Source organism: Lontra canadensis, unplaced genomic scaffold (genome assembly GCF_010015895.1).
Source record: "Lontra canadensis isolate GAN:19392208 unplaced genomic scaffold, GSC_riverotter_1.0 scaffold78, whole genome shotgun sequence".
Classification (NCBI taxonomy): Eukaryota; Metazoa; Chordata; class Mammalia; order Carnivora; family Mustelidae; genus Lontra; species Lontra canadensis.
The window spans coordinates 687,666-759,754 of record NW_022631072.1 but is presented as its reverse complement, the minus strand read 5'-3'; the positions used below and the strand labels follow the sequence as shown (position 1 = coordinate 759,754).

Here is a 72,089-nt window from a genome sequence, read left to right as displayed (position 1 = left end):
CATCAGTTTGCACTGCTGCACCAAGGGTGGGGTTTAAAGTGAGATTATGATTCAGCCTCTCTTACCCATTTTAATATGGGATTTTTTTTTTTATTGGTAGCCTGATGTGTAGGATTCACTTAGCTAGTTTTGGGGTTTGTTTCAGAGGAAATTATTCTATATGTAGCTATAGATTTGATGTGTCCATGAGAGAAGGCAGTTCAGGATCTTCTGTCACCATCTTCAGCCCTTGCTCTGATCTTTATTGTTCTTTCATCACTTTAGTGACCCAACCCATTATTCTCTTAAGTTTTTCCTACCCTTTCCTAGTTTTGCCCTTCTCACTACTCTTTTTTTGTTTACTTGTTTGAGCAGCCATATAAGTCCTACTAAAAAGCAAGGTTTTTCTCCCTATAATTTTACCTCAGAAAAGAGTCTACCATACTTAAGACATCCTCTTAATGGCATCATTTTGAATAACAGACTACTGTTCAGGGCCCACAATAAGCTGAAATAACCTTAATCCAGCACTAGTTTTGAATGCTGATAGATTGTGATTGTTTAGAAATGATTTTTAAAAGAGAAATTTAATACAGTTCTAGTCATTATAACAATACAGTAAAATGTTACTTTGGGGCTTAGAAATATATACTTCTAGGATGAATGCAGGAAAACTCTCCTGTTCTACATTATGTGATAATTCTTATGGATTGGGATAAAACTTCCAGAGATAATATCATATACAGATACAAAAGAATTCTAAATCTGAAAAACCTAGAAATGATGATATACTCTGGGAAAATGATGTTGAGTGACTTAGTGATAATAATAAGAAGGATCAGAGGAATTTAAATAAAGTGGCTTAAAGAAATACATAGAATGAAAACAAACAAACAAAAAGAAATACATACGATGTCTTTAAAAATATTTAACATAGTAATTTCTATTATAAATTTAAATAAAAATGTAATAAAAATAACAAGTCAAGTATTATACATAGATATTTGACTATTTTAATTTCTAAAAGCAAATATATTCATGTGGGCTAAAATTTATTTTTTAATATTTAAATGCTCTCATTGGGAAAATAGGAGCCTACAGTTGATTATACAAGGCAGTGGGAATTGGGTATCAATTGCGTCCAACAAGAATCATCCTAATATATCAGGAGTCAGTGGTGATGTATCTCTATAATGTAGGTAAGCAATAAGGTACTGAGTCAAGTGATTATCATTCTTTCTCTTCTATGAAGTATGGCTGAATAAAAAAGTCATCCTTGTCTTAAAGTCTTAAGATCAAGATCAAGGGAAATGGAATAGCCAAGAGCTGCTTAGACTGGGAGAGATAGAAACACTGATCAGCAATCCACTCCAAATTAGAAATGTTGTGTACTAGAAAATATGTTGGAGATATGGTTGGGTTCTAGAAATAAGTTAATAGTCAATATGTGGAATTGAGGTACCTGTTTGTTTAGAAGACTGTGAATTCTAGTCGCTGACCAAAGTGGGAAACCCAAGAAAGAAAAGCATATCTAAGAGGGCCTCCAACAGTATTTTGTTTTCTGCTAGTCTTTCCTAAGAATGTAGGTGCCATGGCAACTGACACATGTAAAACTGTATAGAAAATATTACACATAAGTGTTCAGTAATGTTACCTAGAGTGTGAAGGGTATTTTCATGTTGTGAATTAGAAGTTTCAAATAGAATTAAAGCTCAGAAAAGTTTATATGTCTGAAGGAAAGGAGTACAATATTCCTAATGATATTTAGGTTCAAGTTCGTAGATGTTCAAACCAGAAATGGTCATAAAGCATCCATTAGTTAGCTGCTCTCTTTTGAGGAAAGTGAACTGGAGCAGTATTTTTCTTTTTAAGAAGATTGACTCTGGCCTAACTGTTGGTCCAATGACTGTGGTATGTGTCAAAGAGAACTCACATATGGGCTGAAAGTAACAGAGTCTGACTGCCTTTGATATGGCCTGGCATGAAATTGGGTCCATAACAAGCAACAGAAACCAACTGTGGCTAGTTCAAGGTTCAAACTATGGGTGTTATTCCTATGTTGAAATGTGGTTTCTGGGTGACTTTACTAGAGTCACTTGTTTACTAAGGGAATCACCCACATACACATGGCTAGACTAGACCTTTATTGGGTTAACTGTTGAAATATATTATGTCTCCTCATACCTGTAATTCAAATAGAAAGCAGTATTGTCACAAAATCTGTAAAGTTTTTATTTTTTTCATGATGATTATTTAATGCATTTTTTGAAAATTCAAATAACAGATTTCTAAAACATTTTTCCCTCATTTTCAAATGCCTTTACTATGCTGGTGCATTTGGCACATGCTGAATTTACATATTGGGCAATTCAGCCCTCCTCACATTGTAGTTTGATAGTGAATAATCCCCATATGTTGCTGAGGATGGGATGTAAATTGTTAAAAACCTGTAAGGAGGGCAATTTTGTACTGTCAGCAAAAACAAAGCAAAACAAAACAAGAACACACAAACACACAAACAACAACCAACAACAACAACAACAACAAAAAAAAAACAAAACAGGCATGCCACTTTGGTCCAATTCTACTTCTAGGAATTCATCCTACAAACACACTCATACTTGTGCAAGGTAATATGTACACATGGATATACAAGGTTATTTGTAAAATAAATAACCTAATAAAATAAAACCATTTCTGCAAAATGGCAGAAATGGTCTTCATGTACGTAAAAAAAATTAGGCACATCCATAGAATAAACCCTGATGCATTTATTAGAAAGAATGAAATAATTCTGGAGTGACATTAGCAGGATGGTCAAGTAAGACATCTCTTACTCATTTTCTCCCTCAACAATAATAATTGAACATCCATCTATGGACAAGAGTGCTTTTGTGGGAGTTTTGGGTTCCAGGTAGGAGATTGCAAAACACTGGGGCAGTCTAAGTTAAGGAGAGCCATTTTTGAGAAGCCACGCCCACACCCAGATGGCTGACTTGGCAACCATGGTTCTGGCTACAGATTCAGAACAGTTCCATACCTCCTGAAAACTCAACTACAACCATATTTGGCTTTTGTTTTGTCACCAGCACCATGTACCTAGGGAACTGGGTGGAGTCATGCCCATCTGTGCATCAGGAAATACAAATACAGGCCTTGGTCTCAGCTGTGAACCCTGAAATGGCCTATGAACCAGCTTTGGTCCCACATAGCCATAGTCTGGGAAACCTTGGAGGTACACCCACTAAACTTGGTCAGACTGTATTTTTTTTTTTTAATTTCAGAGAGAGAATGAGAGAGAGAAACTCAGTGAAATGCAAGAGAACAGATAGACAACTAAGTGAAATCAGGAAATCAATGCATGAACAAAATTAGAGATTTAATGAAGTCAAACCATAAAACAGAACCAAATGGAAATTCTGGAGCTGAAGAATACAATGATAGAACTGAAGAATTTAGTAGATTGCTTTAGTGACAGACTTGATCATACAGAAGAAAGACTCAGCAAGCTCAAAGGCAGATCATTTGAAAGTAGCCACTTAGAGGAGCAAAAAGAAAAAGGAATGACAAGAGTAAAGAAGGCCTATGTTACTTATGGGACATTAAGCAAATGAATATTTGCATCATGAGAATCCCAGTAGGAGAAGAGAAATCATAAATCTTAGAAGAGCTACCCAGGCACAAGAAGCTGAAAGGACCCTGAGCAAGATCAACCCAAAGATGATTACTTTGAGGCACGTTATAGTAAAAACTGTTAAAAGTCAAGGACAGAGGAGTGCCTGTCCAACCAACTCGGTTGAGTGCCTGACTTTTGATTTGGCTGAGGTCCTGATCTCATGGTTGTAGGATTGAGTCCTGCATTGGGCTCTGAGCTTAGTGTGGAGTCTGCTTGAGATTCTCTCTTCTTCTGCACCCCCCCCACCCCAACTCTACACATTCTCTTTCTCTCTCTCTCTAAAACAAAATCTTTTTTTAAAAAGTCAAAGACAGAGAATTCTGAAAAAAGTGGAAGAAAAATGACTCATCACATACAAAGGAACCCCTATAAGGCTATTTGTGGATTTCTCTGCAGAAACCTTGCAGTCCATGAGGGAATAGGATGATATATCCAAAGTGCTGAAAGTAAAAAACCTGCCAGCCAAAAATACTGTACCTGGTAAACCATCTTTCACGAATGATGGAGGAATAAAGACATTCCCAAACAAACAAACAAAAGCCAAGGAAGTCCACTGCCATTAGACCTGCCTCACAAGGAATGCTAAAAAGAGTTCTTCAAGTTGGAGCAAAAAGACACTAAATGACAACATGAAAACATATAAAAGTGTAAAACTCTCTGGTAAAGGTAAATATATAGTTAAATTCAGAATGTCTTAATACTGTAATGGTGGTGTATAAATCAATTTTATCTCTACATATTTATTTTTCTGGTATTATATATCTCTGGTATATATATATTTTATAGTATAAAAAGTAACTATAACTACAATAACTTGTGAATGGAGGCACAATATAAAAAGACATAAAGTGTGACATGAATAGCATAAAGTATGGAAGGAGGAGAAGTAACAGTTTAGAGTCTTTGTATGTAATGGAAGAAAAAATATCAGCTTCAAATAGACTGTTAAAACTATGTTTATGTAACCCTATCTCCAAGCTCAGTAATTTTTTTTCTGGGAATCCAGTCTACTAATAAGCCTATCAAAACAATTCTTCATTTCTATTTTCATATGTTTTATTGGTAGCATTCCATTTAACTTCTTGTAGTTTCCATCACTCTTCTGAAAATTTCCTTCCCATTCATACTTTTCATCTTTTCCATGATAGACTAGCACATTAATTGTAGTTAGGTTAACTTTACTGCCTGATACATTCAACACCTGAGTTATCTCTCTGTCTGTCTCTGTTAGTTGCATTATCTCTTCTTGTGTGTTGTTTATTTCTTGCATATTTTTTCTTGCCTCAAATTTCTTGTTTGAATGTTTGATATTGTATGTAGAACACTAGAATCTAAGGTAAATAATATTTATGCCTGGGAATGAGGACATATCTTATTCTGCTTGGCTGTTCATGTTTGTGAGTTGAGTCAGTCTGTTCAGAAAATGAGGTTTGGCTATCGTTGCTGTTGTGGCTTCCTTTAGTGCCACTTTAGTGCTATCTTTTCAAATCCCTCAGTGTTACTCTGTGTGTTGGGTGAAGGCTAGGATGTGAGTAAGTTTATGCTGATGTTTCTGGTCCAGTCTCAGGTTCTAGCTTTTCTATATGTCTATACCACAGAGCATATCTCTTTATACACTGTTACCCTTTTCCCATTGATGGACTGCTATTGCTTATAATTCAGTGCTTGCTAGAGTGGAGTTGGGGCAGTCTAGTATAAATAAGTTTTCCCAGCAAGGCTTTTTATTTTTTATTTATTTTATAAAAATGTTATTTATTTGAGAGAGAAAGAACATGAATGAGAAAGAGAGAGAGAGAGAGCGTGCACAAGTGGAGAGAGGGGCAGAGAGAGAGAGAGAGAGGGAGGAGCAGACTCCCCACTAATCAGGGAGCCAACGCAGGCCTTGATCCCAGGACCCTGGGATCATGACTTGAGCTGAAGGCAAATGTCTAACTGACTGGGTCATGCAGTCACCCTTACCAGTAAGGCTTTTAATTTTATCTGAAATTGGGCAAGGAACATCACACAATTAAGAACTGTATGAGCTTAAAATATAAATAAAGTATAATTTGAGACTAATATTATCTAATACTAATAAATCCCTTGCAATGTGTCAAACCCAGTTCCAAGTATATTAGTTCATTTAATTCTTAAAGTAATTCTATAAGGCTAAGGTAATTTTCTAACTGCAAGTGAATTTACTGAAATTGTGTGCTTTGGATTTCTCAATAATAGACTTAGCTTACACAACTGTTCAATTAAGGACATTGGGACATAACATTGAAAACATAGACTGCTCTTTGGATAATTTTTTGTATACGTTTTCACCATGAAGCACACTAAGTAAATGCTAAGAGGTAATATTTCAACATTATGATCTTAGGCAAAGATTTATCAATGTACTTGACAACTGCTTCTAATCGGGAAATAGCATTCAGAACAGATTTGAATTGTACAACATATTTGGATGAGTCCCCAACATTTTGCTATTTGTGTACATGCCAAGCAAAATGAGTGAAGAAGTTGCAAGATTTTTCAAGTCTCATGTACATGTACATGACTCCATGCATTGCAAAATGTTCTTATGTTTATTTAATTTTATTTGTTTTTATTTATATTGAGTTCATTTTGAACCTAAGATAGCCACAAACCACCCAAAGGTTGAAATATTTATGAACAAAATGGTGCAGAGAAAAAAAATGTGCCCTCCAAATTATTCTGTTTTAGCCCCCTTTCTACATCAATTACCACCTCTTACCAGGTTTTCTTTACTTTCTTTAGTGAGTACAATTAACCTTCTTTAAATTTCATTTTATGTCCAAACTTCATTTATTCATTTAAAAATTGCTACGTATTATGTATACAAAGTTACTTCAGTGTTCAGTTGATTTTTTTGGTCAACTTTTTTTCCAATCTTCATTTGGAACTCATCTTGATTTTTCATGTTAAAATTAACAGAATTTTTACCCATTAACATCTCTTTACTTAGCACATTTTTCAGGAACAAATTAAGTTGTTTTTTGATATTCTGATATTTTCATTCATAATGATTCTTAGCTATTATATAATAATAATCATGGGAACAAAGATCTGAATTCTTCCCCCAAACTGAAAATACAGTAAGAATTTAGAATTACACATGGAAAAAATTAGCAATTATAGTTCATATGTTTCAGCTGCTCAAGTATTAAACTGTGAAGTGTGCATTAAAGTAGATACTGAAAACCTGGTATCACTTTTGGTTGCCAGTGTTAAGTGTTATTTATTGGTAGTCAGTTTCCATGTCCATCCCTCCTGTGATCTTCTTGTATTACAAGGAGTAGTCTAACACTTCCTTGCAATTAGGGTTCTAGATGTGATTTAGTTCCTGCTAGTGAGATGTACTCCCACAAGGCTTAGCATGTGAAAGGGAGGTGAAGGTCAGCCTGTTTGTCCTGGTAGTGGCTTTTGGAGTGCTCTGCAGAAGTGAATCTCTTTAGCTGCCAGAATCCACTTTCCTTGGGCCACCTGGGTGGCTCAGTTGGTTAAGCATCTGCCTTCAGCTCAGGTCATGATCCCATAACCCTGGCATATAGCCCCACATTGGGCTCACTGTTCCAGGGGAGCCTGCTTCTCCCTCTCCATATGCCTTTTGCTCTGCCTACTTGCACTCTCTAACTCTCTGTCAAATAAATAAATAAAATCTTAAAAAAAAAAAAAGAGAGAGAACCCACTTCCCAGTGTATGTTCACTGACTTTGTGGGCCACACTAAGATGCTGACCTCTGCATGTCAGTTGTAATGGCGTGACTTTGAAGTCAATGGTGAGGTGATGCCCAGCAGCAGTATCTTGACTTTAGTTATTGCAGGCCTTCCAACAACTTTGTAATTCCCTGCAAGATAGGCCTTTCTACTTGAACTAGTTTGAATACTATTAGTTTTTGTGCTAAATTGTGACTAACTCCCACCCCTGTATATGTGCACATCACACACACACACACAAACATGCGCACACACAACCACGTGAATTCTAGGTTTCATGGGATTATCAATAGAGACCTCCGGGCCATAGGATGAGCATAAAAATGTACCCCATTAGGAGTAGCCTATACCCAGGGGAATTCTAACAAGCATTAAGAAGAATCAATACCTATTCTTCTGAAGCTGGTTCAAAAAATAGAAATGGAAGGAAAACTTCCAAACTCCTTTTATGAGACCAGCATTACCTTGATCCTGAAAACAGACAAAGATCCCACAAAAAGGAAAATGACAGAACAATGTCTGTGAACATGGATGCAAAAGTTCTCATCAAAAATTAGCCAATAAGATCCAGCAGTACATTAAAAGGATTAGCACCATGACCAAGTGGGATTTATTCCTGGGTTGCAAGGGTAGTTGAACATCTGCAAATCAATGTGACACACTAAATAAATAAAAGAAAGGACAAGAACCATATGATCATCTTAAAAGATACAGAAAAAGCATTTGACAAAGTACAGCATCCTTTCTGATTAAAACTCTTCAAAGTGTAGGGATAGAGGGAACATACCTCAATATCATAAGAGCCATGTATGAAAAGCCCATGGCAAATATCATTCTTGATGGGGAAAAACTGAGAGCTTTTCCCCTAAGATCAGGAACATGACAGGGATGCCCACTCTCACCACTGTTGTTCAACATAGTACTACAAGTCCTAGCCTCAACAATAGACAACAAAAAGGAAAAAAAACCACATTCAAATTAGTAAAGAAGAAGTAAAACTCTCACTCTTCACAGATGACATGATACTTTACGTGGAAACCCCAAAAGATTCCATCCCAAAATTGCTATAACTCGTACAGTGATTCAGCAACATGGCAGGATACAAAATCAATGCACAGAAATCAGTTGCATGTCTCTATACTAACAATAAGAAACAGAGAGAGAAATTAAGGAGTTGATTCCATTTACAATTGAACCCCAAATGATGAGATACCTAGGAATAAACCTAACCAAAGAGGCAAAGGATCTGTATGCAGAAAACTAAAGAACTCTCATAAAAGAAATTGAGGAAGACACAAAGAAATGGAAAAACATCCCATGCTCATGTATTGGAAGAACAAATATTGTGAAAATGTCTATGCTACCCAGAGCAATCTACACATTCAATGCAATCCCTATCAAAATACCATCCACTTTTTTCATAGAGCTGGAACAAATAATCCTAAAATTTGTGTGGAACCAGAAAAGATCCCAAATTGCCAAGGAAATGTTGAAAAGAAAAACAAAGCTAGTGGCATCACAATTCTGGACTTCAAGCTCTAAGACAAAGCTGTAATCATCAAGACAGTGTGGTACTGGCACAAAAACAGAGACATAGATCAGTGGAACAGAATAGAGAACTCAGAAATGGACCCTCAACTCTATGGTCAACTAATTGTCAACAAAGCATGAAAGAATAAGGGGAAAAAGACAGTCTTTTCAATAAATGGCGTTGAGAAAATTGGACAGTCACATGCAGAAGAATGAAACTGGACCATTACCTTACACCATACCAAAAATAGACTCAAAATGGTTGAAAGACCTAAGTGTGAGACAAGACTCCATCAAAATCGTAGAGGAGAGCGCAGTCAGCAACTTCTTTGACCTTGGCCACAGCAACTTCTTGCTAGACATGTCTCCAGTGGCAAGGGAAACAAAGACAAAATTAAACTATTGGGACTTCATCAAGATCAAAAGCTTGGGTGCCTGGGTGGCTCAGTGGGTTAAAGCCTCTGCCTTCAGCTCAGGTCATGATCCCACGGCCCTGGAATCGAGCCCCACATTGGGCTCTCTGCTTGGTGGGGAACCTGCTTCCTTCTCTCTCTCTGCCTGCCTCTCTGCCTACTTGTGATCTGTCTGTCAAATAAATAAAATCTTTAAAAAAAGATCAAAAGCTTTTGCACAGCAAAGGAAACAGGTGACAAAACCAAAAGACAACTGACAGAATGGGAGAAGATATTTGCAAATGACATATCAGATAAAGGGCTAGTACCCAAAATCTGTAAAGAACTGATAATCCAATCAAGAACCAAAGAACAAATGATCCATTCAAGAAATGGGCAGAAGACATGAACAGACATTTCACCAAAGAAGACATCCAAATGGCCAACAGACACATGAAAAAATGCTCAACATTACTTGGCATCAGGGAAATACAAATCAAAACCACAAAACTACCTCACACCAGTCAGAATGGCTAAAATTAACAAGTCAGAAAACAACAGATGTTGGAAAAGATGGAAGAAAGGGGAACCCTCCTACACTGTTGGTGGGAATGCAAGCTGTTTCAGCCACTCTGGGAAACAGCATGGAGGTTCCTCAAAAAGTAAAAATAGAGCTATCCTATGACCCAGCAATTGCACTACTAGGTATTTACCCCAAGGATACAAATGCAGTGATCTGAAGGGGCACGTGCACCTGAATGTTTCTAGCAGCAATGTCCACAATAGCAAAACTGTGGAAAAAGCCCAGATGTGCATTGACAGATGAATGGATAAAGAAGATGTGATATAAATGGATATATAAATGGATATAAAGAAGATATATATATATATATATATAATCACATCTTATATATATATATATAAACTATATATATAAAATCACATCTTAATCACTATATATTTATATATATACTTATATATATACTATATAGATATAGATATACTTATATATCTATATCTATATAGTATATATATATATACTTAAAATATATATATAATGGACTATTACTCAAGCACCAAAAAAAAAAAAAAATCAAAATCTTGCCATTTGCAATGACATGGATGGAACTAGAGGGCATTATGTTAAGTGGATAAGTCAGTTGGAGAAATACAATTATCATATGATCTCACTGATATGTGGAATTTAAGTAACAAAACAGGATCATAGGGGAAGTGTGGAAAAATAAAACAAGAAAAAACCAGAAAGGAAGACAAATTCTAAGAGACTCTTTTTAAAAAAAATTTTTAATTTATTTATTTGAGAGTGAGAGAGAAAGAGAACTTGTGGGGGTGTGGGTAGAGTGAAGGGGCAGAGGAAGAAGCAGACTCTCCCCACTGAGTAGGGAACCTGATGTGGGGCTTAATCCCAGGACCCTGGGATCATGCTGGAGCCAAAGGCAGATGCTTAACCGCTTAACTGACAGAGCCATCTGGCACCCCATGAGGATCTTAATCATAGTAAACAAACTGAGAGTTGCTGAAGGGGAGGAGGGTAGAGGGATGGGGTAACTGGGTGATAGACATTAAGGAAGATGTGATAAAATGAGCACTGGGTATTATATAAGTCTGATGAATCACTGACCTGTACCTCTGAAACCAATGATACATTGTATGTTAATTAAAAAAATAAAGTTGGTTAAAGTAAAAAATAAAATAAAATAAAATAAAAAGAGTAGCTTTTATCTCTTCCAGGAATATGATCTAAGCAGGGGTAGAATTCTCTTATGGGAATAACCTCTTCATAGAGGAATCTACTTAGATTGCAAGAACTAAGGCCTGGTTGAATCTGGAGCTGCTAGAAACCCTTCCGGAAAATGAAGAAGAAATTAGAGTTAGTAAATGACAGATAGAAGAGTCTAGTGAAAATGTTTGAACCCCAGATCCAGTCTTGCCTTTTAGCCACTTCTTGAATTTCCTACTTATAAATACACACACACATGCACACACACGCTCACACACACAGTATTATTTTGTTTTTTGGTTAAGATATTTTAAGTTAGGTTTCTGTCACGTTTTATCTTAAAAACTACTGTTCATTGTAGTATTTTATACCCATTCTACTGATGTAGAAAACCATCAGAGTGTTTAAGTCTGATGCTCAGGGTTATACAGCTCTTTATAGCAGAAAAAAGAATCAACATTCGACTCCAAGCCAATTATCTTAAGTTATGCACACTGCCCTCAAGGGGCTCACATTCTTCAGGGAAAACAGCAATGTAACCAGAAACTCATGAAGACTCTTTCGCATGTGGCTGTACATTTTTCGCAACACAATTTGTTGAAGAGAATTTTTATTTTTTTTTAAAGATTTTATTTATTTGAGAGAGAATGAGTGAGAGAGAGCATGAGAGAGGAGAAGGTCAGAGGGAGAAGCAGACTTCCTAAGGAGCTGGGAGGCCGATGCGGGACTCGATCCTGGAAGTCCGGGATCATGACCTGAGCCGAAGGCAGTCGCTCAACCAACTGAGCCAACCAGGTGCCCTTGAAGAGACTTTTTATAAAATATTTATTTATTTATTTATTTGAGAGAGTGCGAGAGAAATCAGGGGGAAAGGCAGAGGGAGAGAAAATCTCAAGCAGACTCTCCTCTGAGTCCAGAGCCTGATGGGGAGATCCATCCTATGACCAGGACCTCATGACCTGAGCCCAAACCAAGAGTCGGACTTTCAACTGACTGAACCACCCAAGCACCCTGAGACTGTCTTTTTCCCACTCAATATTCTTTCCTGCTTTGTCAAAGATTAGTTGACCATATGGTTGTGGGTTTTCTATTCTGTTCAATTGATCTTTGTGTCTGTTTTTGTGCCAGCACCATACTGTCTTGATCACTACAGCTTTGTAATATAATTTAAGGTCCAGAATTGTGATGCCTCCAGCTTTTCTTTTCTTTTCTTTTCTTTTCTTTTCTTTTCTTTTCTTTTCTTTTCTTTTTTTAAATTTCTTTTCAGTTTAAGAGTATTCATTGTTTTTGCACCATACCCAGTGCTCCATGCAATACGTGCCCTCCCTAATACCCACCACCTTGTTCCCCCAACCTCCCACCCCCAACCCCTTCAAGACCCTCAGATTATTTTTCAGAGTCCATAGTCTCTCATGGTTCACCTCCCCTTCCAATTTCCCTCACCTCCCTTCTCCTCTCCATCTCCCCTTGTCCTCCATGTTATTTGTTATGCTCCACAAATAAGTGAAACCATATGATAATTGACTCTCTCTGCTTGACTTATTTCACTCAGCATAATCTCTTCCAGTCCCGTCCACGTTGCTACAAAAGTTGGGTATTCATCCTTTCTGATGGAAGCATAATACTCCATAGTGTATATGGACCACATCTTCCTTATCCATTCGTCCGTTGAAGGGCATCTTGGCTCTTTCCACAGTTTGGCGACCATGGCCATTGCTGCTATAAACATTGGGGTACAGATGGCCCTTCTTTTCACTACATCTGTATCTTTGGGGTAAGTACCCAGTAGTGCAATTGCAGGGTCATAGGGAAGCTCTATTTTTAATTTCTCGAGGAATCTCCACACTGTTCTCCAAAGAGGCTGCACCAACTTGCATTCCCACCAACAGTGTAAGAGGGTTCCCCTTTCTCCACATCCTCTCCAACACACATTGTTTCCTGTCTTGCTAATTTTGGCCATTCTAACTGGTGTAAGGTGGTATCTCAATGTGGTTTTAATTTGAAACTCCCTGATGGCTAGTGATGATGAACATTTTTTCATGTGTCTGATAGCCATTTGTATGTCTTCATCGGAGAAGTGTCTGTTGATATCTTCTGCCCATTTTTTGATATGATTATCTGTTTTGTGTGTGTTGAGTTTGAGGAGTTCTTTATAGATCCTGGATATCAACCTTTTGTCTGTACTGTCATTTGCAAATATCTTCTCCCATTCCGTGGGTTGCCTTTTTGTTTTGTTGACTGTTTCCTTTGCTGTGCAGAAGCTTTTGACCTTGATGACGTTCCAAAAGTTCATTTTTGCTTTTGTTTCCTTTGTCTTTGGAGACATATCTTGAAAGAAGTTGCTGCGGCGGATATCAAAGAGGTTACTGCCTATGTTCTCCTCTAGGATTCTGACAGATTCCTGTCTCACGTTGAGGTCTTTTATCCATTTCGAGTTTATCTTTGTGTATGGTGTAAGAGAATGGTCAAGTTTCATTCTTCTACATATCAGCTTTGCTTTTCTTTTTCAAAATCGCTTTGGCTATTCATGATCTTTTGTGGTTCCATACAAGTTTTAGGATTGTTTATTCTAGTTTTGTGAAAAATGCTGATGGTATTTTCACAGGGATTGCATTAAATGTGTAGATTGCTTTGCAAAAGAATGAAACTGGACCACTTTCTTACACCATACATAAAAATACACTCAAAATGGATGAACGTATAGATTGCTCTAGGCAGCATAGACATTTTAGCAATGTTTTTTCTCTCTATCCATGAGCATGGAATGTTTTTCCATCTTTTTGTGTCTTCAATTTCTTTCATGAGTGTTTTGTAGTTCCTTGAGTATAGATCCTCTTTTGTTAAGTTTATTCCAATGTATCTTATGTTTTTTGGTGCTATTGTAAGTGGAATCAATTCTCTAACTTCTCTTTCTACAGTTACATTGCCAGTGTATAAGAAAGCAACTGTTTTCTGTGCATCATTGTATCCTGTCACATTACTGAATTGTTGCATGGGTTCTGGTAATTTGAGGGTGGAGTCCTTTGCATTTTCCACATAAAATATCAAGTCATCTGCGAAGAGAGAGAGAGTTTGACTTCTTCTCTGACAATATGAATACCTTTTATTTATTTTTGTTGTCTGATAGCTGTTGCTAGGACTTATAGTGGTATGTTGAACAGTAGTGGTGAGACTGGGCATCATTGTTGTGTTCCTGATCTTCAAAGTGCTGGAACAAAGACACCTAAAGTTTGTATGGAGCCAGAAATGACCCCGAATCACCAAGGAAATGTTGAAAAAGAAAAACTATACTGGTGGCATTACGTTGTCTGATTTCAAGCTATGTTACAAAGCCGTGATCACCAAGAGAGCATGGTACTGGCACAAAAAGAGACACATTGACCAATGGAACAGAATAGAAATCCCAGGTATGGACCCTTAACTCTATGGTCAAATAATCTTTGACAAAGCAGGAAAAGTATGCAATGGAAAAAAGACACTCTCTTCAATAAATGATGCTGGGAAAATTGGACAACCATATACAGAAGAATGAAATTCAACTGCTCTCTTACACCATACACAAAGATAAACTCAAAATGGATGAAAGACCTCAATGTGAGACAGGAATTCATCAAAATCCTAAAGGAAAGCATAGGAAGTAACCTCTTTGACATCAGCCACAGCAACTTCTTACTAGACATGTCTCCTGAGGCAAAGGAAACAAAAGCAAAAATAAACTATGGGGACTTCATCAAAATAAAAGCTTCTGCACAGGAAACAATCACCAGAACTAAAGGGCAGCCTTTGGAATGATAGAAGATATATGCAAATCACATATCTGACAAAGGGTTAGTATCCAAAATCTATAAAGAACTTACCAAACTCATTATCCAAAAAACCCAAATAATCCAGTTAAAAGATGGGCAGAAGACATGAATAGACATTTTTCCAAAGAAGACATCCAGATTGCTAACAGACACATGAAACGATTTTCAATATCACTCATCATCAGGGAAATACAGATCAAACTATAATGAGAGATCACCCTACACTTGTCAGAATGGCTAAATTTAACAATACAGGAAACAACAGGTGTTGGTGAGAATGCAGAGAAAGGGGAACCCTCTTGCTGTTGGTGGGAATGCAAACTGGTGCAGCCACTCTGGAGAACATTATGGAAGTTCCTCAAAAAGTTAAAAATAGAACTACCATATGATCCAGCAATCCTGCTTCTGGGTATATAGTCAAAGGAAATGCAAACGAGATATCAAAAAGATTATTTGCACTCCCATGTTTATTGCAGCATTGTTTACAAGAGCCAAGATATGGAAACAATGTAAGTGTTCATCAATGGATGAATAGATAGCAAAGATGTGATAATGGAATATTATTCTGCTATGAGAAAGAAGGAAATTCTGACATTCGTGACAACATGGTTGGACCGTAAAGATATTCTGTTAAGTGAGATAAGCCAGACAGAGAAGGACAAATATCATATGACATTATTTATATGTAGAATGTAAAAAGACTAGACTGAGGAACAAAGAGTAGAATTGTGGTTATCAGGGACCGGAAGGGGGTAGAATCGGGGAGCTAGTTTTAAAAGGTACAAAGTTGCAACTAGTAAATAAGTAAGTTCTGGAGATCTAATGTACAGCATAGTGACTTATCTTTTCACTTTCTTGGTGGTGTTACTGGCAGAAAGGTTTTTAGTCTTAATGAAACCAAATTGATCTTTTTTTCCCTTTTGTTACTTGTGCTTTGTGTTATATCTAAGAAACATTGCCTAATTCAAGGTCATGTTAATACCTAAAAATTTAAGGTCATGTTTTCTTCTAAGAGTTTTATAGTTTTAACCCACATTTATGTGTTTGACCTATTTTTAGGTTAGTTTTTGTATATGGTGTGAATTAGGAGTCCAATTTCATTCTTTTGCATGAGGCTATTTATACCAGCATCAGTTTTTGAAAAGGTTATTCTTTCCCCATTGAATGATCTCATCACTCATATTGAAAACCAGTTTGCCATAAATGTATGCATTTATATCTGGACTCTAAGTTCTATTCCATTGATATATATCTATATCTATCTATCTATCTATCTATCTATCTATCTATCTATCTATCTCCATATGCTGGTACCACACTGTCTGGATTACTGTTTCTTTGTGGTAAGTTCAGAAATCAGGATGTAGAAGTCCTTCAATTTTTTCTTCTTTTAAAAGATTGTTTTGTCTATTCTCGGCTCCTTGCATTTGCATATGAATTTTAGGATCAGCTTTTCCATTTCTGAAAAGTCAGCTAGGATTTTTGATAGGAATTGAATCAGACTGCCATAACAAAATACCATAGACTGGGTGCCAATAAACTTAAATTTATTGTGATAATTCTGGAGACTAGAAATCCAACATCAGAATACTAGCAAGTTGATGTCTGGTGAGAGTTCTCTCCTTGGGCCACAGATGGCTGCCTTCTCACTATTTCTTCACATGGGAGAGAGAAAGACAGAAAGAGAGAGTGAGAAAGAGAGAGAGAGAGAGAGATATCTTTTCCTTATAAGGCCATAGTTTTTCATTTGATTACAGCCTGATCCTTATGACCTCATTTGACCTTAACTCCCTCCTAAAGACCCTACTTTCAGGTACAGATACAGTCACATTAGGGATTAGGGCTTCACTATACAAATTTTAGGGGAACACAACTCAGTCCATAGCAGGGAGTATGACATCTTAACAATATTAAGGCTTCCAATCCATGAACATAGGATATCTTTCCATTTATTTAAGTATTTTTTAATTTCTTTCACCAATGTTTTATAGTTTTCGGTGTTTAAGTCTCATTCCTTTTTTTTTTTTTTTTGTTTCATTCCTTTATTTTCTCTAAGTATTTTAGGGGTTTTGGTGCTATTGTAAATGGATTGCTTTTGTAATTTCATTTCGGATTCTTATCATTAATTTTGATTGATATTTGTATATTGGTCCTGTATCTTGTAACATTGGTGCACTCTCTTATTTGTGCTAAAAGCTTTTTAGTATTTTACATATAAGATCATGTCCTTTGTGAATATATAGTTTCAGTTCTTCCTTTCCAAGCTGTTATAACCATTTCACATTTCTGTGTTTTGTTCTTGTTAATCTCTTCCTGTCCTCTCCTTCCTATTTTATTATCTTTTTGGATTTTTATTTTAATTTTACTGTTGAATTTGTAGTTATTCTTTTTTAAAATTGAGGTTTAATTTACATATGACATTATGTTAGTTTTGGGTGTACAACATAATGATTCAATGTTCGTATGTATTGTGAAATATCACCACAATAAATCTAGTTAACATTCAACCTTGTATGTAATAGTTATTCTTTATTAAATTTTTTATAGGGTTGCCCTATGGATTTCAACATTCATTCATAACTGCCACAGTATAGTTATAATTGCAATGTACTACTTCACTTAAAAAATAGAAATCTTGCAACCTTATAAACTTATATCTCACCAACCTTTGTTTTTATTAGTTATATTTTCCCTTCAGCCACAAGAACTTAACCATTTATTATACTGAAGATATGAATGCTCATAGTTTTTGTTTATTTGCAAATATCCATATTTCACCTTCATTATTGAAAATACTTTTTCTGGATATAGGTAGAATTCTAGGCAGAGATTTTTTTCTTTCAGCATTTTAAAGATGTCCTACTCTCTTCTGATTTACATGTTTCTGATAAGAAGTTAGCTGTTAATCAGATTTTTGTCCTCCTCTATATAATATGTTGTTTTTTTATTGCTCCTTTTAAGATTCATTCTTTATCTTTCACTTTTAATAACTTAAATATTTTTTGCTTTGTCTCAGCTTGGGCTTTTTGTTTTTCTGCTTATTTCTCATTGAATAATTTGAATTTGTAAATTTCTGCCTTTTATCAAATAATCTATCTTCAAGTTCACTTATTCTTCCTTCCATCTTCTCTGTTCAATTTATATCTATCCCATAATTTTTTAATTTCCTAAATTGCATTTTTGGTTCTAGAATTTCTATCTTTATTTAAAATCAATTAATTAACATGTAGTATACTATTAGTTAGAATTTCCATCTTTTTTAAAAATTTTATTTTATTTTTTCAGTGCTCCAAGATACATTGCTTATGCACCACACCCATCTTTTAAAAAATCATTGCAGTATCTCATCATTTCCCATTTCTGTACTGTGATTTCATGCATTGAAAGCATGTTTTGTTTTATACTTTACTGAAGTTAATTGTTGCTGTTGGTTAAATTGTGTCTCCCTCAAAATTTCTTCTCTCTCTCCCCTCCCTTTTTTTTTCTTTTGAGAGAGAGAGAGAAAGAGCATGGGTGGGGGGAGGTGTGCAGAGAAAGAGGGGGAGAGAGAATCCTAAACAGGCTTCACACTCAGCACAGAGCCTGATGTGGGGCTTAATCCCACAACCCAGAGATTATGACCTGAGTTGAAACCAAGAGTACAATGCTTAACTGACGGAGCCATGCAGGTGACAGGTGACCCTCTCCCTCAAAACCTCTATAGTCAAGTTCTAACTCCAAGCACATAAGAATGTGATCCTACTTGGAAATAGGATCATGGAAGATATAATTAGTTTAAATGAGATTGTGCTGGAGTAGGGTGGGCCCTTAATCCAATATGACTGGTGTCCTTATAAAAAGGAGAATTTGGACACAGATAAATACACAAAGGGTGACGGCTATGTTGAAGATAGCAGGCAGAAATTGGAATGAAGCTTCTACCTGCCAAGGAATGGCGAAGATTTCCAGCAAATTACCAGAAGCTAGAGGAGAGGCATGGAAAGATTCCCCACTGCCCTCTGAAGAACTAGCCTTGCTGACACCTTGATCTTGGACTTCTAGCCTCCAGAACTGTGTGGCAATAAACTTCTGTTGTTTAAGCCATCAAGTTTGTGGTACTTTTTAGAGCAGCCCTAGCCAACTATTGCAATTATAATAATTAATTTAAAAGCCTTGTTTGTTAATTCTGAGGTGTGGTTCATCTTAGTATTGGACTCAATTGATTTTTGTTTCTCTTGAGAATGTGTTTTATTGAACTGATTTTTCCTGTATCAGGTAACTTGCACATTATGCATGCTAAGTAGTAGAGGTTATGGGCTATATTCTTTTTCTCTTATGAATATTATTTGGTTTGTTTTAGCTGGTAATTTCCTTGGCTGGGATTGAACGTCAGACTTTGTTTCTTGTGTCTGTTCAGAACTTTTGTCTGAGCTGAGTTGCTTTGAGTCTCCTTTGAGTCATCCAGAGATATGGGTAGATAGAGTTTGGGATTTCCTCTCTGGCTCTTTCCTTTTCACAACTATGGTAAGTTGTTTTTGTTTTTGTTTTGCCTGTGTCTCTGCTGCTGCCTTGTGTATTATTCAGACTGCAGTTAGCCCAGGCTGAAAGTCTCAGAAAAGGAGAACTTATGCCTACAGCTTTCCATTTTCTCCTGCCACGTGAAGGTGATTTCCCCATCGGTATCTGTTTGCTGCTGTTCATTCCCTAGTAACTTCAGGTAGACTTTTTTCCTCCCTGGTTTTGTCATCGCCTTCTGCTTGTGTGTGTGTGTGTGTGTGTGTGTGTGTGTGTGTCAGAATCTTAGTCCATCATGTCTGGAAGCCAGTCTCCTCACCGTCATTTTTGAGGGATATTTTCATTAGAGTGAAATTCTTTTTCTTTCTTTCTTTCTTTCTTCTTTCTTTCTTTCTTTTTCTTTCTTTCTTTCTTTCTTTCTTTCTTTCTTTCTTTCTTTTTTCTTCCTTCCTTCCTTCCTTTCTTTCTTTTTCTTTTTCTTTCTTTCTCTTTCTTTCTTTCTTTCTTTCTTTCCTTAAGATTTTATTTATTTGAGAGAGAGACAGACAGAGAGAGAGAGAGAAGAGGAGCCCTGAAGAGGGGCAGAGAACAGTGATCCCCAATGAGCAGGGAGCCTGAGGTGGGACTCCATCCTAGGACTCTGGGATCATGACCTGAACCAAAGGCAACTGCTTAACAGACTGAGCCCTTCCCCACCTCCAGCCCCCAGGCACCCTAGATGTGAAATTCTTGGTTGAAAAAATTTTCTTCCTTTAGCACTTCAAATGTAGCATCCCATTTTCTTCTGGTTTGCATAGTGTCTGAGAAATCTGTTGTACTTATTACCTTTGTCCCTCTAGGTCTTTTTTTTTTTTTTTCTGGCTGCTTTAAAGATTTTCTTCCTTATCACTGGTTCTCAGCAAGTTGATTGGTGACTGTTAGGGGTGTGTGTTCATTTTGCATAGGGTTTACCAAGGTTCTTAGACCTGTAAGATGGGGTTCTCATCAAGTTTGGAAAGCATCCCAGATATAAGGGAACGACTTCAAAATGGGCAGATGGGACAGTGTGCCTTTCATTGGAACAGCCATTAGGACAGGCAGGAGTGGATGGGGGAAGGAGTGGGGCTCCTGAGGCAGTGACTTGGCGCTAAGAGAGAGGATAAAGAAAGAGCCAAGGAACGGTGTGGTGTGGAAGGCTGGGGTGGAGCCTGAAGTAGGGACGGGAGGAGAAAATTAATAGAGATAAAGTAATCCCTACTAGAGGTGGGACAGGAAGATGGAAGAATGATGCAGGAAGAGAAGGTCAACCTGCAGGAGAGAGCCAGGTCAAAAAAGACCGAAGAGCTTAAAAGGGCACACATCTTCGGAGAAAGGCAGCTAAGAAGGTCTGGATACTGATTCAGAGAAGGGAAGAAGAGATAGATAATGTACGAGTGGGTGAAGGATGAGAGGAGGGTGGAAAAATGGAAGAAAGAACCACAACTGGATGTTCAGAGCACAGTCGCATCCCCAGTGGCACCACTACGTGTAACCTGACTCGTCAGCTCCAGGAGTGGGGAGAGGGCGTCAGGGGGCAGAAACCGTGGACTTCAGCCCGAGTCTGGGGCGGCTGCCGGGGTCCGGTGTTGGAGGAGAGGCGAGGGCGGACTGATAAGATCACTACTCCTAGTCGCAGTCCTTGCTCGTGCACCCGCTTTTAGGGGATGAGCCTCTTTAACTCAGGCGGGAGGCCCAGGGGCGCACCCAGCAAGGCAGAGAGAAAGGGCGGAGCAATGAGGGCCCTGGGGACATAGTGGGGTAGTGGGGGCACTGGCTGAGATGTGGAAGGTGCATGAAGCCCCCAAGCAGAAGGGCTGGCGGGCGCCGGAAGTGCCTGGATGCTTGGCCCAGGGTCATAAGAAGGATGCAGGGCTGAGCGGACGGGGAGTGAAGGAGCGTAGGGAAGCGGAGGGATTGGGGAGATCCAGGCTTGGGGTGGTCTGAGCTGGAGACTGCGTGGCGGCCGCCCAGGAGTGTTTTGGGGGCGAGAGGTCGACCCCGACTAAATCGTCCCTGTGGCTTTTCTCTTCTGATTTCCTAGTCCTAGAAGCTGCGGCATCAGAGGGCGATGGGTGAGAACAGGTCTTCGAGGGGCAAAGGGGAGACCAGCGGCAGGCGGTGGAAAGGGCTGGCGCCGGCAGAGGGGTGGATGTGGTCTAGTCCCAGGCGGGGGAGGGAGGACCCCAGGACACGTTTTTGGCCCTTGGATCCTTCCCCACGCCTCGGCTGCCTCCCCAAGCGCCAGCCGAGCGCAACGGGCACCGATGCAGCGCCAAGCCAGGGCTGGCCGCGCCGAGCGAAAGCGGGATGGAAGGGCGGGAGCCAAGGCCGAAGGGGCGGACGCAGGGTGGCGTCTCGCGCCCCATAAAGGGGCCGCGGAGACGGCGCTCTCCTCTGCGCGAGCAGCAGCCACCGGCGGGGAACACGGCGCGATGCCCCTTCCCTGCCAGCAGAGCCCGGTGCTGGCAGGCAGCGCCACTCTGGCCGCCCTGGGGGCACTGGTCCTGTACCTGGCGAAGCCCTCCGGCTACGGGAAGTACTCGGAGAGCCTACTGCCCACCTCTACCCGCCTGCCCGCCCGCGCCGCCTGGTTCCTGCAGGAGCTGCCCTCCTTCGCGGTGCCCGCGGGGTTCCTCGCCCGGCAGCCGCGCTCGCTCTTCGGCCAGCCTGCGACGGTGCTCCTGGGCCTCTTCTGCGCACATTACTTCCACAGGTAGCGTTTGTCCCCCGCGGGCGCGGCGCCCGGCCAGGTTCCCGGGGTCCCGGAGCGCGGCGCACCCGGGATCGCAGACCGGAGCGCGGAGCCGCGTTCCAGGGGAGCCCGCGGTGGGGCAGGGCTGCGGGCTGGACGCCGGCCTGGCGAGAAGCCGTCGCGGGGCAGACGCCTCCCGCACTTTCCCGGCCCCGCGCGCCTCTCCCGCCGGCTCCAAAAGCTCCGGCTGCTGCGGGGAAGGAGATGGAGCGGGAGGGAGGCGAGCCGGCTGGCTCAGGCTGGGCAGACTGTTCCTCCCCAATTCTGCCCGCGCCGCAACACCTGCGGCGGCTCGCCATCTCTCTTCCATCTCCCTTCCATCTCCCTTCGCCTTTCCTTTGCAGGGCGGGGGCAGGCTGGTTCTGGGAGCCCGAGAGAGTCCACGTCTGGGCATCTCTCGGAGAACACCCGGCTCAGACGGTCGAGAACTTAATCTTTGCGGTTCGGAGGGAGGTGGGCAGAGTCTGACACGGACTCCCACCGTGGGAGAGAGAACGGGATGGGAACCCACGGGCTTGAGCGAGAACCCTACTTCTCAGCACCCCTCCCCGCAAAGGCGCGGCGCTCGCCACCAACTCCTGTCTGCCTGGCCGGTTCCCTGGGACTTAAGCGGGAAGGAGTCGAAGTTAATGTAGAAATCAAATGCTCCTAATTTAAGAATCCCAATCAAGAATCCAGGACAGCTTTGCCTTCTGGTCTAAGGAAAGACTGGAAAGAAACCAAAGGCTCTAGAAGAATGACTGTGGACCCTCGAAAAAGACTCCCAGGGGAAGGGAAGAACACCTGAGTGTAAGTCACCTGTAGTGTCCAGGCAGTTGTTGTAGCCCCAGTGTAACCGTGTGAGATCTGTGTTGATGTTGCCTGCTTTGTAGACTAAGAAACCGAGGCTGAGTGAGGGTCAGTGACAGAAGGTGATGCAGCTAGTGCCCAGCCACGTTCCAATCTAAGCCCGTGAAACTCCACCGTTCAAGACGTGTTCATCGCCTTAAGCAGGCAGAAACTCCATGCAAGAAGAGTCTATGACAGAGAAAAGTTGCCAAACCAAGTCAAGAAGAACCAGAAGCACAACCTTATTTTGAGTAGAGAATTTCCAAGATCAAAAGATCAAGGAAATCTAGATTAGAAATTAAGGTAAAGAATGCTGGCAGTGAAAGGCACCGTTCTTTTTCATCAGGATGCCTCATTTCAGGAGAAGTTGTAGAGAAACAAATTTTAACCTGTCTTACCTTCTGGATCTTCTTTATTGGTCAAGATTTCATATTTATGCAATGTGAACCGAATTTTCATTCTTTTAAAAAGATGAGTATTGGCAAGCAATAAGAACTAAAATTTCCGAAATGGATGTCCTTTCTGCAAATATATACCAAAAGTCTATTGTGGACAAGGTGCAGTCTTTATGAACAACCATATTATCTTACCAGATTTAAGTGGCTTAATTTGTACAGAAAAAAAAAAGATGTTGGGTGCAGGAATTAAGAGACTAACTTTTCAATTCACAGTTTTTGGAACCAACTTTTGACAAAAAACATGATTCTATCAGACTGTTAGTTTTATCAAATAACACCTGTCAGTACCATAAACAGTATTTTTATGAGGTCATTTCATCTTAAGTAATGATTAGTGTTTTCTGATGGTCCTATTAACATAATTTTCAGACTTGTTTTTAAAATTAAAAGTCACTGTGTACAATAAATGATGACCAATCAGTACATTAAAAAAAAAAAAAGAAAACACCCAAGGAAGTAATTACCCATAAAATGAGTATCAACATACTGTCCATCTTCTTCAGAGGAAAATTTAAAATGTAAGTTAAGGATTTTGGGATTGATTCTGACTGAGGGAAAATTGCCCACTGAATTTAACTGTTTCTGAGACATGAAGATGTGATGTTTGCCCACCTTTCCCCCTTGTGTGAACTCTTTCTTTGAGGCCACTGGAGTACTGGATCTGTTATTTTGAGTGCTTATGGGTTATTATGCTCCGCTGAACACTTTGTGAATTATCTACTAATTCTCATATCAACCTATGTAGATAGGCACTATTTTCATCTCCACTTTGCAGGCGACAAACTACAGGGAAGAAAGATTAAAAAATCTGCCCAAGGTCACACAGTAACTTGGGGAACCATGGTTCAGACCCAGGGGGTTTGAATTCAGATCTCAGGCTCTTAGCTACCAAGATAAACTGTTCTATATTTTTTCTTGCCTCCTTGTCTTTGCCTTTTAAAAAAACTATATTTAGGCTTAAAATTATTATTTTTTTAATTCTGAAAATAATAAATGTGGACTTAAGAAAAAGAAGAAAATAGAAAAAGTAGGAAAACACTTATAATTCCAACACCTAAGTATATCAGTGGTTAATGTTTTGGACATTTCCCTCAAGGCTTTGATTTTTCTTAGTAGATTTTTATACAGGCTTGTTATATTGAATATATTTAGTTTTGTTCTGCTTGGTTACCTAATATTTTTTAATAAGTGTTTTCCTTCATTATCATTAGAATCTTTGTAAGTACAATCTTAATGGCTGCATATGATTTCATCTCATGTAAAAACAATAATTTACCTATCCATTAATTTATAGTTGGACATTTAATTTGCCCCCTTATTTTGTAGGGGGGAAGCTAGGTTAAAGTGCATTTTTGCAACCTAAATTCTGTTCAGAAGTTAGGTGTGTTTTTCAGTTGAGATTTCCAGAAGTAGTTCAAAGCCTATGAACATTTTTTTTTTTGAGGCTTGAGGAGTCGTGTGGCTTGATAAATGAGGGTACATTAAGAAAAAAGCATCAGGCCCTCTTCTGTAAATTGCTGGGACACAGAGACCAAGATGAAGAGACAAGGGATCAGGGAGAAGGCTGGCTCAGGTGTGGCTTAGACTCTTGCAAAATGTCCTTTCAGGACTGTTCAGAACAGCAGTATGTTCTATTGGATAGTAGTTAAAACTCTGTGCTTTTCTCTGTACAAAGGTGCCTCCCCAGAATTTAAGTTCCACAAGGCGAAGGATTTTTGTGTCCTCTCTTCATGATTGTGTTCCTAGTGTATAGAAAAGCGGGGGTGCCTAATAAATACTCACTAAATTTGTTGAATGCATGAATGAATTCTACCTCTGACATTGGTACAGGCGGTTGGATTATGGGAGAGCCAGTGATTACTTAGAAATCACCACTGAGATTGCATGGCTAGGTCAACTGAGATAATTCTCCTCCCTTCAGAATCTATTGTTGTGAATGTTCGGATGGTCTAGCCACATGAAAATGATTGCTGTGTAAGCATGTTGTCTAATCCCACTGCGAAGTTGTTTGAAGTCAGAGTTATCTCTTGTTAGCCTTGCCTGCAGCCCTGGAATGATCCTTTGCTAACACTCTCTGATTGATTCTCATTTTCCCAAGAAGTCTTTGTGTCTTGTGCAATGACCATCACACCACCTATGCCTGTGGTGGTTGATGTCTCTTTCAAGACTTGGATGTGACCTTGGTATTTAGCTGAAGAAGGAAAAGAAACATGTTTTCACACAAAAAAGGAGATTTTATTGTGAAAAGTTGCTTGCGGAGTGACTTTTCATGATGTGTATCCCGAAGCACAGTGTAACACACACATTAAAGCTGGTCTGAATTCAGATCTTTTCTGGGGTTTAGATGTTGAAACAGATGACATTTCCTAATTAGCCAAGTAAAATGATGGCTTCCATAAGATACATTTTTGCTTTATTGGGCAGTTCATTCTCCAGCAGCATGAATTCTTCCTTATTCTTCAAAACTCAGATCAGGATCATTCCCTCCAAGAAGCCTTCTCTGAATCCCTTCTCTGCTGTAAATCCAGGTATGATACCATTCCTTGGGCTTTCATAGCAGCCAGTGTGGCCTTCTAAGATACACTTCACACTTGGGACCATAATTATCTGCTCTATGGAAACTCCATCTTCATCTGTCCAGCCTCCTCATCTTACAAAAGTAAAGCACCAGGAGGTTTAGTCAATTAGGGGCAAAGAAGAGGTTGGAATTTGAGTCCCCTGATGCACCTCGTCAGTGCTACTCCAATCTCGTAAGAGATGCCAATGTCTGAACTATTCAGAAGTAATCAAACCTCATGAAGGAAACAAATGGATGGTTGCCCGAGGAGGAGGTGGGTAGTCGATGGGCAAAATGAGTGAGGAGTGAAGGGGAATGGGAAATATAGGTTTTCCCTAGTGGAATGACTAAGTCATGGGGTGGAAAAGTACAGCACAGGGAATACAGTCGATGGTATTATGATAGCATCATATGGTTACAGACGGTAACAGTGTGGTGAGCGTAGCCTAATATATAAATTTGTCAAAGCACTATGTTGTACACCTGAAAGTAATGTAACATTGTGTGTCAATGATACTTAAATTTAAAAAAGAGAGAGAAATGTGTCTTTAAATATAAAACAAACTCATAAAAAGTAAAAAAAAAAAACAACAAACCAAACAAACAAACAAACAAACACCTCCAAAAACCTCATGAAGAAAATTATTCATCGGCTAAGAATCAGAATATTGACTGATGCTTATAACGGAAACCACCTAGACAAATTTCTTTTCTTACAGATTGAGATGCAGGATGAGCCACATTCTTGTGGTTGGTTAATTATGTGTTAAGGACATTATGAGGCTTAATTTGATCAAGTAGGATTAACTGAAAGATTCTTTAGCATGAGGGTTAGCAAACTTTTTCTGTAGAAAAGCCATACAGAGGCATACAGAGAACTACTGTTCTCTGCTACTGTAGCATGAAAGCAGCCACAGATAATATATGCACAGATGAATGTGGTTGTGTTCCAATAAAGCTTTATTTACACAAACAGGGAGTGGGCACTATTTGGACTATGGCCCACAGTTCTTGCCAGCCCCTCCTTAAGAAAACCGTGAATGACATAGCTTTCTAATTAGTAAATTGATGCATTCCTGGCAGTACTATAATAAAATTTTGTTAAATCCTGTAACAAAGCAGTGGGCCAACTCTAGAATATTTCTAGTCCATTTAAACAGAAAATTGGTAGTAACATCATTTTCTGAGAATTCTCAGGTTCTAAGTCCTTTCTCTGAACACTTGTGGGAAATAGAAGGAGTCTTGGAGTTTACATTCTAAATGGGACGACATCATGAGCACATCTTTAAAAAGTAGAGCTCTGTTTGCCAAAAATATAGACAAGCATTAGAGATCTTGGCGATTTCATTTATGCCACATTGAAGAAAAGCTGAAGTTCTTGCTCATAAAGTTCTACCATAACGTTGCTTAAAAAGAACAAATAAGATCAGGAAACAATGATCCAAATTGGTGAAGTGATGTGTATGAAGTCACATGGCTAGGAAGGGACAGAGTGGGGCTTGAACCCAGTGTCCTGATTCTTTCTCATAGTTCCACATGCTCAGAACCATGCTAGGTCCTGCGCAAGATACCAAAGTACAACACCTTGACCTCCAGGATGAAGGCAAGAAAGAATCATTATGAATCATTATGTGTCTATCATTCTTTCTGGTGTGAAAGTGGGTATTGGCAATGTCAGTCTGAGAGGCATAGAGCAGGTGGGAGGATGCAAATTGAGGGGGACCTATAGGGAGCCATAGTCATGCCACTGAACATGCTGTCTGTGGTGCTTATCTGTGCTTGAGTGTGTACATGGACCAGAGGGCACTCCTCTCTCCCACCCAAGTTCAGAACCAATGGAGAGATAAACCTAGGAATGCAACAAATGACCACCCTTATTAGAGTTCTTTAAAGCTGATTTGGGGCAATGTGGCTTACATATGGGCCTCCTAACACTGTACTTCAGAAATACTCAGCAACACTCACAGCTGAACAACCTCAGGCCTTTCCCTGGGGGAGCCTGTTCTGAAAAAGACAGCTGAGTGAGAGATGGGCTGAGCTGCACACACCTCTTGAGAGGGGCTGCTTTTAAGTTTACCAATCAGGCAATTCACTTCTCCTTCCCTGAGGAGGAATGAGTGGGGGACAGTGGAAAGGCCGGGAGAGATCCTCTAATGATGGGCCCTCAACCAGCAGGAGGGCAGGCATAAATGCTTTCTGTTTCTAGATGGAACAGAAAAGTTGTCTCCTTATGGATTCTTGCCAGAGCCTGGCAACTTGGTTCTGGAGCCTGGGGCCCCTTCCATTCCTTTTTTTTTTTTTTTTTTGCTGATTAAAATTTTTTTTTAAATTTTATTTTTTATAACCATTCCATTTTTGACTCTCTCCCACATATGGCAATGGGGTCATCAAAATCTGGAATCAAGTTGTTTAAAAAGTCGCTGTGCTCAACCCAAGATCCTTTAATAAAAGCTCAGCATAGGAGCTCTAAATTGAAAAACCCTCTGAACTGGGGCCAACAGTGCAATTTGCCTTCCATTTGGTTAGAGGAGGGGAAAAGGAAAGGGAAACCAATATTTATTGAGCTCTGGGTGTTCCAGGAATTATGTTACATGATTTACATTGGTTATCTTATTTTGTCTTTGGAGACAACCACTATCATTAATGCTATTTCACAAAAGACTGCACTCCATCTGACGAGTGATTGGTAGGGGTAAGGGGGAGTGATGGGCTGGCACTTGAGCTGGTCCTCAAAGCACACTTGGGGGTGGGAATGTGATGGTCAGTCAGGAAAAGGGGCCTGATGACCTATGACCTAAAATTGCCCAGTGCTTCAGATACTCTGACTTGGAATGCCTCTCTTCCTTTTAATACCAAATATCTTTTGAATATATGCCATAATAGCCAATCCTACTATCCAAACCTTAATCAGGTTCCATGACCTTTTCAAAGCTCTTCTATTATACTTGGGTTATGTGTTCAAGGCTGATCCTAGAAGTTAGCATGAAGAAAATAGGTAATATGCTTTTGACATTTTTCTATCTGATGTAAAACACCCTGTGTTCCTTTTCTGAGTGTGGTGTCTATTACTTTCTCATGTCCCTATCTGCTCTCTTTAACAACAGTACAATGCCTCACTTCAGTCTCTCAGTGAATGTTCTTTACTTGCCCAAAGTTACATATCTGATAAACAAATCTAAGTATTAGAGTATTGGATCATTTGTTTTCATATTATTGAGTTTCGAAAATTCTTTGTATATTCTGGATACAAATCCTTTACCAGGTATATGCTTTGCAAGTATTTCCTCCCAGTCTGTGTGGCTTTTATTTTTCATTCTCTTGACCATGTCTTTTGAAAAGCAGAAGTTTAAAATGTTAATGCTATCCAATTTTTCTATTTGTTTTTGTGCTTCTGATGTCATATCAAAGAAATCTTTACCTAATCTTAGGTCATGAGGGTTTTCTCTTAGTTTCCTTATAAAAGATTTATAGTTTTGGGTTTTACATTTATGTATATGATTCACCTTGAGTTAATCTTTTTTATATGGGGGAAGGGCAGAAAGAGATGGAGAGAGAGAATCTTCAGCAGGCTTCACGCCTCACATGGAGCCTGACATGGGGCCCAGTCTCACAATCCTGAGATCATGACCTCAGCTGAATTCAAGTCAGACACCTAACTGACTGAGACACCCAGACATCCTGAGTTAATTTTTATATAGTGTTAGAAGTATGAATCAAAGTTCTTCTTTTGTGTATGGATATCCATTTGTTTCAGTATCATTCATTGAAAAGACTGTTCTTTCTTTAATGAATTGCTTTTGCATCTCATGGTATGAACAGATACTTCAATAAAGAAAACATAAAGGCAAATAAAAGCATGAAAAGATGCTCAACATCATTAGGCATTAGGGAAATGTAAATGAAAGCAAAATGGGATACCAGTATGCAACCACTGCAATGGCTAAAATTAAAAAAGTCTGACTATACTAATTCACCTACATCATTGACGGGAATGTACAATGGCAATCACTTCGAGAACACTTAAAAAATTTAAACATAAATCTACCATATGACCTAGCCATTCCATTGTTAGCTATTATCCCAATAAGAATAAAAGCGTACATTTATACAGAGATTTGTATGCAAATGTTTGTAGTAGCTTTAGTTGTGGTAGCCAAAACCTGGAAACAACCCAAATGTCTGCCAACAGGTGAATTAGCAAACAAATTGTGTTGTATCTATATAATAAAATATTACTCATCAATAAAAATGAATTAACTATTGATGTGTGCTACAACATGGGATGAAATTCAAAATACTTGGTAAATGAAACAAGCCAAAAAGAGCACATGCTTTATGATTCCATTTTTTTTTTAATTCTATGAGCTTGAAACTAACCTAGAGTACATAAAGTATCAGTGGTTTCCTAGGGAAAAAGAAGGATAGAAATGGGATTATGAAGGGTATTAGCAAACTTTTGGTGGTGATGGATATATTCATGGTTTGAAACCATGATAGTTTCAAAATTTATCAGAGTTCATATTTTGAGTACATGCAGTTAGTTATTAATTATACCTCAGTAAAGATTAAAAAATACTGTAGGTGGACTAGTGAGAAAATTATATGAATATGTGGCCCTGTGTCACTGAGAATTGCTCTAAGTTTTTGTGAGGCTAATCTGGCAACATTTAATAATAGCTGAAAAACTGTTCACTTTTTTGTTTGTTTGTTTTTTGGCTCAGGAATTTCATTTAGGGGAAATTCTCAAGGGAAATAATCTAAAAGAAAGAAATCAGTTTATATAAAGTTACAGTGTTACTATTCAGAACTGTGAAGCAGTGGAAGTTATTTAAATGCTCTATAAATAGGTGATAATAATCAATATGATGGAATATCATGTATAGTTAAAAATATTAGTTTTTTGGACGTATGATAAAAATAAGTATATAAAATCCTTTAGTGAAAAGAAGAGCATGTAGGTGTGCCTGGGTGGCTCAGTCATTAGACGTCTGCCTTCAGTCTGAGATTGAGCCCCACATTGGGCCCCCTGGTCAGTGGGGAGCCTGCTCCTCCTCTTCCCTCTCTCCCTGCTTTGTTTCCTCTCTCGCTGTCTCACTTTCTGTCAAATAAATAAATAAATAAATAAAATCTTTTAAAAAACCCAAACTGTACATGTTAGAATATTTGTTAAAAAAATAGCACATAGAGAGTACACTCTGAAAAATCCACATTAACGCGTGAGTTAGTATTGGTAATTGTTGGAATACAAAATGATGGAAATAGCTGAAACTTCAGGTTTGTGTTTTTCTTTTTTTTTTTTTTTTTTAAGAGTCTGGTGTGGGGCTCGATCCCAGGACCCTGGGATCATGAGCTGAGCTGAAGGCAGATGCTTAATGGTTGTGCCACCCAGGCACCCTTTTTTAAACAAAATTTAAAAAAAAAAAGATTTTATTTATTTATTTAAGAGAGAGAGGGCATGAGTTGGGGGGAGAGGCAGAGGGAGAAGCTGACTCCCTGCTGGGGGGAACCCAACATGGGGCTCTGTCCCAGGACCCTGAGATCATGACCTGAGCTGAAGTCAGACACTCAACTGACTGAGCCACCTGGGTGCCTCAGTCAGTGATCTTTTAAAGAGGTTTAAATAATAAAAAACTTATGTATTTACCCATGTAGTTGCCCCTTCTGATGCTCCTCACTTTTGGGGACTGATCCATATTTACATCTGATGTTATTTTTTATTTTGCCTGAAGAACTTTATTTCTTTCAGAACAGTTCTTTTAGATTTTGCATATCTGAAAATGTCTTTATTTCCCTTTGTTTTTGAAGATATATATTTCTAGAATATAGAATTCTAGAATGACAATGGTCCTCTTTCAGTGCTTTAAAGATGTAACTCCATTGTCACCTTGCTTGCATTGTCTATAAAAAGAAATCTGCTGTCCTTCATATCTTTGTTCCTCTGTACAGGTGCCTTTTTATCTCTGTTTACTTTTAGTGTTTCTTTCTCATCATTGATTTTGAGCAATTTATTATATACTTTGGTATAGTTCTCTTCACTACTTTAGTGCTGGGGTTCTTTAAACTCCTTAGATCCTTGGATTTAAGGTTTTCATTAAAATTGGACTATTTTTATACATTATTCTTCACTTCCCTTCTTTTCTCTCCTATTGTTCAGAAACTGTGATTACATATCTATGAGGCCCACACATGTATAAAAACATCCCAGAGCACACTGATGCTCCTGTCATTTTTTTTAATTCTTTTTTTCAGTGTATTTCATTTTGAGTAGTTTCTATTGCTATGTCTTCAATTCATAGTCTTTTCTTCTGCATTATATTATCTTGTTGATTCCATCTGGGATATTTTCAATTCATATGTTGTAGTTTTAATTAGTAGAAGTGTGATTTTGGTCTTTCTACTGTCTTCCATGTCTCTACTTAATTTTGTGAACATGTGGAATGTAGTTATAATAGCTGTTTCTTAAAAATTGAAGTCCTTTCAGTTGTACAACATAGTGATTCAACCAGTTCACACATTATGCTGTGCTCACCACAGTGTAGCTACCATCTGTCACCATATAATGTTTTTATAATACCGTTGACTATACTCCCTATGCCATACCTTTTATCTCCATGACTCATTCATTCCAAAACTGGAATAATCATAATTTCTATTTTTTTAAAAGATTTTATTTATTTATTTGACAGACAGAGATCACAAGTAGGCAGAGAGAGAGAGGAGGAAGCAGGCTCCATGCCAAGCAGAGAGCCTGATGCAGGACTCGATCCCAGGAACCTGAGATCATGACCTGAGCCAAAGGCAGAGGCTTAACCCACTGAGCCACCCAGGCACCCCATAATTGCTATTTTAATGTCATTGTCTGCTGATGCTAGCATTTGTGTCGTTTCTGTGTCAGTTTTGATTGATTATTCTTCCAATTATGGTGAATGTTTTCCCATGTCTTTGCATGCCTGATAATCTTTGATTGGGTGGTCAGGTGTAGCTTCTTGTGTGTTAAATATTTTTGTATTCCTATACATATTCTTGAGCTTTACTCTGGGATGCAGTTAAATAACTTGGAAATAATTTGATCCTTTCAGGTCTTGATCTGATTTTTCTAAATGGTTTTAGAAGAGTGCTAGTACCAGGGCTAATTCTTTCCTATGAGATAAGGCCTTTATGAATATTCTAACAAAGTCCCATATATTATGACTTTCTACTTCTGGCTCTTAGGAAAGAGATCTATTCCTGACCATATGTGAGCACTGGGCACTGTTCCCTTTAATCCTTGTCTGTCATCCTGTCCTTACATAAGTGCATTAATTAAGGCTCTGCTGAATACTTGAGAAAGATCCTTTGCAGGTCTCTCTGTATTGCTCTCATCTTAAGTACTCTGTCCTAAGACTTCTAGATGTCTTGATCTAGAATCTCAGCTGTGTTTCCTCAGTGCAGCAAGTCTTCAAACTTCTGAGATCCCCTTCCCTGAAAAGGAAAATTCTCTCAAAGAAGTAACCTGGATCAGTTGTTATAAAGCTTACATTATTTTTGTGTGTCTCTCAGAGAATCTTGTCTTTCATTGCCTGATATTCAATGTTGTGTAAATCATATTTCATATAATTTGTCTTCTTGTTTTGTATTTTTGTTGTTCAGCCTGGAGGGTAACTTGTTACTCCATCCTTGGTGGAAACAAAAGTTCCTCTGATGGGTTTTGGCATTTATCTTTGCTAATTTGATCATTTGTAGTGCTTGTTGACATGTTGGTTTTAGTAACCTCTGCTTGTACTCAGTGTTATTATTTTGAAGCTCATTGGTTTGTGTTTATAAACTTTCTACCAATTTGTTCAGAGTGTTTCTGTCTTAGCTAAGGTTGTTATAACAAAACACCATAACTGAGACACCTGGGTGGCTCAGTTGGTTAAATGTCTGCCTTCAGCTCAGGTCATGATTCCAGGGTCCTGGGATTGAGCCCCATATCAGGCTCCTTGCTCAGCAGGGAGGCTGCTTCTCCCTCTACTTGCTGCTCCCCCTGCTTATGCTCTCTTTCTCTCTGACAAATAAATAAATCTTAAAAAAACCCCACACCATACTCTGGATGCTTATCAACAATACAAAGTTATTTCTCACAGTTCTGGAGGCTGGAAGTCTAAGATCATGGTGCTAGCAAGGACCAGTTTGGGTGATGGCCCTTTTCTGGGTTTCAGATAACTGACTTCTTATTGTATCCTCATGTGGTGGAAATAGGATGAGTTAGCTTCTGGCCTCATTTTGTAAGGGGACTAATCCTATTCATGAAGGTTCAGTCTTCATGACCTCATTACCTTCAAAGGCCCCATCTCCAAATACCATCACATTGTGGAATAGATTTCAACATATGAATTTTGGGGGGACACAAACATTTAGTCCCTATCAGTTTCCTTTTTTTTTTCCCCATTATAAACCTATTGCTGTTTATTTTCTGTTCTCTGGCTTAATGTACAATGACCTTTAGGTCCCATGTTACAAGTCTCTAAACTTGTGGTGAGCTAAGCATGATACGAGAATGGTGGCTTCCTTTACAGGAGTTACATGGCTCCATGTCACTGTTGCTGGCAAGGTGGCCCTAAGACTTTAAGGTAGGTGATAGCGTGGGAGATATCAACAGGCGCTTATGAATGACAGGTCTGAAACTTTCACATGGTAAATTCTGCCACAGAGACCTCAGAAATGAATTTTTCTTTTTTCATTAGTGTGAATAATGGAATGGAGATGTAGGAGGAAGATGTACTGAGGCAGATCCAGCTTTGAAAATTGTGCCCTTTGATCAGGGCTACTTAGTCCCAGGACAATATTTGTAGAATATACATAGAAAGTAGAAATTTCTCAGAGGTTCTCAGAATGATGGCATATATAGGCCTCATTGTCACATGGCTATATAGAACAGTTTTCAAACAACAAGAGAAGCCCTATAAAGCTGGTCTGCAGTATGAATCCAAAGACCTGGAATTAGCAAACCAGAAATTTCTTTTTGCAAACAATGAGAAATAGAGACAAATTGCAGCTTAGAGAAATGGTGTGTTTGTGTCCAACAGTGAACGTGCCTTGCCCTGAGCCTACAATAATAGGCTTACTGAACTTTGCGCTTCAAGCTGAAAACCACCCCATGCACCATTTACAATTTATTTATTTGGTCATGAGCAGTTAGGATGAGTGGTTGAGCTGGTGTGCCTATACAATGCCAAAATCCACCTCAAACTGATCAACTTAAAGAAAAAGAAAAGTTAAACTAGTTATTCAAATTAACCTATCAGTTACTCAGGCCAACAGGTTGATCTGATTCTCTTTGTGTTTTTTACCTTTGAGGGTATAAATAGTGGTCAGTGGTAGTATGTCTCTTGTAAGAGGTAGTAACTCAATGATGATTATCTATCACTCAGAGGAACACTCAAAATTCCTTAAAACTTTGGTAATTCATCATATATTCAGATTGAACTTCTGTGTAGGGGCAGGAAGAAAGAGAAGGGAGTTCCAGGGTCTCCCAGTACAATCAGGACATAAATATAAAGATATAAAAACACATAAATAGAAAACTTAAAAACAGTTTGCTGTATTTTAGGTCTTCATGAGCTAATCATCTCAATGTTTTTCATAATTTAAATAGATCTGCTGGATCATGACCAGTAGATAATTCAAACCAGATGATATTCTGCTGGACATTGACAATGGAACCTGACTATCCTCACTTATAGGGTGTCAGAGCAAGATGAGAAGAAGTCACACTATCCTTGGGGGAAACGTTACATTGAATTTTTCCCATGCTATGGCCCTTGATATGAAATGGTCAGCTACTCCCCTGCAGGAGAAAATAATGTAGTATTATTGAACTGGGCCTTTCACTAGGTTTGGCAATCTAATTTCTCTCTGTAGACATAGCTTTTGGAGAAGCCAAACATCTGGTCAATGCTAACTTGAAAAAAATTAGTTAAATCTACAATTGGAGGTTATTATGTCAGTGTTCTTTAGCCCTGGCTGCACATTAGAATCATCTGGGAGAACCCTTAAGAACTGCTGATGTTCAGGATTCTATGCTGAAGATTATGAACAATTTGTCTTCAATGTGCTTCTTCCTCTTTAGTGCTCCTAAATCCCTTTGAGTGATTTGAAAGTGCGACCAGAAATGAGAACCTCTGATGTAGACAAATGCCTATACAACTGACTGTTTTTTTTTCCTACATAGCCACTGTGGTAGGGCAAAGTACTCAAGAGCATAAACTCTGGAACTAGCTCCACCTGGACTTAAATCCCAGCTCTGATATTTCATAGCTGTGTAACCCTGAGCTGCCTAATCTCACTGTGCCTCAGTTTCTTGATCTGCAAAATGGGGTAATAATAATATCTATCTCCTGGGGTATCTATAAAGATTAAATGAGTTAATGTGTACAAAGAACTTAGTAAGCACTATATAAATATTAGCTCTGTTGTCCTTTATTGGTATTTCGCTATCAAATGTCTGAACTGAAATTAATTTCAGTGGCCTAATATTATTCTAACAAGATGTATTATTTCCCTGTAGCTGCTATAACAAATTACCACAAAGTGGGTGGCTTAAAATAACATAAATTTTTTCTCTCACCATTCTAGAGGCCAGAAGTCTGAAATCATGGTGTCAGCAGTGCTTTGCTCCCTCAGGAAGCTCTAAAGGAAAATCCATTCCTTGTCTCTTCTGTCTTCTGCTGACTGTCAGCATTCCTTGGCTTGAGGTCACATCTCTGCTCTCTGTCTTCATATTGTCTTCTTTCTATGTGTCTTTCTTCTCTTTTTCTGTCCCTTTCTTGTATAAGGATACATGTGATAGCATTTAAGGTACACCAAGACTGTCTAGGATAATCACCTCAAGATCCTTAATTTAATCGCATCTTTTGCCATATAGCACAATCTTCACTCTTTTGTTATAAAGTAATATTCACAAGTTCTGGGGATTAAGGCATGGACACATCTTTTCTAGGGGCCACCATTCAACCCATGACGCAAGGTCCATAAAAAATGTAAGCTTGAATGGGATGCATCACTAACTCATTCCGTGTTTAGTCACCTTTGCTTTTGGCCTGCACATCCCACTCTCTAATATATCCCAAACCATTATTTACAATAATAGGTATCATCTTTGTATATACAGACAAGTGACTGTTCATTGTCAGTGTTTGTTATTTTTTGGGAAGGGCTCCAGGAAGTGAGCCAAGGATTCAGAGGACTAGTTGGCCCAATGCCTTTGGCATGCAGAGAGGCTCCAACAAGGAAAGAACCTCTTGGTGGGTTCTACTCTGAAGGGAATAATTGGGGGAAAATTTGTTTTATGATTAAATGCAACCCAAAACCCTCACCAATTCTGGCTTTATATTTGGAAAAGTCTGATGCTTATTTCAAAAGAGAAGAGTGTGATTGTGCTTTAATCAGGTCTCCTTCAGTTCCAAGTGACAGAGAAGTCAATTCAAATAAGCTGAAGTAAAACTTGAATTTATTAATGCTCATGACTGAAAAATTCCAGCTTTAGGTCCAGATTGATACAGTGGTTCCAAAGATACCTTTAGGACTCGGTTTCTCTCTCTCTAGCTCTTGGCTCTGCCTTTACTGGTTCTGTTCTCAAAAAGGCTTTCCTTCAGTGGTAGCAAGACTATAGCATCTAAGAGCTTGTATACTCTCTGATCTAGGACACGTGGAGAAGGACACTTCTCAAAAAAATGTAAGCAAAACCTTATTGGGGTTTTTTGAGTCATGTGCCCATCTCTGAAACAACAAGGTTTTGATTGGCTGAGGGACCTGGAGATTGGTCTGAAATTCTTACCATTCAAGTGCTTTGCTTGATTTAAAGCAGTACGGTTCCAGAGAGCCAGGTAAAAGATGAAAATAGATCCAAAGGAGAGACAACATGGAATCCTGCATTCCTGACTGCTCCTTGTCTGCCATTGTGGAGGGGATGAGCCAAGTCACCTTGGGAGGTGTTTCTCATTGCCACATGCAAGGCAACAAAGCAAGACTGAGAAAAATGTCCTTTCACATTCATTTGAGCATTTTTTTCTCACTACCCCTCCTGTCCTTCATGTTCCCTGGAGGTATCCAATGACAGGGAATCTCCACATTAAAAAACTCTATCTAGGGTTCTCCTTTTCCCAAGTGAGTCCAGTTTCAAAATGATATATCTCCTTCATAATCACAATTCTCATTTTCACAGTGAAGTTGATCTTAGGTAGGGCAAGTGCCACCTGATTTGATTAAAGCATTCCTGTGACGTGTGAATGAGTGACAGCCTCAAATTTCTTTCAGGGGGGTAAGGTTTAATCTTCAATCTTCTATTTTGTTTTAAGAAAAAAAAATTGGGGGGTGGGGAGGATAACTTGTGTCACATTTCTACTCCTCTAAAATCAGTTGCAAATGTAGTCACAACAGGTTCTAACTCTGCTTCTGAAAGATTGTTGGCCATAGGTATTAGCCATCACTTAGAAGGTAACAGGGAGTAGAGCATCCTGAGGGATTGGATCAAAAGAATAGTGGGTTTCTTTAAGAGAATTGAAAAACTGTCAAGATTGGGAAGTTTCCAGGAAAAAGAAATCTTCTGGAGTATGACCAAGCAGTTCTATGTTATGCATGTTCTGTATCCTGAGATCCTGAGAGAAAGAGTGAATCAGGAGGAAAGGCCCGCATAGGGGGGATATTATGTGAACAGACACAAAGACTAAGGCACAAAGACCAGTTTCACTGTTTTTCTTATGCTGGCCCTCAGCTTTATAGAGAGAAACTGATACATTCCCTTGGTTGGGGGAAAGAAAGAGTCATTAAGTTCTAATATGTATCAGTTCTATTCAATTATACCATTTAATTCTTCCAGCTACCTTCTGAGGTTGGCATCATTATTATCCTCCATTTATTAATGGAAAACCAAGGTGTGGAGGAGTTCAGTTGCCAAGGTCATTGTGGTAGTTTTTTAAACTACTGGTAGTTTTTTAAACATATTTTAAATATGTCCACACATAATTTTGATGCAATTTCCTTGAAAATATGGTGCCCAATCACCCTCTCTTTGAATGGGGGCCAGAATTTGTGACTTGCTTCTGACAAATACAATATGGCAAAGTGATGGTATGTGACTTTTGAGACTAGGTCACAAAAAAAGGGGAGCTTCTATTGGCACTCTATCTTGGATTGCTTGTTCTGGGGGATGCCTACCACAATGTCATGAGGATACCCAAGCTACCCTTTGTTGAAGTGAATGTGGAGAAGGCCCATGTGTGGAGACGATGAGGCCACCTGTCCACACCTAGCCCCCACAATCCAGCTATTTGAATGAGCCATCTTGGAAGCAGATCCTCCAGCCTCGGTCAGACCTTTTATAATTGACGCCCTGGTCAATACCTTAACTGTAATCTCATGAGGGACCTTGAGTCAGGACTGCCCAGCCAAGCCACTCTTAAGCTCCAGACACATAGGAACTGTAAGTGAAAGCACATGTTTATTGAGTTTTTAAAAGATTTTATTTATTTATTTGACAGAGATCACAAGTAGGCAGAGAGTCAGGCAGAGAGAGATGGGGGGAAGCAGGCTTCCTACTGAGCAGAGAGCCCAATGCAGGGCTCGATACCAGGACCATAGATCATGACCTGAGCTGAAGGCAGAGGCTTAACCCACTGAGCCACCCAAGTGCCCCTTTACTGATGTTTCTAACCATTAAGTTTTAGGGTGATTTATTGTGCAACAGTAATAAATAACTAATGTGTTTTGGAAGTAGTACATCCACCATCCATTTTCACCTTGCCACAGTTATCCATATAGAAACAACCAGTTGGTTTTATATACTTATAGGTATATAAAGATAGCAGATATGTGCATGAAAAAATGTTCACATCTTTAGGAAATGCAAGGTAAAACCACAATGAGATATTATTGCAAACCTATCAGAGTGGCTAAAATAAAAACTGACTTAAATAAAATGTCTCTTCATGTTTTTCATCCACTTTATAATTGAATTTGTTTTGTTTTTAATATTGAGTTTTGAGAGTTCTTTATATGTTCTAAATTCTAGTCTTCTGTAAGTTATGGGGTTCCCCCCCCAAACATGTAGCTTTACTTTTCATCCTTTTAACAGGGTTTTATGAAGAGCAAAAGTTTTAAAAGTTTTGATAAAGTCCAGTTTATGATTTTTCTTCTTTTATGGACGGTACTTTGGTGTCAAGCCTAAGACCTCTTTGCTTAGCCCTAGATTCTGATAATTTTCTGGTTGAAAGGCTATCTTTTGTCCATTTAATTGCTTTTGCACCTTTATAAAAATTAGCTGGGCCTATTTGTGTAGGTGTATTTCTGTGTTCTCTGTTCCATTGATTTATGTGTGTATCTCTCCACCAATACCACACAGGTTTGATCACTGCTATTGTGCAATAGATCTTAAAATATAGTAGGCAAATTTCTCCCACTTTATTCTTTTTAAGAATAGCTTTAGTTATTGAAACTCCTTTGCTTTTCAATATAAATTTTAGAAGGATGTTTTCTATATTTATAAAAAAATCTTGTTAGAATTTATAGGAATTTTACTACCAATTTGGGGAGAATTGACATCTTAACTATGTTGAGTCTTTCAATCCATGAACATAGCATGTCTCCATTTATTTAGCTCTTTGATTTCTGTCATTAATGCTTTGTAGTTTTCACCACACAAGTCCTATGCATATTTGTTCAGATTTGCACCTAAGTATTTTATTTTTGAACTATTGTAAATATTACTTTGTATTTTTAATTTCAGTGTCCCTATGTCCATTAATAACATAGAGAAATATAACTGAATATAGTGTATCCCATAAACTTGCTGAATTCACTTATTAGGAGGTTGGTTTTTTTTTTTTTGTATATTATTTAGGATTTTCTATAGAGACAATTGTCACTTGCAAACAGGGACAGTTTTGTTTCTTCCCTTCTGATGTGTTTGCTTTTTTTTTTGCCTTATCTTATTGACTAACAAGAATTTTCAGCATTTTGTTAAATAAGAGTGGTGAGAATAGACATCCTTGTCTTGTTCATTATCTTAGAGGGAGAACAGTCATTGACCATTCAGTATAATGTTCCCTGTATATGTGCTTTATTAAGTTCAGGAAGCTTTATTCATCTTTTCTGAGTTTTTATCATTATTGGGTGTTGAATTTCATCACATATATGTATTTTTTACAATGACTGATATGAACACAATATTTCTCTTTTTGTTCTGCTAATATAGTTGATTCCATTGATTGATTTTTGAATTTTGTTTATTTATTTGTCAGAGAGGGGGAGAGAGAGAGAGAGAGCGCACAAGTAGGTAGAGTGGTAGGCAGAGGCAGAGAGAGAAGCAGGCTCCCCACTGAGCAAGGAGCTCAATGTGGGACTCGATCCCAGGACCCTAGAATCATGACCTGAGCCAAGGCAGTGGCTTAACCAACTGAGTCACCCAGACGTCCCTGATTTTTGAATTTTGAACTAGTCTTGCATCCCTGAAATAACCCCAATTACTCCTTCTGCATGATTATTTATATATATTGCTGAATTCTATTGCTGAATTCTGTTTGTTAATGATTTGTTAAATATTTTTGTGTTCATATTTGTCAGGGTTAGTGATCTATAGTTTTTTTTTCTTTTCTTTGTACTATCTTTGGCTTTTGTATCAGGGTGATACTAGCTTTATAAAATAAACAATTATGTAGAATTGGTGTTAATTCTTTAAATGTAGAATTCCCCAGGGAAATCATCTGGGCCTGGGCTTTTTTTTTGAGGGGGAGTTTTAAAATTATGAATTAAATTTACTTAATAGTTATTGGACTATTCAAATTACCTATTTCATTAGGGTGAGCTATGATAGCTGTGTTTTTCAAGGATTGGTTCATTTCATTTAAATTGTCAAATTTATGCAAGTAGAGTTGTTCCTGGTATTTCTTTATTATTCTTTTTATGTTTGCAGATTCTGTAATGGTAGCCCCATTTCATTCCTGATTGTGTCTTTCTCTTTTTCTTTATTAGTCTTTTTAGAAGTATGTACATTTCATTGATCTTTCAAAAAATAGGTCTTTGTCTTATTTGTTTTAGATGTTGTTTTAAATGTTTTGAATTTCACTGATATCTGCTTTATCTCTTTTTTTGTAGAATTTAGATCTTTATATGTTACCTAAAATATCACATACATATTAGACAGTAGAAACATATTAGATAGTAGAAACTTACTGGATGAGAAAATACAGTCCTGAAATATTCTACCTTAACTCTAACCAAGGTTGTATGCTATGAGAAATTTGAATTACAGTATTTTTAAAATGGAGTATTTTTTTCTCTCAGAAATAAGATCTTTCCTACAATGAATTTCCAAGTGACAGAGATGTCTTACAATACAAACTTCACTCTAAGGGAGCAGTGAAACATACATAATGGGGTGGAGGAAGACAACATAGGCCGGAAATAAGACATTTATGCCAAGTTACTAGAGTACCAATATCCTATACCTATGTGGCAGCTTTACAGTACACAAAAGAACTAAAATCTCTGACAAATCCACTGACTTCAGACTAGGAGCATGCTTTAAAAAAAACAAGCTTAAGACTTCATAACAATGTAAATGTATCATTATGCTAAGATCAATACTTTGACACAAGTAGGTCACACTTAAGCACAGCATTTCCCAAATGATTTCATGGAATTATGAACTATTAACATGAGCTAATGATATGGCCTATTAAAAGTTATTACTAAGACACATAACAAAGAATTATTTGGTCAAAAAATTTGGGAAATGGTAGAATTGAGAAGGGCTTCCTTTACAATAGAATTTCTTTTTTTTTTTTAATTTCTTTTCAGTGTACCAGAATTCATTGTCTATGTACCACACCCAGTGTTCCATGCAAGACATGCCCTCCATAATATCTACCACCAGGCTCACCCAACCTCCCACCCCCCACCCCTTCAAAACCCTCAGATTGTTTTTCAGAGTCCATAGTCTTTCATGGTTTGTCTCCCCCTCTGATTTCCCACAACACCCTTCTCTCCATCTCCCCATGTCCTCTGTGTTATTTCTTATGCTCCACAAATAAGTGAAACCATATGATAATTGAGTATCTCTGCTTGACTTATTTCACTCAGCATAATCTCTTCCAGTCCCATCCATGTTGCTACAAAAGTTGGGTATTCATCCTTTCTGATAGAGGCATAATACTCCATAGTGTATATGGACCACATCTTCCTTATCCATTCATCCGTTGAAGGGCATCTTGGTTCTTTCCACAGTTTGGCGACCGTGGCCATTGCTGCTATAAACATTGGGGTACAGATGGCCCTTCTTTTCACTACATCTGTATCTTTGGGGTAAATACCCAGTAGTGCAATTGCAGGGTCATAGGGAAGCTCTATTTTTAATTTCTTAAGGAATCTCCACACTGTTTTCCAAAGTGGCTGCACCAACTTGCATTCCCACCAACAGTGTAAGAGGGTTTCCCTTTCTCCACATCCCCTCCAACACATGTTGTTTCCTGTCTTGCTAATTTTGGCCATTCTAACTGGTGTAAGATGGTATCTCAATGTGGTTTTGATATGAATCTCCCTGATGGCTAGTGATGATGACCATTTTTTTATGTGTCTGATAGCCATTTGTATGTCTTCATTGGAAAAGTGTCTGTTCATGTCTTCTGCCCATTTTTTTGACAGGATTATCTGTTTTGTGTGTGTTGATTTTGAGGAGTTCTTTGTAGATCCTGGGTATCAGCCTTTTGTCTGTACTGTCATTTGCAAATATCTTCTCCCATTCCATGGGTTGCCTCTTTGTTTTGTTGACTGTTTCCTTTGCTGTGCAGAAGCTTTTGATCTTGATGAAGTCCCAAAAATTCATTTTTGCTTTTGTTTCCTTTGCCTTTGGAGACATATCTTGAAAGAAGTTGCTGTGGCCAATATCAGAGAGGTTACTGCCTATGTTCTCCTCTATGATTTTGATGGATTCCTGCCTCACGTTGAGGTCTTTTATCCATTTCGAGTTTATCTTTGTGTATGGTGTAAGAGAATGGTAGATTTTCATTCTTCTACATATAGCTGTCCAATTTTCCCAGCACCATTTACTGAAGAGACTGTCTTTTTTCCACTGTATATTTTTTCCTGCTTTGTCGAAGATTATTTGACCATAGAGTTGAGAGTCCATATCTGGGCTCTCCACTCTGTTCCACTGGTCTATGTGTCTGTTTTCATGACAGTACCATGCTGTCTTGGTGATCACAGCTTTGTAGTAAAGCTTGAAATCAGGCAACGTGATGCCCCCAGTTTTGTTTTTCTTTTTCAACATTTCCTTAGCAATGTGGGGTCTTTTCTAATTCCATACAATTTTAGGATTGTTAACTTCAGCTCTTTGAAAAATGCTGGTGGAATTTTGATCAGAATAGTATTGAAAGTATAGATTGCTCTAGGCAGTATAGAAATTTTAACAATGTTTATTTTATTTATTTATTTTATTTTTTTTTATAAACATATAATGTATTATTAGCTCCAGGGGTACAGGTCTGTGAATCAACAGGTTTACACACGTCACAGCACTCACCATATCACATACCCTCCCCAATGTCCATAACCACACCACCCTCTCCTTACACCCCTCCCCTTGGCCACCCTCAGTTTGTTTTGTGACATTAAGAGTCTCTTTTGGTTTGTCTCCCTCCCAATCCCATCTTGTTTCATTTATTCTTTTCCTATCCCCCTAACACCCCCCCCTTGCATCTCCACTTAACATCAGGGAGATGATATGATAGTTGTCTTTCTCCAATTGACTTATTTCGCTAAGCATAATACCCTGTAGTTCCATCCACGTCATCGCAAATGGCAAGATTTCATTTCTTTTGATGGCTGCATAATAAATATATATATATGCCACATCTTCTTTATCCATTCATCTGTTGTTGGACATCTAGGCTCTTTCCATAGTTTGGCTATGGTGGACATTGCTGCTATAAACATTTGGGTGCATGTGCTCCTTTGGATCACTACGTTTGTATCTTTAGGGTAAATACCCAGTAGTGCAATTGCTTAGTCATAAGTTAGCTCTATTTTCAACTTTTTGAGGAACCTCCATGCTGTTTTCCAGAGTGGTTGCACCAGCTTGCATTCCCAACAGTGTAGGAGGGTTCCCCTTTCTCTGCATCCTCACCAGCATCTGTCATTTCCTGACTTGTTAATTTTAGCCATTCTGACTGGTGTGAGGTGGTATCTCATTGTGGTTTTGATTTGTATTTCCCAGATGCTGAGTGATGTGGAGCACTTTTTCATGTGTCTATTGGCCATCTGGATGTCTTCTTTGCAGAAATGTCTGTTCATGTCCTCTGCCCATTTCTTGATTGGATTATTTGTTCTTTGGGTGTTGAGTTTCATAAGCTCTTTATAGATTTTGGATACTAGCCCTTTATCTGATATGTCATTTGCAAATATCTTCTCCCATTCTGTCAGTTGTCTTTTGGTTTTGTTAACTCTTTCCTTTGCTGTGCAAAAGCTTTTGATCTTGATGAAGTCCCAATAGTTCATTTTTGCCCTTGTTTCCCTTGCCTTTGGTGATGTTCCTAGGAAGAAGTTGCTGTAGCTGAGGTCAAAGAGGTTGCTGCCTGTGTTCTCCTCAAGGATTTTGATGGATTCCTGTCTCACACTGAGGTCCTTCATCCATTTGGAGTCTATTTTCATGTGTGGTATAAGGAAATGGTCCAGTTTCATCTTTCTGCATGTGGCTGTCCAGTTTTCCCAACATCATTTGTTGAAGAGGCTGTCTTTTTTCCATTGGACATTCTTTCCTGCTTTGTCGAAGATTAGTTGACCATAGAGTTGAGGGTCTATTTCTGGGCTCTCTATTCTGTTCCATTGATCTATGTGTCTGTTTTTGTGCCAGTACCATGCTGTTTGATGATGACAGCTTTGTAATAGAGCTTGAAGTCCGGAATTGTGATGCCACCAACTTTGGCTTTCTTTTTCAATATTCCTTTGGCTATTTGAAGTCTCTTCTGGTTCTATATAAATTTTAGGATTATTTGTTCCATTTCTTTGAAAGAAATAGATGGATTTTGATAGGGATTGCATTAAATGTGTAGATTGCTTTAGGTAGCATAAACATTTTCACAATATTTGTTCTTCCAATCCATGAGCATGTGTCTTCCATTTTTCCATTTCTTTGTGTCTTCCTCAATTTCTTTCATGAGTACTTTATAGTTTTCTGAGTATAGATTCTTTGCCTCTTTGGTTAGGTTTATTCCTAGGTATCTTATGGTTTTGGGTACAATTGTAAATGGGATTGACTCCTTAATTTCTCTTTCTTCTGTCTTGTTGTTGGTGTAAAGAAATGCAACTGATTTCTGTGCATTGATTTTATATCCTGACACTTTACTGAATTCCTGTACAAGTTCTAGCAGATTTGGAGTGGACTCTTTGGGGTTTTCCACATACAGTATCATATCATCTGCAAACAGTGATAGTTTGACTTCTTCTTTGCCAGTTTGGATGCCTTTAATTTCTTTTTGTTGTCTGATTGCTGAGGCTAGGACCTCTAGTACTATGTTGAATAGCAGTGGTGGTAATGGACATCCCTGCCATGTTCCTGTCCTTAGAGGAAAAGCTCTCAGTTTTTCTCCATTGAGAATGATATTTGTGGTAGGTTTGGCTTTGATAATATTGAGGTATGTGCCCTCTATCTCTACACTTTGAAGAGTTTTGATCAGGAAGGGATGCTGTACTTTGTCAAATGCTTTTTCAGCATCTACTGAGAGTATCCTATGGTTCTTGTTCTTTCTTTTATTAATGTATTGTATCACACTGATTAATTTGTGGCTGTTGAACCAACCTTGCAGTCCTGGAATAAATCCCACTTGGTTGTGGTGAATAATCCTTTTAATGTACTGTTGGATCCTATTGCCTAGTATTTTGGTGAGAATTTTCGCACCTGTGTTCATTAAGGATATTGGTCTGTAATTCTCTTTTTTGATGGGATCCTTGTCTGGTTTTGGGATCAAGCTGATGCTGGCCTCATAAAATGAGTTTGGAAGTTTTCCTTCCATTTCTATTTTTTGGAGCTGTTTCAGGAGAATAAGAATTAATTCTTCTTTAAATGTTTGGTAGAACTCCCCTGGGAAGCTGTCTGGCCCTGGGCTTTTGTTTGTTTGGAGATTCTTGATGACTGTTTCAATCTCGTTACTGGTTATGGGTCTGTTCAGGTTTTCTATTTCTTCCTGGTTCAGTTGTGGTAGTTTATATGTCTCTAGGAATGCATCCATTTCTTCCAGATTGTCAAATTTGTTGGCGTAGAGTTGCTCATAGTATGTTCTTATAATTGTCTGTATTTCTTTGGTGTTTGTTGTGATCTCTCCTCTTTCATTTATGATTTTATTTATTTGGGTCCTTTCTCTTTTCTTTTTGATAAGTCTGGCCAGGGGTTTATCAATCTTATTAATTCTTTCAAAGAACCAGCTCCTAGTTTCGTTGATTTGTTCTATTGTTTTTTTGGTTTCTATTTCATTGATTTCTGCTCTGATCTTTATGATTTCTCTTCTCCTGCTGGGTTTAGGGTTTCTTTCTTGTTCTTTCTCCAGCTCCTTTAGGTGTAGGGTTAGGTTGTGTATAACAGTGTTTATTTTTCTGATCCATGAGCATGGACTGGTCTTCAATCTTTTTGTGTCTTCTTCAACTTTTTTCATGAGTGTTCTGTAGTTCCTTGAGTACAGATCCTTTACCTTTTTGGTTAGGTTTATTCCCAGATATCTTATGGTTCTTGGTGTTATAGTAAATGGGATTGATTCTCTAATTTCCCTTTCTGTATTTTCATTGTTATTGTATAAGAAAGCAACTGATTTCTGTACATTGACTTTGTATCCTGCCACATTCCAGAATTGCTGTTTGAGTTCTAGTAGTTTTGGGGTGAAGTTATATGTTATATGTTATAAGTTATATGTTATATGTTTTGGGGTGAAGTTATATGTTATATGTTATACTCCATATAAAGTATCATGTCATCTATGAAGACAGAGAGTTTGACTTCTTCATTGCCAATTTGAATACCTTTTATTTCTCTTCGTGTCTGATTGCTTCTGCTAGGACTTCTAATACTATGTTGAACAAGAGTGGTGAGAGTGGGCATCCTTGTCGTTTTCCTGATCTCAAAGAGAAGGCTGTCATCTTTTTCCCATTGATGATGATATTTGCTGTGGGTTTTTGATAGATAGATTTTATGAAGTTGAGGAATGTTCCCTATGTTCCTATACTTTGAAGTGTTTTAATCAGGAACAGATGCTGGATTTTGTTAAATGCTTTTTCTGCATCAATTGAGAGGACGATGTGGTTCTTCTCTCTTCTCTTATTGATTTGTTCTATCACATTGATTGATTTCCAAATGTTGAACCATCCTTGCAACCCAGGGATGGATCCCACCTGGTCATGATGGATAATCTTTTTAATGTGCTGTTGGATCCTATTAGCTAGGAACTTGCTTCGAATCTTAGCATCCATATTCATCAAGGATATTCGTCTGAAATTCTCCTTTTTGGTGGGGTCTTTGCCTGGTTTGGGGACCAGGGTAATGCTGGCTTCACAAAAAGATTCTAGAAGTTTTCCTCCTGCTTCAAGTTTTTGAAACAGCTTCAGGAGAATAGGTATTTTTTCTTCTTTGAATGTTTGGTAGAATTCCCTGGGGAATCCATCAGCTCCTGGGCTCTTGTGTTTTGGGAGGTTTTTCATCACTGCTTCAATTTCATTACTAGATATTGGTCTATTCAGGTTGTTAATTTCTTCCTGGTTCAATTTTGGAAGTTTATAGTTTTTTCAGGAATGCATCCATTTCATCTAGATTGCTTAACTTATTAGCATATAACTGTTAATAATTTCTGATGATTGTTTCTATTTCCTTGGTGTTAGTTGTGATCCTTCCCTTTTCATTCATAATTTTATTAATTTGGGGCTTTTCTCTTTTCTTTTGGATTAGTTTGGCCAATAGTTTGTTGATCTTATTGATTCTTTCAAAAAACCAGCTTCTATTTTCATTGATGTGTTCTACTGTATCTCTAGTTTCTATCTCATTGATCTCTGCCCTAATCTTGATTATTTCCCTTCTTGTGTGTGGAGTTGGCTGAATTTGTTGTTGATTCTCCATATCTTTAAGGTATAAAGACAGCTGGTGTATTCTGGATTTTTCAATTTTTTTGAGGGAGGCTTGGATGGCTATGTATCTCCCCCTTAGGACTGCTGTATCCCATAGGTTTTGGACCGAAGTGTGTTCATTCTCATTGGTTTCCATGAATTGTTTAAGTTCTTCTTTGATTTCCTTGTTGATACAAGCATTCTTAAGCAAGGTGGTCTTTAGCTTCCAAGTGTTTGAATTCCTTCCAAACTTTTCCTTGTGGTTGAACTTCAGTTTCAAAGCATTGTGATCTGAGAATATGCAGGGAATAATCTCATTCTTTTGGTATTGGTTGAGCCCTGATTTGTGACCCAGTATATGATTTATTCTGGAGAAGGTTCCATGTGCACTCGAGAAGAATGAGTATTCTGTTGTTTTAGGGTGGAATGTTCTATATATATTTATGAGGTCCATCTGGTCCAATGTGTCATTCAAAGCTCTTGTTTCTTTATTGATTTTCTGCTTGGATGATCTGTCTTCTACTGAGAGTGGCATGTTAAGATCTCCTATTATTAATGTATTCATATCAATATGACTCTTTATCTTGATTAACAGTTTTCTTATGTAATTGGCTGCTCCCATATTGGGGGCATAAATATTTACAATTGTTAGATCTTGGTGGATAGTCCCTTTAAGAATTATGTAGTGTCCTTCTGTATCTCTGACTATGGTCTTTAGTTTAAAATCTAATTTATCTGATATGACAATTGCTACCCCAGCCTTCTTTTGAGGCCCATTGGCATGAAAGATGCTTCTCCATCCCTTCACTTTTAGTCTGGATGTATTCTTAGGTTCAAAATGGGTCTCTTTTAGACAAAATATGGTTGGGTCCTATCGTTTTATCCAATCTGCAACCCTGTGCCATTTTATGGGCACATTTAGGCCATTCACATTGAGAGTGATTATTGAGAGATACGTTTTTATTGACATCATGTTACCTGTGAAGTCTTTGTTTCTATAGATTGTCTCCATATATTTCTGTTCAATGATATTCTTGTTTTTTTTCCTCTTTTATAGAACCCCTCTTAATATTTCTTACAATGCTGGTTTGGTGGTCACATACTCTTTTAAACCTTGAGGTTCTTGGAAGCTCTTTATCTCTCCATCCATTTTGAATGTCAGTCTTGCTGGATAAAGTATTCTTGGCTGCATGTTCTTCTCATTTAGTGTCCTGAATACATCTTGCCAGCCCTTTCTGGCTTGCCAGATTTCTGTGGACAGGTCTGATGTTATTCTGATGGGCTTTCCTCTGTACATAAGGAATCTCTTCCCTCAAGCTGCTTTCAAGAGCTTCTGTCTAAAATTATGACTCATCATTTTCACAATCATGTGTCTCAAGGTCTTTCTAGATTCTATGATCTTGGGGGGAGACCTTTCTGTCTCTAGTACATGAACACTGGTTTCATTTGCCAGATTGGGAAAATTGTCATGGAGAATTTATTCAACTATATCCTCTAGTTTTCTTTCTTTCTCCTCCCCCTCAGGGATTCCAATAATTCTGACATTGGAATGTTTCATGGTGTCATTTATTTCCCTGAATCTGTTTTCATGGCTTCTAAGCTGTTTGTTCCAGGCTTCTTCCTGATCCTTTTTCTCTATCAGTTTGTCCTCCAGATCACTACTTCTATCTTCTGCCTCAGCTACCCTAGCTTTTAGAGGATTTAGATTAGATTAGAGGGCAGAGTGCAAAAGGCTGTAGTTCTAGAGAACACTGGCTCACGTCCACACCAGACTCCCTCATGGGTACTGCCACCCAGACGCTCTCAGGTGCACTGGTGGCTCAGGGACCAAGACCTGGCTTCTTCATTGTGCTCTCTGATTGCTCACCTGTGGTGGCAGTCCTGGGTCCATGGACTTAAGTCCCTGTCCCTAACCGCCCAATTCCACCAATTTCCCCTTAAGATCTTTTGCTCTTTTTGAGTGCTTTCAAGCAGACTCCAAGTTAATGCTCATCCCCAATCACAGTGCACTCTCGTATTGGTGTATTACTTTCCAATGGGTCACTTCTGGTGTCTCCCTCCCCTTTTTGTTTATCTTCTGATATGAGTACTATGTTCCCACTCTGCTTTACCTGTCCACTGATGTCTTTTGCCCCTATAGAGATCCAGAAGTGTATAATTCTAATCTTAGGCTGATTTCATGGGTGATCAGAGTTCTTTGGTAGGTAATCAGCTTACTTTAGGGGACAGGCTGAAACAGAGCCTCTTACTTCTCTGCCATCTTGTCTCCTCCAATGTTTGCTTTATCTTTGTCTTTATTATTGCCTTTCTTCTGCTTCCTTTGGGAGTATTTGGTGTTATGCTTTTCTTTTTTCCTAGATTCCTAAGGTGGGAGATTTGAGATTTTTCCTATTTTCTGTTGTATGCATTTAGAGCTATAGACTTCCCTCCCAGCACTGATTTAGCTGTGTCCTACAAATTTTGATATGTTGTAATTTTCATTTTTAATGAGTTCAGTATAGTTTTTGATTTCCTTTGAGGCTTCATCTTTGAACTATAAATTATTTGGAATTACGCAGTTAAGTTTCCATGTTTTGGAGATTTTCTTATTATCTTTCTGTTTGATAGAGTTGGTGAGAAGTCATCAGATTCTAGAAATATTTTGATTGTGGAGCTGACAGGATTTGTTAATAGATTTAATGTCAGGTATGAGAGAGAGAGAGAAAGAGAGAGAGCGAGGTCAACAGTGGTTCAATCTGTGCAATTGGAAGAATGAACTTGTCATTTACTGAGAAGGGGCAGACTTAAGGAAGTGCAAATTTTGGGGAAAGTGGGGGATCAGTGGTTTGGGTTTGGATGATTAAGTTTGAGATATCCTTTTTTAAAAAGATTTTATTTACTTATTTGTCAGAGAGAGAGAGAGAGAGAGTGCACAAGCATGCAGAGTGGCAGGCAGAGGAGGCAGAGAGAGAAGCAGGCTCCCCACTGAGCAAGGAACCCAATGCAGGACTCAATCCCAGGACCCTAGGATCATGACCTGAGCCGAAGGCAGCCAGTTAATGGACTGAGCCACCCAGGTGTCCCTTGAGATATCCTTTTTTATCTAGCTTTTAAAATCTAGTTTACTAGATGTCTAGTGGAACATTGGCTATATGAATCTGAGTTCAAGGACATAAATTTGGGAGTTTTCATTCTGTATATGATAGTTAAAGATATGAGACTAGATGTGGTCCCCTCTATAGTGGCTGGAAGTAAAGAAAAGAGTCCTGAGCCCTGGAGCACTCTAATATTTAGAGGTCAAGGAAATAAAGAGAAACCATCAAAGGAAAATGAGGAAAAATTTGATAAAGTAGAAGAAAAACCAACAGAAAGTGGTGTACTGGAGGTTGAGTGAAGAAAATGTTTCCAGAAGGATGGAATGATTAATTTGTCAAACAAGAAGAGAACAGAAAATTGACTCTTAGATAAGGAAATGTGGAGATCTCTGGTGGTTTTGCCAAGAGCAGTTTCTACAGCAGGGGAGGGAGTAAAGAAGAAGAGGAGAAGACAAAGAGATGGCAAGTGTAGACAGATATTTGAAGGAGTTTTGCTATAAAGGAAAGCCTAACAATTCAGTGGTGGGTGAAGGGGGACATCGGTTGAGGGAGTCATTACTACACATAACAAGTAAATATATACATGGGAAACTTGTATTTAAACATAGAGTTTGAATTTACTTTGATTGACAATGAAGTCTAAAATTTCATATAGTGAAAAGTCTTCAATAGGCTTGATAATCTTAGCAAGAGGATTTATATTTGAGGAAGACTTAGTTAAATATGAGTTGGTCTACAGAAGATGTGTAATTTTAAAGGTTGTTTCTTTGGTTTAATTTGGATTTGCAATTTCAGTTAACCCTTTCCAATAAGAGTTCTCCAAATGAATATTTACTTAGCAGCGATAGAAAACTTTATATTTACAGAGTACTTATCAGTTTCTGTATCAGAACAAACACAAAAGAATGAAAATGTCGTTAGCAGTGTAGGAGGGAATTAAACCAAAGTGGTTCCAAATCAGGGAAACTGAGTCTCAGGGCATATGTGGGATCTGAAGGTGAGACTCACCAGCAACCCTCCACTGGTACTAATCTTCAACCTCTCGGGCTGCTTTACTCTGTTTTCCTTTCTCTTCATTGTTTTTTTAATTGCTTTCTTCACTGAAACATCTATTTTGAACTGCTTCCAGCTTTCCAGCTATTGGGCAGCAGAGTCATTTCTATCAAAAGGATTTTATTGGTTCTCCAGGGTTCCTGGCTTTCTAGAACCTATTGCTTGTGCTCTGTTTCACCAATTCTCTTTTCCTTTTCCCACTGAGAAATCCAGTGAGGCTACATTTCCCCACTTTCCTTAAGGTTGGTTGCCAGAGGCAGTGGCCAGAGGAGTGAGGGAGGAAGTCAGCGCTATCCCACTTCTAGCTTGTGGCTTGGCCACAGGGAAAACCTGTACACACTCCATGCTCCCTCTCTCTGTTTGCCTGCCAGAAGAGGAAGATGCTTAGGATGAGTGTGGGTCTTGAATGATTGTGGTGAAGAGGACCAGCACTGAACAGCATTGCACAGGGGCACCAGCAAGAGATGAACTTTCGTTATGTGGAAACTCTGATACTTTAGAGTCGTTTATTATAGCCGTGAGCCTCTGGTTATTATGTACTCCTTTGGATGAGATGCAGTGAGTTTTGGCTTTGCATTTAGAATTATAAAGTCCCGAAATTAGGGGTACCTGGGTGGCTCAGTGTTTTGTTCTTGTTGCTGCCTGTTGTCATAGTTGTTTGTTTACTTAGTGACTTTTCTGAACTCATTTACTGAAGTCTTTAAATATTTTATTTATTGATTTGGGATACTAAGAGAGAGCATGAGTAGGGGGAGGAGGGGCAGAGGCAGAGGGAGAAGCAGGCTCCCGGCTAAGCAGGGAGCTCCATGCAGGGCTCCATCCTAGAACACTGAGATCATGACCTGAGCTGAAGGCAGAGGCTTAACTGACTGAGCCACCCAGGCGTCCCATCTCTGAAGTCTTGATTGTTGTAGTCACTGAAGTCCCTGCTTGGTTAGCTCAAGGATCAGTTAGCAGTGGGACAGAGCCTTACATAAACACCTGGATCAAATGTCTCCCGGTCTTTGCCAAGGGCCTGTGTACAGTATAATCACCCACGTAATTTATAGTTCTGCTTTTAGCCTCATTAGCTACTTGGGCAAACCCCAAGGTCAATCAGAGGTGAGAGTTTTAAGACATTTTCAGGTGTGTTTTTGAACTTATGCATGGTCCTATGAATGTGCATGGCGGTCTAGATTCCCAGAAATATACCTGAGATTTTCAAAACCCCTTATGGGTGTCTCATTCCTCTGTCTTTCCTTTAAAGACTTTTGGTGACTTTATTATTTGTCCTACCTATTATCCATTGTTTCAGGCCATTGTCCTGGTAAAACATTCAAAAACATCCCCCTGGCCCAGAAACATTTAGCACTGGGTACATTTGAATGAGGTGGAGTAAGACTAGCCTTTTGAGCAGTCTTCTAGGGAACCACTAGATAGGTTGAATGATGATTTCTCTTTGGGACTGAGGTTTTGAAAGAGATCCAGCCCCATTTGCTTCCCTCCAGTCCCGGGAATGTGGGCTGTTACCTTTCAGCTTTTGCCAAGCTGGAAAGTGGGAAGTGGGACTAGGGTAAATGAAAAGGCCACAATGTTTGTTGCCCTTCCTGACATCCAGATATTCTCTTGCTTAAATTCTCCCCAGGTTGCTGTAAGCCTTCGGCTGATACTGAGTTTTGAAAAAGTTGATTAGTTGATTCTGACTTTTTCTTTTTTGGCCAGTTTTTTCTTTGCTTTTATGGAGTGGTGAACTCTCAGAGGTCCTCCTGCTATTTCTCTCCCTTAATTAATTTTCACACTTAAGAGTGTTTCTAAAATTTGGGAGGGGGTGTTCCATAAGTTGGTTTTAAAGTTCACATGAAGAAATAAATAAGGATAAATTGAAAATCCTCAAAAACAGTAGTAATGTAAGAATGCCTCACCCACCCACCCACCCCATGCCTGGCTGGTTCAGTCAGTAGAGTCTACAACTCTTGATCTTGGGGTTGTGAGTTTTAGCCCCATGTTGGGAATAGAGTTTACTTTGAAAATAGTAATCCCACCTAGCTTTTTTTTTTTTTAAGATTTTATTTATTTACTTATCTGACAGAGAGTTAGAGAGAGAGCACAGTAGGCAGGACTGCAGGGAGAGGGAGAAGCAGGCTCCTCATGGAGCAAGGAGTCTGACGCAGGGGCTTGATCCCAGGACCCTGGGATTATGACCTGAGCAGAAGGCAGATGCTTAACTGATTGAGCCACCCAGGTGCCCCTACCCCAACTGGTATTAAGACATATATTAAAAGTACAATTATTAAGACAGTGTAGTAGTGACAGTAAATAGATCAATGGGACAGAATCAAGAGTCCAGAAAAAGAACCAATTTTTATAATTTAGTACATAATACCCATGGAAGTGCATGTCAGTGAAAGAAGACAGTTTAGTAAATTTACTAGCATTAGGAAAAATATTACATTGGATTCTTTTTTTTTTAAGATCTTATTTATTTATTTGACAGAGAGATCACAAGTAAGCAGAGAGGCAGGCAGAGAGTGGGGGGGAAACAGGCTCTCTGCTGAGCAGAGAGCCTGATGCAGGGCTCAACCCCGGGACCCTGGGATCATGACCTGAGCTGAAGGCAGAGGCTTAAACCACTGAGCCACCCAGGCACCCCTTATGTTGGATTCTTATCTAACTTCTTACAACAAAAGAAATTCCAGGTGTATTGAATTTAAACATAAAATATACAATCATTAAGTAATGGGAAAATAGCTCTGAGAGGTTACAGGACTTTGGAACCAACCTAAATATCCATCAAAGTAAAATAGATAAACATATGTGGCATATTCATACCTGATGGTAATATAAAACAATGAAAATACATGAACTATTGCTTATATACAAAAGCATGCTTGAATCTGAGAAATATGATGAGTTAAAGAAATAAGACATTAAGGGATACTCTAAGAATCATAGAATATCACTCCATTTGTATGGAATTAAAAATGAACAAAATAAACTATTTTTTTAAGGCATGCATCCAAATGTGGCAAAATTGTAAAGAAGTAAAAAGAAGTGGTTATTATAAAAAATCAGGTTGGTGGTTACCTCTGGGCGAATAGAGAGAGAATATATGGTGAATAGAGAAGCCTCTGATGGTGAAGGGAATGTTCTAGTTCTTGATTTGTTAAGTGACTACATGAGTGTTTAATAGTTATGCATTAAACTATTCACGTAGGTTTATGAGCTTCCCTGTATGATTGTTATATTGCACCATAGAAGCAGAAAAATTATAAAGAAAATGTAGCTGATTTCTAGTGTTTAGCATTGTATCTTGGGCAAATCTTATTTTGAGGCTGTTTATATATTTTTAATCACATTTTCCTAGATTCCTTTAGGTTCATGCTTCCTAACAGGCAGAGGAATCTCTTTCTTTTCTCAAGAGAGTCTGCAGTCCACTTCCTAGGAAATGCCACAATATCAGTAATTAAATCATTTCAGAGCGACATATAGAAAGCTGTATGATCAGCTATCAAAATGTCATCCCACTACTGCAGGGGCGAGCAAGGCTCTCCCTTTTTCCAGTGTCATCTGGTTTTCATTTGTAGATTGATATAAAGCTGAGCTCCAATCCTGGGCTCATAGGACTGAATTTATTAACTGCCAAAGGGAGATGAAATTTACCTTTCAAGGCTGGTTTGAGAATAAAATAAGGTAATAAATGGTGACTACTATGGCCTTTAATGAAGCAAGACAAATGATAGCATAAATGATTGCTCTAGAATGGAATAATAATGCTCTTTTTTTGCATAAGTTCAAGGGAAAATGGTTTTTAAAAATGGGTTTGATGTAATTGTTGTTTCATTTCATTGACTGATTTTTTTTTTTTTTAACACTATCCTATCATTTCTTTTCCATCTATCTCAGGACATTTGTTTACTCATTACTCACTAGAGGGAGGCCTTTCCCAGTTGCGTTCCTTGTCAGAGGGTTTATCTTCTGCACGGGAAATGGACTTCTCCAAGGCTACTACCTGATTTACTGTGCTGAATACCCAGCTGAGTGGTACACAGACGGAAGGTTTCGCCTGGGTAAGTAAATCTGGCCAATTCTTACGCACACCCCGCCTAAATCCCCACCATCTTCCCCCACCCTACTGCAGTAATCCCCCATGGAATTCCATTCTCCTCTTCTCTCCCTGTTACCCGCCTCTTTTTCCTATAAAGCAGCCAGAGAGCCCTTTGAAAAACATGTCACTCCCCACCCTTTGAAAAACACGTCACTCCCCACCTCCAGGGTGTTTCTACTACTCTTAGGATAAAAGACAAATTCCTAATCGCTGCCTATGCCTGTGACACCCAAATGTGGTTGGTCTTTCCCCATTCCCTGACCCCATTTCTTGCCTCCATCCAATTACTGTGCTGTATGTAGCCTCTGTGGTCTTCCTGCTGGGGCCTGAAATGGTCAAGCTGGTCCTGCCCCAGAGCTCTTATACAGACCATTCCCTCTATGTGGAATATTCTCTCCACATACACTGGTGGAGGTTGGTCCCTGACTTTATTTATGTGTCTAAGAGTTTGTACCTCTTCAAAGGGACTTTTCCTGACCATTTTATCTAAAATAGTAGAAAACACTGTTGAGGTTTTTTTCATTATCTGCAAGAGGAACTCAAGTCTAGAAGGTTCAATTGTTTGTGTATTGTTTTGCCTTAAACCCCAATGCAGGGATTACCCTTAATCCCTCTCTTTACATCACACATCAAATTCTATCAGTCAGCTTAGTCAGGCTGCGTTTAGCTCCATAAGATGTACCCACAAGGTTCCCTTCCTCCCTCACTGCTCCGACTTCATCCTAGTCTGAGCTGTGATGACCTCTTGCTGGGACCGCACTGGGGACCTTCCAACCAAGTTTCTTGCTGCCATGGGGCCTGGCCTTCAGTAGTAGACCCTTGTGCACACAGCCGTCAGACGGAACCTTTGAAAACACAGCCGACTAGAGGGTTGACACATGCACACAATGGAGTGTTCAGAGTCACAGAAACAAACAAACGAAACACAACACAACAAAAACAAGGAGGACCTCTGTGTGCTCCCACCAGACGTCTCCAGAATATGTGGTTAAATAAAATAAAGTGTGACCATTGTATATCCAGTATGCTACTTTTCATGTAAAAATGATGGAAGGAAAATGTGTGTGTGTGAAACTGGAAAAAGGAATATTCGATTGAAAAAAACCTAATTTTAAAAAGGTGGCATGGAGGGTCTGGGGGAAAGAGATTGGGATGGCATGTAGAGCTTTTCTTTTAATAAGGTTTTGTCCTTTGAATTATGAAACTTAATAATTTAGTTTAAAAATATCTAAATGGGGGACCCTGGCTGGCTCAGTTGGTGGAGCGAGTGACTGTTGATCTTGGGGTCAAAGTTTGAGCCCTGGGTGTGGTGTAGAGATTACTTAAATAAATAAAACTAAAAAAAAAAAAAATCTAACTGGAAGAAAGTTTCCTAAAATGGAGAAAAAAAAACAATAAATGAACCTAATTATATGTTGAGCTGGTAATATAACTGGAAAATGGTTTATGTCAGTTTACAAGAAATAAGGAGACTGAAGAAGTAAGTTGAATGCCACCATCAAGAAGTGAGCCAGTCTTATCTAGAAAGGGATGTATTCTGAGGTACAACTGTCTGGTGTCTTTTTAAGAAGCCAGTGTCCTGTCTGGTGTCTTTTTAAGAAGCCAGTGTCCTGAAAAATTTTTTAAAAAGATAAGGGTTAGGGCACCTGGGCAACTTAGTCGGTTGAGCATCTGACTCTTGGTTTTGGCTTAGGTCATGATCCCATGATCCATGAGATCGAGCCCAGAGTTGGGCTCTGCACTCATCGGGGAGTCTGCTTGAACATTCTTTCCCTCTGCCCTCCACCTGTGTGTGTATGTGCACCTCTCTCTCTTTAAAGTAAATAAAAAAAATCTTTTTTTTTTTTTTTTTTCCTAAGAGTATGGGTCTTGGCAAGATTAAAATGGCCTTAAAGGACATAATGTCTAGATACCAGGATGGTCCTATACTGGACTTTGGTTTTCACAAACCACCTATAAGAAGCATTTTGGGGCTATCTGGGGAAACTGAAATATGACCTAGATATTATGTAAGATGAAAATCTGGAAGGATATACATTAAGGTGTTTAATGGTTATAATTTCTGGGTGGTGGGAATAAGGTGTCTGGGTTTTCTTATTTTTGCTCATTCACATTTAGTATCCCACATAACATATTTACTTCTTTTGTAGCAATAACAAATGGGAGTCACTTCCTATTTTGTCCTTGCTTCAAACCTGCCAGTGGCTTTATCTCGTACGTAACAATCCAAACTCCTCACCAAAGCCTGTAATGCTTAGTGTATGTTTTTTTAGTTAGCATTCTGTCCACATTTTCCCACTTTCCCTCTATCTTAAAGTTTCAACTGCACCAGCCTTCCTTCTGTTTTTTAGACATAATGAAACTATAATAGCCTCAGGGCCTTTGCACCTGCTAATTCCTATGCCAGATTGCTCTCCCTCAGATCTGTGCATTCTTATTATTCCAATCACAGGACAAAATGCCCAATTTTCAGAAAAGTTTTCCCCATTCGCCTCATCTAAGTTGGAGATACCTTCCCTCCACCCCAAGTTCACTTTCTATCTCATGATCCTATGATTTTCTGCTTTGCAGTGACATTATGTGATTTAAAATGTTTTAATTATTTGAATTCATTTCTGTCTTCTTATGCTAAAATATAAGCTTTATGAAAACAGACACCTTGACTGTTTTCTCATGACTGTATCCTTGGTGTTTAGGACAACTCTTTGTATTGGAAGCTCTCAATTGATATTAGTTGAATGAATAAATGAGTGAATGAGTGAACAAATGAGGGAAACTTGTACGGCACTTGTGAAATAGATATTATTCAAATTTACATTTTACAGATGAGAAAACGGAGGCTGAGAGAGGGTCAGTGGCTTACCCAAGGACACATAGACACAGTCTAGGGTTTCTGCCTTGTCTGCTACTGTGCATGCTATCTCCCCTCCTTCTTTCAACCTCCTGCCATTGGTGTCTCTCCCCAGTTTCCCTTTCTTCTAGGCCAATAATTAAATTATTATTGAAGTATAGTTGACATACAATGTTATAGTCCTTTCAGATGCATAACGTAGTAATTACGCAATTCTATGCATTCTTCAGTGCTCACCAAGATCAGTGCAGTCACCACCCGTCACCATGCAATGGCCAATGATCTTTTGACTAGACAAGACTGCAAATCATTGTTTCCTGTCATAGCAAAGGAGGTGAGAGTAGATCTGTTTTTAATTAAAGTGTTCTTGCTTTTTGCCTCTTGTATTTTGATAGCACAAATACACATTGTTGAGAGGTAAAGTTGGGCATCTATGTGGAACAGTGAGTGTTTCTGGGTTGTCATGGCATCCACTGGGGTGCAAGACCTCACATCCCTGATCCTGGCTCTCCTCACCTCAGACCAGGGCTTCTTTCTGAGCTCATGAATGGGCAACAAGACTGTGGGTGTGACCTGACAGTGGTTGAAACCAGTTTGCTAGGTGCTTGGCAGTCTAGCTTGCTCCCCAGTCTGACTTATGTTAAGTTCCATGGGAATCTCAGCAGTGAGTCACAGGAAACTAGTGCATGTGACTTAAATAATTAAGGGTGTCTATTTTTTACATAACAAGAATGTCCAAAGGTAGGTGGCTTCTGCGTTCCTTTAGCTGTTTACAGATATCATTAAGATTCCTGGAACTTTCTATACTTTCTATTCCGCTGTTCTTAACATGTTTACCTCTGGTCCCCATTGTCTTCACCTCATGATTGCAAGACAGTTGCTATAGCTCAAGGCATCACATCTGGTGATGAAAGAGGAGGGAGGCAGTAGAGGCACTGGTCCCATCTTCCCTTTTATCAGGAAAGTAAAAATTTCCAAGGAAATTTCTCTTTGTATCCTATGGCAGAAATAGGTCACGTGACTGCTTTCACACTTCAAGCCTCTGTAGTGGGGGAAGGCAAAGGAGGAGGGTTTGGAATTAGTGGTTTAGTTTGCCAACCACAATTTAATTATTTGGGAATGAGCCAAAAGTTTGCTATTGTTCATTCATTCATTCAGTCATTCAAGTATTGGACAATGGTGTTCTTCCCTTTCTCTCATCTCCCACATTGTTCCATCTCATGTCAGTGTATACTGTCAGTCTTTTGATCTATGAAAATATGGCCTCGCCACACAAACTTGGAACAATGGCTAATTGGCCACCCTTTGCAATATCTTTGGAGCATTCTTAGAATTTGAAATTGAATGCCCTTCTCCTTTATTAAACCAAACAAAACAAATGTAGCTTGTGAGAAAAACACCAAAACCAGGATACATTTAAAAATTTATTTTTTAAAATAAATTATATGTAATAAAATAAATAATATATACAATTTACATATAATAAATTTTATATAATTTACATATAAATTCATATAATTTATATATAAATACAATTTATATAAAATAAAATTAAAAATTATATTTATTTGAGAGAGAAAGTGTGTGACAGCAAGAGCACAAGGAGGGGGAGCTGCAGAGAGAGAGGGAGAAGCAGGCTCCCCGCTGAGCAGGAAGCCCAGTGCAGGCTCAATCCCAGGACCCTGAGATCATGACCTGAGCCAAAGGCAGACACCTAACTTGACTGAGCTACCCAGGCATCCCACCAGGATACATTTGTAACTTCTTCCCTCTGTCTTCTTTGCTAAGGTGTCTTCTTATTTATTTTGGGAATGGGAGTCAACATTCATAGTGACTATATATTGCGCCAGCTCAGGAAGCCCGGAGAAGTCATCTATAGGATTCCACAAGGTAACACCTCCCCTACCCTCCAGATTTCCACTCTGCCTTGAGAGCCTGTCCCAGGGAATGTGCTATGAGCAGCAACTATAGAGGGGGCAGTGAGGGCCCAAATGACACAATATATCCCAATTTGCCTCTGCATTCTCCTTTACATCCCCTTCTACCCCACAGCACTTTGGCGTTTTTGGATCTAAACCTGGAAGTTCAGGTAGGGGCACCCTTGGGAAGGTGCAATGTCATAATACCTTGAGGGTGGGGGACAGCGAAGCTTGGGATAAGGGGGGAATAGGCTGCCACCTCATCACAGTAGGTAAGATAACTATGTACCGTATTAGGCTTCTCCAGAGAAGCAGAGCCAACAGGATATAGATAAAGATACAGTGATAGATACATAAAGAGATTTATTCTGAGGAACTGGCTCGCATGATTATGGAAGCTGGGAAATCCCATGATCTGTTACCTGCAAGTTGGAGACCCAGGAGAGTAGATGGTGTGAGTTCTAGTCCGTGCACGGGAGAAGACTGATGACCTAGCCTAAAAACGGTCAGGCAGAGAGAGTGAATTCTCCCTTACTTGGCCTTTTTGTTCTATTCAGGCCTTCAGTGGGTTGAATAAGGTCCATCCACATTGGGGAGGGCAATCTGCTTTAGTCAGTGTGTAGATTCAAATGTTAATCTCATCCAGGAACAACCTCACAGACATAACCCGAAATAATTTTTTTAAATATATATTTTTAAAATATTTATTTATTTTTAATTTATTTTCAGTGTTCCAGAATTCATTGTTTATGCACTGAAATAATGTTTAATCAAATATCTAGGCATACTGTAGCCCAGTCAGGTTAGCACAGAAATTTAAGCATCATATGTACACACAGTGTTGGTCCTTCATGAGTCAGCCAATAAAGCTGAATTGTATATGACTTGTCTTCTCCAGCTGACCCAGACTTAATCTAGTCAGTAGTCAGGGGTAGTACTGTACTGTATATACTTCCTGCCTCTTGTATTTTCTTAGTGGCATGATGAGCCAAAATTACTTAATCAAAAATTAAGATGGGAAGTCTTGCAAGTACAAATGCATTCTCAGATATGAAGTCACAGAATATTTGAAATCTCAACTGTTTCCAAGAAACCAGGGTGTAAGTTGACAAACGTAAGCAGGTGAGAGTGATTAGTCCAAGTAATCTGTCGCTATTTTAGGTGCTATTTGTGTCGGTTGATAGCTCCCACCCTTTTTGCTGTAAAAGGAACCTCTTATTTACTTTAAAATTTTTCCTAAATTACAATGTGGTATTGATATTCATTTATTAATAAAGTAATGACAGAGCTACCATGGATTCAGTAACACATTTAAATGAATTTAAGCATTGCTGACATCCCCACGGTGTCTATATCAAACAAAAATGGAGCCATATATTTAGATATCCCATTTGCAATTTATAGACCCTCTGTACGACGTCAGTGGTTTCTCCCAGGGTCTGGGAAATCACCGGTCTGGAATTGTTCACGCAGTGTCATCTTTAAGGAAGACAACTTGAAGGAGCTTTGGGATTTTAAATATTCACTCAAAAACTAGCCAGAGAAAAGCACAGAATTCTCTTAAAAGGTAGATTGTCAAAGTTCGTTTCTAACTATTAAGGTATGTTACAGAATGATTTAAAAACAAAATATTCTTTATATAAGTATGGAAAGAAAAATCAGTTTTAGTTTACTGTGGGGCAGAAAGTGGATATATTTACTATCATTGGAAATGTATTGATTTCTATTTACAGGTCTGATGTCAGACATATATGGTTCGATAGAAAAGTAAACCTTGAACATCAGCAGAAGCAGACCTCACCAGCCCCCCGTGGGGGGCAAAACCCCTGCAGCTCTCACTCACTTCTTTCAATTTAAACAGTGTACATACACTCCCTTGTGGGTGGGGATGTGCAAATGCCATGGGAAACTCTCATTACTTCTGGAATCAGCTCAGATTGTCACATAACATGTTGTTCATTTTGTCTGAGTGCCCACGTGAAATACGCTGTGCAGGTGTCCAGGGGAAAAGTGAGGGGGGAAAGGTGGCTTGGAAACATTATTTAATGGGACAAAACAAAAACCAGACCTCCTGCTCTTCATCATTGTCCAGCCCTGAGCCAGGGGGTGCAGCAGTCGCTAGAGATTGGCTGGAGCCCATCAAACAGTTGGCGACACGATTCGAGGAAGTTCTGAGGGCAACAGGCTATTGTCACTGTGTTTACCCTTCTCTCCAAGAGGATTGCACCAGACTGCGATGACCATAAGGAAGTCTCCAGCCCCACATTTGTCATAACTGCCTTTATGTGTTCTGGAACAAAGCAGTGGGGTTTGAATGTGGCCAGTTCTGATGATGGACTTTTCATTCTGTGCGTGCAGGTGGCTTGTTTATGTATGTTTCTGGAGCCAATTTCCTCGGTGAGATCACTGAATGGATCGGCTATGCCCTGGCCAGTTGGTCCCTCCCAGCACTTGGATTTGCGTTTTTCTCATTTTGTTTCCTCGGGCTTCGAGCTTTTCACCATCACAGGTAAATTTCTTGATCAGTCAAGTCCGGATTGGTAAACTCTGATTTTCCGGGCTTTCACTGAGTTTGGATTTCAGCTGGGTGACAGTACCGTAAACACTTTTTTTTTTTTTTTTAAATGAGTAAAACGAAACCCGTGTAGGGAGAGGCATATCCTCGGTGACTTGGGAAGCCACCTGCTACCTTATGGAAGGTTTCCTGGCAAGGAAAGTATGAGTTAGTTGACCCGGGCTCTGTGCATTCCTAGCAGGGTCATCGGCAATGGGCTTTAAGTAAGGGTTGAGAGGTCCATGAAGTATCTCCCATTTCCATGCTTCAGTTCAAGTGACCTCTGCCACATTTCTCAAAGTGCGTCCCATGGGCAACACAGCCCACAGCTTCACAGATAATCCTGAGGTCCAGCCACTATATAGTACCACCAGGGGAAAGTCTAGCCCCTGGTCTAGTGTGGCTCCTATGTTTAATTCTGGCTTTGGTGCTAATAGTTCAGGTAATCACAGAGCCCTGCAAACGCCAGGATTAATCTCTCCCAGAATCTGTGTAACACCAGTGCTTACTCTGGCACTCCCCTTTATCCGCAACACCCACCCTCCATAAATCCAGCCAAGGTCATAGCTGCTTCCTGGGAAGTTACGATAAGTGAAAGCTTATGTAGTGTAATTTCAGGACTGTCCCCTCATCTGGAGAATGCCAGGAATTGTAGGGGCTTAGAACCCTTTCTCTATAGGTCTAGGCTAATGCCTTACTAACTTCTACCTCCCCGCCAGACCCTGTACCTGGGATGGGCTGGGGACAAAGGCATTAACTAAAAGCATCACTGCAAGGGGAAGAAAAATGTACTAAGCTGTTATCAGGCTTCACACCTGAACTTCAGATCCTTTCTGGCATTCACATCCCAAATGGCATTTGCGGCTAGAGAGACAGAGAGAGGGAGGGATAGCTCAAGGAGGAGCAGCCTTGGAACCAGGACCTAGGGGACCCTTTAAGCTCCTGCATGGGTGTTTTAGTCAGGCTAATTTTGTAGTTTTGAAGGTTAAACCAAGAATCTTTTCCTCAGAGTGGACTTTATGCAGATGTGTTGGAAGTGAATCAAACAGTAGCTGTCCTTAGAAAGAGTGTCTCCAGCCTGTCAGACCGTCCACATTCTCCCTTGAGGCAGAATCTGTTGCCCACCAGAAGCAGAGGGGAAGAGGGCAGAGTGCCATCATCCCGCAGTTGTAGGGGTTCTGGGCAGTGGTCTCAGGTGAGGTCAGTCAGGGGAGGGACAACAGTTCCACCAGAGGTTTCCAGCTGGTGCAACAGCAAAATCCAAACAAGGGCCCTGTCCTGTGAGATGAGACAGCTCCAGAAGGAAGGCCAGGCACCTTTCCTTTAGGGCTAACTGGCCTTTGCGAGAAGAAACTCCTTAGCCCTTTCTGAGCATAGCACGAGAAACAAGCCACCTCTTGTCACATATTATTACTGTTTGTCCCCGGTTCACATCAAGGTACCTTAACAGAGTGCATCATCATGATTATCACTGGAGAATCATCAGCTTCAACTAGCTAGGACAGCCTGGTCACTCAAGGAGAAAGCCATTTCACAATGTGTATTAATCTTCCAGGCCTGCCAAAGCAGATGACTGCAAACCGAGTGGCTTAAAACAGTAGAAATTTATTCTCTCAAGTTCTGGAGGCAGAAGCCTGAAATCCAAGTGTTTGCAGGGCCATGTTCTCTCTGAAGGTTCTAGGCAAGGATCTTTCATTGCCTCTTCTTGGCTTTTGGTTGGACCCCAATCTGAGATTCCATGGTCTACAGCTCCATCCCCATTCTCTGCCTCCATGTCCACATAGCCTCCTCCCCTTTCTGTCTCTGTATTGGTGTCTCTTGTTTCCTTCAGTCATACTGGATTAAGGGCCTTTCCTATTTTAGTATGCCCTTGTTTTACCTACTAAATCGTATCTGTCATGACCTTATTTCCAGGTAAGTCTTCCAGGTTAAGACTTCAAGCATATATTCTGGGGGGACACAATTCAACCCAGAATACGAGGTAACATTTTCTTGGCATTTCCAAGGCTTTGCGAGGGGATATTTTCCTGGGAAATTGCCAGTTCTCTAGGATTAATCTTGCCCATGATCTTTGGGGGCTCTGGTTCCTTATTTCCCAACTGAATCCACTGAGTAGTTCCTTCTGGCTTTTCCCTTTTTTTATTGTAGTAAAATACACATAACATAAAATTTACCATTTTGGCTATTTTCAGTGGTCCATTTAGTGGCATCAGGTACATCCATAATGTTGCGCAATCATCACCACTGTCCTCTGGCAGTTACTTTTATTTCCCAACCCAAGAAGTTTCAACATTTATGGGAGGAGATGCAGGAGGGAGAAGGGAAATGGACAAATGGTCATCTGCAAGAGTCAGGCCCTGAGTAACTGTAGGTTGGTTTGGAACAAGGATCTCAGACCCAGCAAACCTCAATGGTTGACCATTGCTTATTATAATTGTTTCTTTCTTGTCTTTTAGGTTCTACCTCAAGATGTTTGAGGACTATCCCAAATCTCGGAAGGCCCTCATTCCATTTATCTTCTAAAGAAACCAGATAAAAAAGAAACTAAAAGCTCCCACATGACTGTTGAACACCATCAAGCTGCTGAGCTTTAACTTTGAAAGTTCCAGTGTGTATATAAACCAGGAGGCCTCTTGTGTTCTGACAGCTGGCCTGGGGATTCTGTGGGGTGGCTACTCTGTGTTTCTCTGTGTGTCTTCCCAGGGTCTCTCTCCTGATCTCCTGTTGAAGCTTTGACAAGGCTCTTCTCTGCACGGAGACATCTACCTGCTCTTTATCCAGTCCTCCTAGAAAGTGCGAAACTTCCCCATGTCTTTCCTTCTTTGGGTGATCTAAGTATGTGTGGCTCTCTGTCAATTTAAGACAGCCCTGTAGCCAGGAAAGTTTTCATTTGAGGGCAGTGCTTGTAGAATTTATTAAAGGTACACATTTTACACCCATACAAATGAGCAATATTGAAATTCTGGAGCTGCATGGACCCCGAGCCAATCTCCCAAATGAAAACCCAGTCATACTTTCCTCTCCCTCAGTTAATTATGAAAGATGTGAAGTGATGATGTGAGCTTTTAATAGAGGAGCCCTCTCTTCATATGGCCAAAGGTGTGAGGAGGCATTGACCCCATTTCAAATTTGTGCGTGGTCTCGCACCTTTGTCCTCCTGAAGTTTCCCAGATTCCTGTCAGAGATATCTCAGAAAACTGGTGTAGGTTTGTTGAATGTCAGGTTTTCTTGACCACAGAGGGAGAGACATGACTCTGGTTGGCTAGTGAGAGAGTGAAAAAGCCTTTTACAGTAGACACTGCCCATTTCAATATTCTCAGAAACCTGTGGAAATACCCAAATGATGAGAGAGTGTCAAAAAAGGGAAATGACCGAGCAAGATCATACGTTGTTGCTTGCCTGGACAGGACGTTTGCAGTGACATGGAAGCATTCCAGAAGTGCTTGGCAACTTTCCTGCAATTTCTTCACGGCAGTCTTTGGGATCTGCTGAGAAATGCATTTCCTAGCGGCAGCCTGAACTTGGGTCCTCCAAGTCACTGAGGGCACAGGCAGGGCAGAAAACATCTTTTGTTTGGCTCAGACAAGGATTCACACACAGTTTGACTTTCTCTGTGTTTTTTTTTTTTAAACCTTGGAAGTTTCCAAAATTTCAAAGTTAGATCTCTGCATTCCAGTTTCCCTTAAAGCATTGGAGGCTGTGGTCCCATGGAACCCCCTAAGAATGTGGACTGATCAGCTAGTATGTATTAGAATTTGCAACCTTGGTGGACGGGTCACCCTAGAGTGGGTGCTCAGATGCTGGGCTCTCTGAGGGAGGGGCTGAAGACTCAGAATCAGAATGTAGGAAACTATTTGTCCTCTCGGATCTAGGTGTGTGGCAAGCGTCGGAAATGTTTAGCAAGCCCTTTTGGGAAAGGAACACCAATTTGATCAGGTGAGGTACTAAGTACAGAAATTCACTGTACAAGAAACAAGACGTTTGAAAGGTCTGAGGATGATGTATGTTACTGAAAAATACAAATTGTAGTCATGTAAATGTTTTCTGTTTTCTTTTTATTAAATGCCTCTCAAATCATGGATGCTAAGTAATTTTGTTTGAATTGAAAAATTCCTGGGCTCATGAAGATTTTTATAAGGTGTTGAGCTGTGGGTTTTTCGTTGTTGTTATTTTTTTTTTTTTAAGAATTTTTTAAAAGATTTTATTTATTTATTTGACAGAGAGAGAGAGACCACAATTAGGCAGAGAGGCAGGCAGAGAGAAGGGCAGTGGGAAGCAGGCTCCCCGCTGCATAGAGAGCCCGACACAGGCCTCATCTCAATCTCAGAACCCCGAGATCATGACCTGAGCCAAAGGCAGAGGCTTAAACCACTGAGCCACCCAGGTGCCCTGTTGTTGTTATTGTTTGCCTCTCTTTCTTCCTTCCTCGCCCTCCCTACCTCTCTCCCTCCCTTCCTCTCTTTCTTTCTTTCTTTAAAAGTATTGCTTCTTTTTTGCTCTCTGTCTTCATTTTGTCAACTTGAAATTAGGAGCTCTGAGTTGAAAACAAAAGAGAAATATAACTTATATGATTTCTCAACCATAGCTCAGAAGTGGAAGCAGGTGCAGCAAGGTGCTGGAGAATGTGCTAAGGCCAGATGCTACCCGTAACGTTTAGGAATACACAGACGGCGAGATATTCTCAGTGACATAAATCTTAAGGTATAGCTTGGGCTCAGTGAAATAAAAGTCTTCCAGTTCTCTCCATGACGTTGAAAATTGGCTTTATTAAAACCTTTATCTTATTACCATATAAAATATCTGGGCCAGTCCTTGAAATGTAGTAAGTGTTCAATGAATGGCAGCTCCTTTTTGACCAGGAGGTGCAATCTTGGGACAAAACTGCAGCCATTCAGCGACTGCATTTTTTTTTTATTTGCTACAAGAGGGCACTCTCTAGAATTTATAGGCCAACCCTGATTTAATACGGTAATATACATATTTGGAAATTGAAAAAACCCTATTGTCATTTCAGATTAACATGATCATAATCTTGGGTGCCTGGGTGGCTCAGTTGGCTAAGCTACTGCCTTCGGCTTAGGTCATCATGATCCCGGTGTCTCAGGATCGAGTCCCGCATGGGGCTCCCAGCTCCATGGGGAGTCTGCTTCTCCCTCTGAACTTCTACCCTCTCATGCTCTCTCTCACTCTTTTTTTCTCTCAAATAAATAAATTAATAAAATCTTAAAAAAAACATGATCATAATCCTTCCTTTTTAAAAATTTATTTATGTTTTAGTAATCTCTATATCCAATGTGGGGCTCAAACTCATGACCACAAGATCAAGCCTGCCAAGCTCTACCAAATAAGCCTGCCAGGTGCCCCTAATGTGGACCTTCTTAATTTAAACATAGTGTGAAATAAACTTCACAAAATCTTAACTCTTCCCTTGATAGCTGAGGTATTCTCCATGCTCTAGGACCATAGTTTTCAACCCGTTTTCTCTGTTGGGACTAGAATATGTATGCAGATTGAGTACAGTAAAAGTCTGAAGGGAAGGTGTGCCCATCCCTAAATGTATTTCCTATTTCTCCTAAAACTAGAGTGCTACAAAAAATATGGTAAATTTAGGTTTCTGGGGGGTGGTTTTTGAAACCAGAGACTAAAAGATGACAGTGGCTTAGCTAACAAGATAGTCTGTCTCGATCTTGCTAAAATTTTCATGGAGGGAATGTTTTCCTATTGACCTTGTAGAAGATGTTGTAGTGTTCTGTTTATCTTCAGAATGAAAGAGCAGAAGAACATTTAAGACATCCGCTAGTTCCATCTTTTCACACAATATATGGAGACACTGAGACCTGCAGTGTTGAAATGCAGTGTTGAAATATAGCTGGTCAGAACAGCCATCCTACCTTTTCCCTTTAAGGATCAGAAGTCTGTCTTTCTTCGTAGGGGGCATAGCAGGTTTTTAGAAGAGAGACTCAGCATAACCTATTTGGATGGGTGTAAATTTAAGTCCCAAACACACTCGTTCACTCTGAAGTCATTTATTATTTAAAATATAGAAAATGGTAAGGGGTGGAGGGAGATTGTTGGGTGAGACATTATTCTTGCCTTTTAAGGGCTGCCATGCAGATTTCTGAAGAACTCATGCAGGAGAAAAATAGCCAGAGACGGAGAAATCCACCAAATGTCATGTCCATTTTGTGGAATTTGTTTCCCCCACTCTGTGGAGATCAGGCTATGCCCTATCATGAACCTATTTCATAAAACAAAGGTGTAGTAGAGATCACGGTGTAGAAGAGATGACATTTGTGCTCAGTCTGGAAAAAGCTTCAAGTCATGAGTTCCTCCTATCCCTAATGCTTATCTCCCTAAGACTCATCATTGGCTGCTTTGTATTTGAGAAGGAAAAAAAAAGAACTCTAATGAGTACTTTGCAGTTAAGTGATTTAGGTGGTCTGACCCTTTCAGGAACAAATAAACAAACCTATGATTTTACTGCCTTGAAGTTTTTCAACAGCTGCCTTGACTTTTTGTGGTAACCTTATGGTAATCTCACCAAGAATCAAAGGATAAAGCTGTTGGCACGTGAAGGAATGGACTCATGAAGAGTCGTTTCCTTTCTTGCCTGGCCTTTGATTCTCTAATAGACTGTGGGCTGAGGTCCAGGCATGGCAAATAAGCTAGGGTAACAATAAATGTTAAGCAAAACCTTCTAGAAAAGGCTGTTGATTGTTTTATAGCATCTATACTATCCCATGATAAAAGAAAGAGGCATGGTGCCAGATGGTAATGTGGGTGCTTGGATGATTTAATAGCCACTGAGTGGATTTAATTTCTGAGTAAGAGATTTGCTCATTCTCTCTGTAAGTCCATTAAACTGCGATCTTAAAAGTTTCCGTGTTATCTTATCGTGTCTCAATTCTTCCCACCAACCACAGTTTGGGATTTGGATGAGTGAAATACATTGTTGAAGAAGGTTAAATATGTACTAACCTGTATTCATTCCTTTTGTCCTAACCTTCATGGCTTCAGGTTTTGGCTTTGCTCAGGGTAGGTAGAGGCTAGGTGAGGAGTATCCAAGACCCTCTCCCACATGGCAGGCTGGCTGGGAGCTGGAGGAGAGCGGAGAGAGGAAGCAGAGGAGGGTGGGGACTTATGCAGGAGGAGAGGGGTGGAGGCAGGGGAAGGTTGGCAATGAAGTCAGGGAAAGGGCCTTGGGAGAGGGGGGGCCTCTCCTGACAGAATGAGCTTCTTTCCCTTCCCTTGCATCTGCATAAGTCTGATGCCTTCCTTATCCTCCTAGGGAAAAGAATCCCTCTGGGAGAGAGATTAAGCTCTTCCTAGAGCTCCTTTTTCACAAGGAAAGATGCTGAGTTTCTTTAAACACAAGCCATATGGTTGTGCCTCACAATAAAGGATTTAATTGTATTTCTTTCCACTCACCTCATAAAGATGGTTTTATGTCTGTACAGCAGTGACACTTGTGAGAAAGAGGTGAAGGAATTGTTCTGAGAAATGTGTGACT

At 39.4% G+C, this 72,089-nt stretch overlaps 1 protein-coding gene across 1 annotated transcript; it reads left to right on the top strand.

The window, feature by feature from the left end:
* The first annotated feature begins 21,787 nt into the window (after window positions 1-21,787).
* SRD5A2 (steroid 5 alpha-reductase 2) lies at window positions 21,788-67,219 on the top strand. The gene is made up of 5 exons (XM_032882030.1): window positions 21,788-22,068; window positions 57,054-57,217; window positions 61,895-61,996; window positions 64,384-64,534; window positions 67,036-67,219. The coding sequence occupies exons 1-5, from the start codon at window positions 21,788-21,790 to the stop codon at window positions 67,100-67,102; spliced, it is 765 nt and encodes a 254-aa protein (XP_032737921.1). The 3' UTR covers window positions 67,103-67,219.
* The last annotated feature ends 4,870 nt before the right edge of the window (window positions 67,220-72,089 follow it).

What these genes read in the sequence shown, in the direction of transcription:
- SRD5A2 (XM_032882030.1), top strand. Translation starts at nt 21,788, where the DNA reads ATGCCCCTTCCCTGCCAGCAGAGCCCGGTGCTGGCAGGCAGCGCCACT. An exon ending in TGCGCACATTACTTCCACAG is followed by an intron (nt 22,069 to 57,053) that starts GTAGCGTTTGTC and finishes CATCTATCTCAG; the next exon opens with GACATTTGTTTACTCATTAC. An exon ending in CGAGCTTTTCACCATCACAG is followed by an intron (nt 64,535 to 67,035) that starts GTAAATTTCTTG and finishes CTTGTCTTTTAG; the next exon opens with GTTCTACCTCAAGATGTTTG.